We start from the raw sequence: 72,089 nt of genomic DNA, 5'->3' as shown, positions 1-72,089 counted from the left end.
CCTCTGTTATTGGGGTTCAGTAACGTCAGCTGTTCCCCAGCTGTGTGTGTGGCAATCCCTCCTATCTCCTCCACCTCCCCCTCCTGTCCCTGGGCTCCAACACCGCTAGTTGCCGTCCAGAAGTGCTGTCCGCACAGTCCCAACAGTCCCTCCTCTGTTATTGGGGTTCAGTAAAGTCAGCTGTTCCCCAGCTGTGTGTGTGGCAATCCCTCCTATCTCCTCCAACTCCTCCTCCTCCTCCTGTCCCTGGGCTCCAACACCGCTAGTTGTTGCCTGGTAGTGCTTTCCGCACAGTCCCAACAGTCCCTCCTCTGTTATTGGGGTTCAGTAACGTCAGCTGTTCCCCAGCTGTGTGTGTGGCAATCCCTCCTATCTCCTCCACCTCCCCCTCCTGTCCCTGGGCTCCAACACCGCTAGTTGTTGCCTGGTAGTGCTGTACGCACAGTCCCAACAGTCCCTCCTCTGTTATTGGGGTTCAGTAACGTCAGCTGTTCCCCAGCTGTGTGTGTGGCAATCCCTCCTATCTCCTCCACCTCCCCCTCCTGTCCCTGGGCTCCAACACCGCTAGTTGCCGTCCAGAAGTGCTGTCCGCACAGTCCCAACAGTCCCTCCTCTGTTATTGGGGTTCAGTAACGTCAGCTGTTCCCCAGCTGTGTGTGTGGCAATCCCTCCTATCTCCTCCACCTCCCCCTCCTGTCCCTGGGCTCCAACACCGCTAGTTGCCGTCCAGAAGTGCTGTCCGCACAGTCCCAACAGTCCCTCCTCTGTTATTGGGGTTCAGTAACGTCAGCTGTTCCCCAGCTGTGTGTGTGGCAATCCCTCCTATCTCCTCCACCTCCCCCTCCTGTCCCTGGGCTCCAACACCGCTAGTTGCCGTCCAGAAGTGCTGTCCGCACAGTCCCAACAGTCCCTCCTCTGTTATTGGGGTTCAGTAACGTCAGCTGTTCCCCAGCTGTGTGTGTGGCAATCCCTCCTATCTCCTCCACCTCCCCCTTCTGTCCCTGGGCTCCAACACTGCTAGTTGCCGTCCAGCAGTGCTGTCCGCACAGTCCCAACAGTCCCTCCTCTGTTATTGGGGTTCAGTAACGTCAGCTGGTCCCCAGCTGTGTGTGTGGCAATCCCTCCTATCTCCTCCACCTCCCCCTCCTGTCCCTGGGCTCCAACACCGCTAGTTACCGTCCAGAAGTGCTGTCCGCACAGTCCCAACAGTCCCTCCTCTGTTATTGGGGTTCAGTAACGTCAGCTGTTCCCCAGCTGTGTGTGTGGCAATCCCTCCTATCTCCTCCACCTCCCCCTCCTGTCCCTGGGCTCCAACACCGCTAGTTGCCGTCCAGAAGTGCTGTCCGCACAGTCCCAACAGTCCCTCCTCTGTTATTGGGGTTCAGTAACGTCAGCTGTTCCCCAGCTGTGTGTGTGGCAATCCCTCCTATCTCCTCCACCTCCTCCTCCTCCTCCTGTCCCTGGGCTCCAACACCGCTAGTTGTTGGCTGGTAGTGCTGTCCGCACAGTCCCAACAGTCCCTCCTCTGTTATTGGGGTTCAGTAACGTCAGCTATTCCCCAGCTGTGTGTGTGGCAATCCCTCCTATCTCCTCCACCTCCCCCTCCTGTCCCTGGGCTCCAACACCGCTAGTTGTTGCCTGGTAGTGCTATACGCACAGTCCCAACAGTCCCTCCTCTGTTATTGGAGTTCAGTAACATCAGCTGTTCTCCAGCTGTGTGTGTGGCAATCCCTCCTATCTCCTCCACCTCCCCCTCCTGTCCCTGGGCTCCAACACCGCTAGTTGCCGTCCAGAAGTGCTGTCTGCACAGTCCCAACAGTCCCTCCTCTGTTATTGGGGTTCAGTAACGTCAGCTGTTCCCCAGCTGTGTGTGTGGCAATCCCTCCTATCTCCTCCACCTCCCCCTCCTGTCCCTGGGCTCCAACACCACTAGTTGCTGTCCAGAAGTGCTGTCCGCACAGTCCCAACAGTCCCTCCTCTGTTATTGGGGTTCAGTAACGTCAGCTGTTCCCCAGCTGTGTGTGTGGCAATCCCTCCTATCTCCTCCACCTCCTCCTCCCCCTCCTGTCCCTGGGCTCCAACACCGCTAGTTGCCGTCCAGAAGTGCTGTCCGCACAGAGCCAAACACCTCGCCAATGTGTTAGTGGGGTTCAGCACAGCCAGCTGTTCCCCTGCTGTGTATACGGCAACGTGTACTGCGACCGCCACGCAGGCACAACAAGTTAAATTTAAGGGAACCTGTCCCCCCCCCCAGGCGTTTGTTACTGAAGGAGCCACCTTGTGCAGCAGTAATGATGCAAAGGGAAAAAGTGCCTCTTTTCGTGGTGCTCCTTGCACATGCTGAACCTAACACTTATGAAAAGTGTCCCCTCCTACCGTGATACCGTCCGGTTGGTGGAACTTTCCTTTGTGATGTGACGCAGCACAGCCGTCATTCTTACCCCCTTGGCGCCGTGCGCCGCCTCCTCAGCGTTGTTTGAATCAGTCCCGGAGCCTGCGCTGTTAGGTTAGCCCTTGGCCATGCACACATTTTGCGCTGCCCGTCTTCTGACATCATTTGGTGTCAGGCTGGCTGCGCCTGTGCGGCCGCGCTGGACGAGATCCCGCCTCGTACTGTCTTCTGATTTAATCCCACTGGGGGCCTGAGATCCATGGACATGCGCAGTGCATATCTGAACCTCCACCTCTCACTCATCTCCCTACGGCTTCTTCAGACTGTGCGGTGTCAGCTGGTCCGTAATAGCATGCCACGGCCGTGACACCGCACAGTCTTAAGAAGCCGTAGGGAGGGGAGTGAGAGGCGAGGATATGCACTGCGCATGGCCACGGATCCCAGGCCCGCGGTGGGATTACATTAGACGACACTGCGAGGCGGGATCTCGGCCAGCGCAGCCGCACAGGCGCAGCAAGTCTGACACCAAATGATGTCAGAAGACGGGCAGCGCAAAATGTGTGCATGGCCAAGGGCTAACCTAACAGCGCAGGCTCCGGGACTGATTCAAACAACGCTGAGGAGGCGGCGCACGGCGCCAAGGGGGTAAGAATGACGGCTGTGCTGCGTCACATCACAAAGGAAAGTTCCACCAACCGGACGGTATCACGGTAGGAGGGGACACTTTTCATAAGTGTTAGGTTCAGCATGTGCAAGGACCATAATTAAAAGAGCTAAGTTTACCTTTTCCAGCATTAGTGCTGTACACGATGGCTCTTTCAGCTACAAACGCCTGGGGGGGGGGGTTAAAGTTTCCCTTTCAACTTGCTCCAGTGCAGGCTTCGGCCTACACTCTGCTCCCTCTCCTCCTCCTGCTGACCCTGGGCTCTAACACCGCCAGTTGGGGCCCAGATGTGCTAGCTGCACAGAGCCAAACACCAGCCAATGTGTCAGTGGGGTTCAGCACCGCCAGCTGTTCCCCTGCTGTGTAGCCGGCAACGTGTCCTGCAACAGCCACGCAGACACAAGAACTGAACTTGAAGGAAACCTGTCCCCCCTCCCCCAGGCGTTTTTACGTTTTACAGCCACCTTGTACGACAGTAATGCTGCATGTGTGCAAGGTGGCTCAGAAACTTATTCTCCTTGCCCATGTTGAACTGAACACGTCTAAAATGAGTCCTCTGCGACCATTAAAACGTCCCTCAGGTGTGATTTTCCTTTGTATTGACACGCAACAATCTCCTTGGTAGCGCTGCCCGTCTTCTGGCATCATTGTTTGGTTGCCTGCGCCTCTGCGGCCGCCTTGCCCCACACAACGCCCCTCGGTGTCTTATTTATTTGGACTGCGAGGGTGTGATTGATGGGCATGAACGGTGCATTTCTTCGCCTGTCCCTCATCTCCTTCCGCCTTCTTTGGACTGTGCGTCTTCATGGCCGTGGCATGCGATAAGGGATCAGCTGACGCCGCATAGTCTGAAGCGGGTGTAAGAACCCAAGCGAGAGGCGAACATATGTACTGCGCCAGGCCATGAATCCCAGCCCTGCAGTGTTTTAACAATGTTAAGACACTGGGAGGCTGGGATTCATGGTCATCGCAAACCGCAACGGCCGACATAACATGATGTCAGAGGATGGGCAGCGCTAACAGCGCAAGGCCAAGGGGTAACACCAAAGCGCAGACTCCTGTGCAACAAATAACGATGCTCAGGAGGCCGCGCAAAGCACCAAGGTGGCATTTTTGCCAGCTGTACTGCGTCTCTTTACGAAGGGAACTCACGCCTCAAAATCAGTTTGACTGTGTAAGGGCCAAAATGTTATACGTGTTCCTTTCAGCGTGTGCAAGGAGCAAAATTAAAAGAGCAACCTTTGACTTGTGCAGCACTACTGCTGCATAAGCTGTGGCTCTTCTACTTTGTAACACCTGAGGGGGGGTTAAAGGATACCTTTGAAATTGGTTCAATTAGGCTTCGGCCTACACTCTGCTCCCCCTGCAGAGCCCGGGCTCCAACACCGCCAGTTGGGGCCCGGTACTGCTAGCTGCACAGAGAAAAACACCAGCCAATGTGTCAGTGGGGTTCAGCACCGCCAGCTGTTCCCCTGCTGTGTAGCCGGCATCGTGTCCTGCAAAAGCCACGCAGACGCAAGAACTGAAATTGAAGGGAACCTGTCCCCCCTCCCCCAGGCGTTTGTACGTTTTACAGCCACCTTGTACAGCGGTAATGCTGCATGTGTGCAAGGTGGCTCATAAACGTATTCTCCTCGCACATGTGGAACTGAAAACACGTCTAAAATGTGTCCTCTGTGTGACCATTTAACCGTCCCGGAGGTGTGACTTTCCTTTGTAATGACACGCTGCAACCCCCTTGGTAGCGCTGCCCATCTTCTGGCATCATTGTTTGGCTGCCTGCGCCTCTGCGGCCGCCCTGACCCACACAACGCCCCTCGGTGTCTTATTTATTGGGACTGCGAGGGTGTGATTGATGGGCATGAGCAGTGCATCAGTTCGCCTGTCCCTCATCTCCTTCCGCCTTCTTCAGACTGTGCGGCTTCATGGCCGTGGCATGCGATAAGGGATCAGCTGACGCCGCACAGTCTGAAGCGGGTGTAAGGACCCGAGTGTGAGAGGCGAACATATGTGCTGCGCCAGGCCATGAATCCCAGCCCCGCAGTGTTTTAACAATGTTAAGACACTGCGGGGCTGGGATTCATGGTCATCGCGAACCGCACCGGCCGACATTAAATGATGTCAGAAGATGGGCAGCGCTAACAGCGCTAGGCCAGGGGATAACACGACAGCGCAGACTCCTGTACAGCAAATAACAACGCTCAGGAGGCTGCACCCAGCACCAAGGTGGGATTCTTGACATCTGTGCTGCGTCTCATTACGAAGGGAACTCGCGCCTCCAACACAGTTTGACTGTATAAAGGGCTAAATGTTATACGTGTTTCATTCAGCGTGTGCAATGAGAAAAATTAAAAGAGCAACCTTTGACTTGTGCAGCACTACTGCTGCAAAGGCTGTGGCTCTTCTACTTTGTAACACCTGAGGGGGGGTTAAAGGTTACCTTTGAAATTGGTTCAATTAGGCTTCGGCCTACACTCTGCTCCCCCTGCAGAGCCCGGGCTCCAACACCGCCAGTTGGGGCCCGGTACTGCTAGCTGCACAGAGAAAAACACCAGCCAATGTGTCAGTGGGGTTCAGCACCGCCAGCTGTTCCCCTGCTGTGCAGCCGGCAACGTGTCCTGCAACTGCCACGCAGACACAACAGACCCAAAGCTGCCGCCAGTGCAGGCTTCGGCCTACACTCTGCTCCCTCTCCTCCTCCTGCTGACCCTTTGCTCCAACACTGCTAGTTGGGGCTCTAGGAAGACAAGCTTGAATAGGTCCCCATCCTGGTTCCAGCACCGTCAGCTGGTTCCGGGCAGAGCCTTTGGCTTAGGTGCCTCCCTCTGGGTATCCGAGTTCCACCAACGTCAGGTGGTCCTTGGTAGTGCTTTCAGGCACGGGTACCTCCTGCTTGGTAACCGGGTTCCAGTAACGTCAGCTGGTCCTCGGTCGTTCCATTGGCTCTTGGACCTTCGGCTACCCATCCGGGTTCCAGTACCGTCAGCTGGTTCTCGGCAGTGTCTTTTGCTCTTGTACCTTCTGCTCCCCATCCTGGTTCCAGTACCATCAGCTGGTTCCGGGCAGAGCCTTTGGCTTAGGTGCCTCCCTCTGGGTATCTGAGTTCCACCAACGTCAGGTGGTCCTTGGTAGTGCTTTCAGCACGGGTACCTCCTGCTTAGTAACCAGGTTCCAGTAACGTCAGCTGGTCCTCGGTAGTTCCATTGGCTCTTGAACCTTCGGCTACCCATCCGGGTTCCAGTACCGTCAGCTGGTTCTCGGCAGTGTCTTTTGCTCTTGTACCTTCTGCTCCCCATCCTGGTTCCAGTACCGTCAGCTGGTTCCGGGCAGAGCCTTTGGCTTAGGTGCCTCCCTCTGGGTATCCGAGTTCCACCAACGTCAGGTGGTCCTTGGTAGTGCTTTCAGGCACGGGTACCTCCTGCTTAGTAACCGGGTTCCAGTAACGTCAGCTGGTCCTCGGTAGTTCCATTGGCTCTTGGACCTTCGGGTAGCCATCCGAGTTCCAGTTCCATCAGCTGTTTCTCGGCATTTTCTCAGCCTTCTTGTACCTTCTGCTACATTTCCAAGTTCAAGAGACTAAACACGATGACCCGGAAGACCACCCCTAAGATGACGACGACACCAGAGACGACAACCACCGTGATGACGACGACCCTGGAGACGATGACCCTGAAGACCACCCCGATGACGACGACCCCGGAGACGACGACCCTGGAGACGACGACGACCTGGAAGACCGAGAAGCAGAAGAACAAGAGGCTGCAGAACAAAGAGCAGAAGAACATTAAGCATAACACTAAATATCAGAGCAAAAGATATTATCTAAATTATAAGCAGAAGAAGACTAAGCAGTGTATGGGGGTGAGTCCGTTCCTCCTCGTGGTGCCCCTGGATAAAGCCTGATGCTGCAGGCCAAACTGAACACGGACAAATGTAACTGTTTTGTGACAGGCAGAACGGAAGGTGTAATCTTCAAACTTTTATAGATAACAACTACGGGAATGCCTGTCACAAATAAGAATATGATGAAGAAGTAGAATATGAAGAAGATAATAGTAAAATAAAAAGAATATGAACAATGTAACAAAAAAAATAATAGGTAGAAGATGAAGAAGAAGATGAATAAGGTGAAGAAGTTGATGTCAAAGAAGCTGATGATGAGGATAATGAAGAAGAAAGTGTGGGAGAAGTAAAAAAGAAGGTGAAGGGCGTGGAAGTAGTGAAACATCAATATCTGACAAAATAAAAAAGAAATTAACATAGTCAAAATCTTTCTAACGCCGAACGTCATAAAAAACAAAACAAAATCCTGCTATTCTATTAGATTGGGCTAAACCTATGTGCCTTTAATGTCTCCGCCACGTCCCCCAATACATCCTACATTATTCTTAGTTGTTTTCCTTCATGTAGAATGAACCTACAAGTTTATAAAAGGTTTATTTTAATTCCGATATTTTCGTCCCATTGACTTGCATTGGGATCGGGTATCGGTATCGGATTAGATCCGATACTTTGACGGTATCGGCCGATACTTTCCGATACCGATACTTTCCGATATCGGAAGGTATCGCTCAACACTAGCGGTAATACAAAGCAGAACTATACTCAACAGGTCATGTGTCCAAAAACTCATTAGTTATGACACCTGACCTGGTGAGTAGAGAATTGCCTTGTATAACCTCCATTTTCTCTTCTGTGTACGTAATCTATTTCACACAAAGTGAAGGGACGATGGAGGTCATACAAGGCATATCTATACTCACCTGGACATGTGTCAGAAATAGTGAATTCATGAGACTGTTATTTGTGCATCATGAATTCATTATTTCTGACACCTGACTTGATGAGTATAGATCTGTTTGTAAACAGCCATCGTCTCTTCAGTCTGTGTCCAATAGATACTGCAGAACAGAATCAGGACGTAATGACGTCAACAACCTTACCACTAACAACCTAAGTGGTTTGTAGAGGAAATACATAGGAGACATGGTCAAGATAACAAAACACGTAGTTTATTAACAACAAATATTGGTAACATTTAAAACATAACTGGTGCAGACCCAAACCCAACAGGACATTTTGCACAATATTGTCCTGCCATGCCACATGTCCAATATCAGAATCAAAAAAAGCAGCAAATTGGTCCCGCATGTGGCCAACTTCAACAGTTGACCGCAGCGGGTGATGCTGGTAATCTGGCAGTGTGTTTGCAACTGGTCCATCCAGTTCAATGTTGGGTCGCTCCTTAGCCATAATGTAATTGTGGAGAACCACACAGGCTTTGATCACCTCATTGACTGTCCATTAATTTTTATATTAATGGCTGTTGCAAGGTACACTCTACTGTTTGGGCCCTGGTCAGTCTGTAGTTAAAGATCCTTTTAGTGTGATTTAAGTCTCAAATAGAATATGGCTTCAGTAGGTTTTTACACATCTGAAAGGCCTCATCCCCAACCATAAAAAATGGCATCAGTGGGCCTTGAGTGTTGGGGAGAGGTCGTGGCCGTGGAAAATAAAAAATTTTGCCATACACACGTCGGCCCATATCCGAGTTCTTGAAAGTCTGGGAATCGTTGCCACGGCCAAAAGCTCCAATGTCCACGGCGATGAAGCAACAGTCTGTATCTGCTATTGCCATGAGCACAACAAAAAAATATTTTTTGTAGTTGAAGTACTCCGATCCAGTTCTGGCAGGTTTGAAAATGCGTATGTGCTTTCCATCCACCGCACCCAAACAGTTGGGGAAATCACACACTCTCCAGAATTTCTCTGCAATTCCCATCCTCGGTGGGTATGGATATAAATTCATCCCGGAGAACGTTCCACAAAGCCCGGCAGGTGTCCGCAACTATTCCAGACAGGGTGGAAATTCCAAGCCGGTACTGGAAGTGGAGGGATGATAAGCTCTCTCCGGTTGCCAGAAATCTATCTATAAATTACAATCAATTCTACACTGTGTGCAGAATTATTAGGCAAGTTGTATTTTAGAAGATTATTTTTATTATTTATCAATAACTATGTTCTCAATCAACCCAAAAGACTCATAAATATCAAAGCTTAATATTTTTGGACGTTGGAGTGTTTTTTTTTTAGATTTGGCTATCTTAGGAGGATATCTGTTTGCACAGGTAACTATTACTGTGCAAAATTATTAGGCAACTTAATAAAAACCAAATATATTCACATCTCACTTGTTTATTTTCACCAGGTAAACCAATATCACTGCACAAAATTTAGAAACAAACATTTCTGACATGCAAAAACAAAACCCCCCAAAATTAGTGACCAATATAGCCACCTTTCTTTATAATGACACTCATCAGCCTTCCATCCATAGATTCTGGCAGTTGCTTGATCTGTTTATGATCAACATTGTATGCAGCAGCCACCACAGCCTCCCAGACACTGTTCCGAGAGGTGTACTGTTTTCCCTCCCTGTAGATCCCACATTTTATGAGGGACCACAGGTTCTCTTTGGGGTTCAGATCAGGTGAACAAGGGGGCCATGTCATTATTTCTTCTTCTTTGAGACCTTTACTGGCCAACCACGCTGTGGAGTAGTTGGATGCATGTGAAGGAGCATTGTCCTGCATGAAAATCATGTTTTTCTTGAACAATACCGACTTCTTTCTATACCACTGCAGAAGAAGTTGTCTTCCAGAAACTGACAGTAGGTCTGGGAGTTGAGCTTCACTCCATCCTCAACCCGAAAAGGTCCCACAAGTTCATCTTTGATGATACCAGCCCATACCAGTACCCCACCTCCACCTTGCTGGCGTCTGAGTCGTTGTGGAGCTCTCTGCCCTTTACTGATCCAGCCTCTGACCCATCCATCTGGCCCACCAAGAGTCACTCTCATTTCATCAGTCCATAAAACCTTTAAAAAGTCAGTCTTAAGATATTTCTTGGCCCAGTCTTGACGTTTTATCTTATGTTTCTTGTTCAAAGGTGGTCGTTTTTCAGCCTTCCTTACCTTGGCCATGTCCCTGAGTATCGCACACCTTGTGCTTTTTGTTACTCCAGTAACGTTGCAGCTCTGAAATATGGCAAAAATGGTGGCAAATGGCATCTTGGCAGCTTCACGCTTGATTTTCCTCAATTCATGGGCAGTTATTTTGCGCCTTTTTTGCCCAACATGCTTCTTGCAACCCTGTTGGCTATTTGCCATGAAACGCTTGATTGTTCAGTGATCACGCTTCAAAAGTTTGGCAATTTCAAGACTGCTGCATTTCTCTGCAAGACATCTCACAATTTTGAACTTTTCAGAGTCAAATCTCTCTTCTGACCCATTTTGCCAAAGGAAAGGAAGTTGCCCAATAATTAAGCACACCTTATATAGGGTTTTGATGTCATTAGACAATACCCCTCCTCATTACAGACATGCACATCACCTGATTTACTTAATTGGCAGTTGACTCTCAAGCCTGAACAGCTTGGAGTAGGACAACATGTATAAAAAGTATCATGTGATCAAAATACAACTTGCCTAATAATTCTGCACACATTGCATTTATGGTGTTGTTCTGCTAAAGACATAAAGGAAAATACAAAGAATACATGTCAGACAAACAATAATTATGACTGGCATTTGTTTAGAATTATTACATACCTTAATGTAACCAGCAGACGTTCCTCTGCAGGAATCGCTCTACGGAGCTGGGTGTCCTGTCTCCGGATGGCTCCTTGGACACGACCAAGCAAATCCCGAAAAGAGTCTTGCGACATCCGAGTATATTCCGGGAATTTGTCCGGGTTGGCATTAAGCTCGCCATATAGCGTGTTATAGGCTCCACGGCTCTCCCGGAGTTCGATAATGGGGTGTCGCCAAAAACGCCGATGCTGTGTCCTTCTCTGTCTTTCTCAATTTCTTTGTTGCTCACAAGCAAACGCACAGGCAAGAAACAGCTTGATGCTTAAATCCAGGTTGAAATAAAAGCTTTCCATGCGAAGATCCATCACGACACAGGATACAGTAGCAAACTGTGAAGATTTCAGCAGTCCTAGGGTCTATATATAGATATCCCATAATACACGCCCTTTGAAGTCCCATTGGTGGTGTCTGGTTATCTAGATTTTTCACTTGTAAAATTTTCCACCATTGACACAAAAAACACAAAAGCATGAAAAATGCATGCAAAAGCATGAAAACGCCACGTTATTTAAACCGCATGCGTTACCGTATGCGTCTAAAAAATGCTGTGTTTGTACGCGTTTCCATGCTGTTTTTCCTTCATTTGCGGTTGCGGATTAAACGCTGCGGATTCTAACCCAAATGTGAAACTAGCCTAAGACATCAGATTGCAGATATCGAGGTATCATTATATTCAGCTTCCTATGACCTAGATGCCCATATAGACGGCTTAGGAGGATTGATTCTACAGACAGATTCCCTTTAATGGATTGGTAAAGTTTGATACTATCAGGGAGACAAGAAAGACAAGGGGTATTGCCATTCACTGCCCACCTGCTATTCTGACAATCCTTTAGGGATATGAGGAGCAGTAATGTATTCGTAGGATGGGTAACATTTTTTATTAGCCATTGTGATTGTACTAAAACCATCATGAGTGCAATTATGTTTGTGCACCACTCTTACGACTGTTATGTGTTATGATACACAACACAAAAAGGATGAAAATGCATTCAGGATAAATACAGAATTTTATATTAAAGTAATAGGCCATCAGACCCCTAAATGTGAGCAAGCTGAAATAAAATGAACAAATAAAAGAACAAATCTAAATCAGCACTATATTAGTGCATGCCCTTTCTTTTCTGTAACATGCAGCACTCTTTCACCTCTACCTAGTATAGCTCCCATGCCTATGGCATGCTGTGTATGTCATGTTGGCTCTAAGAGCTGCCTGCACCCCAAAGCTCTGCATAACCTTTCTTGCAGCACCATCAAATGTGCAGAGCAGATAACCAAGACAGGGAGGCAGCCCAGAGGGGGCCAAAGGGACTACTGCTCAATTTCTATTACATTTACTATGAACACTGCTCATTCGTGACCACATAAGTGTCTGCGAGCAGTCACAAGCAAGGCTAAGTGCAGTTCTACAAGGTGACGGACTGACAGGGATTGAAATGAGGAACAAATAAACCCCTTATCATTCAAGGTCTTCACGTCTGTACTGAAGGTGGGCTACATGAGATAAATTGGCATTGACAGAGTGTGAAGTTTTAACAAAAATGGCACAGACAAGAGCTTTAGGACAACATGTATATTAAATGTGGTCCAGGTCTCACATCTGACACATGTTGTGTTATCAGCATATGGTAAAAGTCATATTGAATGATGATTGTCTGGTATTTAATAAAAAAAACCTGTCAGGTCCCCCCTGAACCACCAGCAGTTGTGCCTGTATATGTAAAACACCCTGCCTAACAGTCCCTTTATTACATTACACACATAAACAGATCTTTAGAAAAAGTATTTCTAAAGTCCATTTATGATATGTAAATGAAACCTTTGACTAGTCAATGGGGAGCTAGTGTCCCCAGACTAGGCGACCCACTTAGCATGTTATCACGCCCCTGTGTGGCGTCATCGCAAGCGCTATACATATCTTGCACTGGTGCGCGGCTTCTTCCCTTCATTTTAATTAATAGATCTTAGCATAAAGTATTGGAGTAATGTAATATGAAAGAAATTAAAAATGGTAACCTTCGGCACTCACCGCATATAGCCACCGTATGCACGCTGACAGGCTCACACTACAGTTTAGGTGCTGTTCTCATTATTAGTCATTGCTTTGACTTGTATCACATCGTCCTGAACTTGTGACAGCTCTATACAGACTTCCTTGATAAAGGCAGACACGCCGAAACGTCAGACGGATTGATGTCTATATTTCCCTTATGTCAACTGTTCATTAAAAGGATTATTATATGAATCTGTGAATCTCCTTGTGACTTTTTGAGTGCCGAAGGTTACCATTTTTCATTTGTATCTATTTTTCCTTCGGGCACCACTTCTTCATATAGAGTGCACCACTCTTGACTGATTATTTTTGGAATAATATAATATGTTATGTAAGAACACTAAAAAGGCATATGACCCAATGGCCTAATTTAAATATGTAATAACAAAGGATAAAAAAACTTGAATAATATCTAATATATAAAGCTGAATGTGTGTGTGTGTGTATGTATGTATGTATGTATGTATGTCCGGGATTGGCATCTGAACCGTAGCAGCTACAGCCACAAAATTTTGCACAGTCACACGTCTGGACCCCAAGAGCGTCATAGGCTATGTTGTGAGGTGAAATTTTAACCCCGCGCTTTCCAATTCACCAAACAATTTTGCCCCTATCTACATAATGGGGAAAAAGTGAAAGGAAAAGTGTTGGAGGCGTCGCAGCTACAGGCACAAAATTTTGCACAGTCACACGTCTGGACCCTGAGAGCGTCAAAGCTATATTGTGAGGTGAAATTTTAACCCCGCGCTTTCCAAGTCACCAAACAATTTTGCCCCTATCTACATAATGGGGAAAAAATGAAAGGAAAAGTGTTGGAGGCAAATTAACAGCTGCCAGATGTGAACAAGGGGGACTTAAAGAATGACAGCGATGGCACCAAAGAGTATATACTGTACAGTTGCTAAGGTGGGGCCCCAACATGGGATAATCACACCACCACGGGGATATGAACACACACACAAAATGCGCCACACACTACCACGTGCTCGAACACATATACCACCCTCAGTGCACATTTCACCACACATACACCAACCTCGCCACATAAAAGTAGAAACACAAAAGTCGCCGCTCAAAACTCGCCACGCGCAAAACTCTCCACATGCAAAACTCGCCACACGTGCAAAACTCGCCACACGCAAAACTTGCACACGCAGAAAAATTGCCACACGCAGAAAAATTGCCACATGCACAAAAGTTGCAACACATGCAAAAGTTGCCTCACACAAAACTTGCACATACTCAAAAGGCACCACACATAAAACTCGCCACGCGCAAAACTCGCCATGCGCAAAACTTGCTGCACACAACTTGCTACACTAACCTGTCACATGCAACTCGACACACAAAAAGTTGCTACACGCATGTCGCCACACAAAACTCATCTCACAAAAGTCCCTACATGCATGTCGCCACACGCAACTCAACACACACAACTTGACACACGAAACTCGCCCTAAAACACACACAAGTCTGGTATCCTTCAAAAATAAAAATCTGATTAATAAGCAGACAAACTACAAGAGCAACAAATGTACCATATAGGAATCTGGCAGCTGTCAGTCACATGACCAGTCTATTATGTGTATGTGTGAGCTAATATATACTGCCAGGGGGTGGGCTTACTGTTGGCTGGGGATTTATCAGGCTGCCATTTTAGCTTACAAATACTGAGGTAAAAATACTGACCAAATAACGTGTGAACGAGGGCTAATACAGGAGGAGATGGCATACAGCTATATACTATATACAGGAGATGACACACAGGTATATACTATTTACAGGGGAGATGACACACAGGTATATACTATATACAGGAGGAGATGACACACAGATATATACTATATACAGGAGAGATGACACACAGGTATATACTATATAGAGGAGGAGATGACATACAGGTACATACTACATACAGGAGGAGATGACATACAGGTATATACTATATACAGGAGGAGATGACACACAGGTATATACTATATACAGGAGCAGATTACCTACAGGTATATAGTATATACAGGAGGAGATGACACAGGTATATGCTATGTATAGGAGGAGATGACATACAGGTATATACTATATACAGGAGATGACACACAGATATATACTATATATAGGTGAGATGACACACAGGTATATACTATATACAGGAGATTACATACAGGTATATCTAATATATAAAGCTGAATGTGTGTATGTATGTATGTGTGTATGTCCGGGATTGGCATCTGTACCGTCGCAGCTACAGCCACAAAATTTTGCACAGTCACACGTCTGGACCCCGAGAGCGTCATAGGCTATGTTGTGAGGTGAAATTTTAACCCCGCGCGTTCCAATTCACCAAACAATTTTGCTCCTATCTACATAATGGGGAAAAAGTGAAGGGAAAAGTGTTGGAGGAAAATTGACAGCTGCCAGATGTGAACAATGAGGACTTAAAGAATGAGAGCGATGGCGACAAAGAGTATATACCGTACAGTTGCTAAGGTGGGGCCCCGACATGGTATACTCACCACACACGGGGATATGAACACAAACACAAAATGCGCCACACACTACCACGTGCTTGAACACATATACCACCCTCAGCACACATTTCACCACACACACACACCAACCTCGCCACATAAAAGTCGAAACACAAAAGTCACCACTCAAAACTCGCTACATGCAAAACTCGCCATATGCAAAACTAGGCTCACGCAAAACTCGCCACACGTGCAAAACTCACCTCATGGAAAACTCACCTCATGCAAAACTTGCACACACAGAAAAATTGCCACATGTACAAAAGTTGCACCACATGCAAAAGTTGCCTCACACAAAACTTGCACATACTCAAAATGCACCACACATAAAACTCGCCACGCGCAAAACTCGCCATGCACAAATCTTGCTGCACACAACTTGCTACACTAACCTGTCACATGCAACTCAACACACAAAATGTTGCTACACGCATGTCGCCACACAAAACTCATCTCACAAAAGTCGCTACATGCATGTCACCACACGCAACTCAACACACACAACTTGACACATAAAACTCGCCCTAAAACACACACAAGTCTGGTATTGTCCTTCAAAAATAAAAATCTGATTAATAAGCAAACTACAAGAGCAACAAATGTACCATATAGGAAATACGGCAGCTGTCAGTCACATGACCTGTCTATTATGTGTATGTGTGAGCTAATATATACTGCCAGGGGGGAGGGCTTCCTGTTGGCTGGGGATTTATCAGGCTGCCAATAGCAACCAATCACAGCTCAGCTTCTATTTTGCTACAGTTAATTAACCTGAGCTCTGATTGGTTAATATAGGCAACAAAGACATTCTCAGTATAACAAAGCTAATATATGTTGTGAAATGCTTCTATTTGCTTAGTTTTTGCCTTTTAATAATTACATTTCTATCTATTTGTTTTGTGGTTTTTGTGTGCAGAATAAATTTTTGTTAACACATTCTATTTTGCTAACAGCAGTCATTAACCCGGGCGAAGCCGGGTAGTACAGCTAGTAGATAATAAATTATGATTCAAGCAAAAGTGCCCCTAAACACAGTATGATACCTCCATAGTGAATTCCTCCTCACTCACGGTATGATGACCCTACTGTATCGCCCTTCCTCAATCCCATTGACAAAGAATGGTGACTGCAGCGCCCCAGAGTCCTGGTCGTTGCAGTACTGATGCTCCGCCGTTAAGGGGGGCTATGGTACGTCTGGTGGCACTGAAGGAGTTCACCTGACCAGGTATCACAGACACCAATACACTTCACAGTCTGGCCTCCAGGGGGAGCTAAGGGTGCTATGTATTAGGCCACTCCTCACAATCTGGTAAAACTGGGGGTTAGATAGGAAGTGAGTGAGAAGCTGACTGGGTTGGAACCAGGCAACATCCTGTGGCAGAGGGTGTTGCAGGGGAAGATTCAGGGGGGTCCCTGTCAGGGGTGGGATCGTGACAGAGGCCTAGCGAACAGAAAGAACGTTACGGGACCGCGCCTGCACTTCATCGCGGCCGTACCCCAAGAATGGACAAGAAGCGAGGTTTATTGTGCTGAGTGAGAAACAAGATCAACGCAACAAGGAGAAACACCAGTAGGAGTCGTGCTGTAAGACGAGGCAACATCCTACTGAGGCGCGTAGCCGGTGGCCGGAAACGCCGAGGAAGTATTGAGCTCCAGGCCTTACTTCAAACCTACGGCAGGACAGTCAGTTATAGGCGGGCTGTCTCACTCAAATCACCTAAGAAGACATAGGGGGCAACATTTGGAGAGGGGCGACACTAGGGTCCCGGAAGAGCTCCGAGCCTACCCGTCATACGTGTGCGTCCTAGCCATATCATCTGGGGGGACAAAGAAGAACATCATAATCGAGTTGTGAGGGAACTTCAGAAACAGACACAACAGTTGTGCGGACTCTCCCGTAAGCACAGCAGGGAAGGACCACAACACACAAGCGCTAGAAGGTAGGCACAGATTTCCACCTGCAAAGGGAACTCTGGAGGTGCCATCGGACCGGCCGGACTCAGGCAGTTCGGTTAACCGTACTCCGGACTGAGGATTCTGAAGCCTTCAGTAAAGAGGTAAAGAGACTGCAACCTGGTGTCCTCGTTATTCACCGCGACCTGCACCACACCACAACATCATCACATTCTCAACTTTCACTGGACGCCCCTCAGCAGGGTCACGGACCGGTCCTAGCCTGTTATGATCTGGTGGCCTAAGAGCAGCATGAGACGTACTCTGGAGAAGGTGATACCTGTACTGACCGCAGACCCTGAACTTAACACCGCAACTAGAAGTAGCCGTGGAATGTACCTATCACTCCCTAGACATCTCGACACAGCCGGAGGACTAATTATCCCTAAAGATAGAAAAGGGAAAACTATCTTGCCTCAGAGAAAATTCCCAAAGGATAGCCAGCCCCCCACAAATATTGACTGTGAGAGGAGAGGGAAAAAAACATACACAGACTGAAATCAGGATTTAGCAAAGGAGGCCACTTCTAGCTAAATAGAAAGGATAGGACAGAGTACTATGCGGTCAGTATTAAAACACTAGAAAATATCCACCACAGAAAATACAAAAATCTCCACAGCTAACTAAAGATATGGAGGGTATATCTGCATCTCCAGAGATACCAGCTTGGTTAAACAAATCCTTATTCAGACCAAGCTGGACAAGACAAAAACATGGAAAAGAACTGAACAATAAGGCCACAGCATGTGGACAGCAAAAATCAAGGCCAGAACTTATCTTTGTTGAAAGGAACAGCAAAGCAGGAGAGAGCAGGCAAGGATGTGAATCCTCCAGGAACAATGGACAACTGGCACTGACTAAAGGGTCAAGCAAGGCTAAATAGCCCAGTCAGGATTGCAAAAACGTGACACACCTGATGAATGCTGCGATCCAGAGACAGCAGCACTACCACTTATAACCACCGGAGGGAGCCCAAGAGCAGAATTCACAACACTAGCCACCGTGACAACCCCAGAACCAAGACACAGAGGCCCGGTACTGGGTGCACCTTGGCCCTGCGGCAGTGGGGGCGCTCCAACTTGGCGTCACGAACAGGATCTACTTAAGCCTGAAGAATCAGGTCATGTGTGCCTTGGAACTGTGATTTATTGTGCTTGGACTGTGACTTACTGCAAAGACTGTGCATTGCCACTTGCCGCCAAAAACCGCCGCCATTACAGCGCTGAGGAGAGCGCAGGAGGAGAAGAAGGGCGTGGAGTAGGCGTGGACCAGCTGAAGAGCGCGAAAGACAATGGCCGCCCAGTCTAAACATTTTTGCATTCTGAGGACGTGTCCATCAGCAGCCGAGGTCCGCCTTCTCATCCTCTTTGGAGGGTGGAGACCATGGAGACGGGGCCACCCACGAAAGAGACCGCGGGAAGGAGATACTGGAGAGGAAGCAAAGATGGCGACGCCGGGAGCACCGCGTGGGAACGACCCGACCCAGCATGAGGCTGCACCACCCGACACAGCCCCAGATGCGCCATCGTTGCAGGGACTGGCCCTTACGGAGCTACCGATGGGCAGACCCAACTGGCCGCCGTCTGAGGAGTGTGTGGCCGCAGCCGAGGCCCGGCAGATAGCACGCCGCCGGGAGGCCGACGCTCGTGTGACCGCTCGGCTGGGCCAGCCTATGGAGGTCCGCCTAACTCCGGTGTCCCCTGCTTCCTCCATCCCGGCCGCGACAGAGTGCGAGCTGCAGGCACAGGGCCTGAGGATCCTGCCGGAGGTAGAACATCTGCGGCGCCTGATGACGGCGTGGAGGAATAGACCCCAACCTGAGATCCAGGTCGACCTGACGGATGCTGAGGAGGTTCCCCCGTCACACTGGGGTGTGGTGGTGTTCTTCAACTCCCGGGAAGGACGGGGAGTTATACAAGAAATTGGAGAGCCACTGCAGGTCCTTGTGGATCGGGAAGAGGTGGAACCCTGCGGGGGAAGGTACGGTCGCGACCTGGAGCCCGGAGACGCAGTGACTTACACCCGGTGGAGGAGGGAGGTTGGCTGGATAGCTCGGGGCGTCCAGTGGTGCATTGCACTCCAGGCCGCTGCCGGAACCTCAGAGGACGAGACTCCTGCAGGGAAGGTGCCAGAACCTGCCTCCGTGGAACCCCAGGAAATCCAGGCCCACCTTGTAGCTATGGGTCGTGCTCACCCACGAGCGAAGAGGGTGTCCCGACGAGGGATCCTGTCGTTGCTGGGGCCGGGACCGGTCCTTGTTACACCATCACGACCCGTTTGCCAGGTGAGGCCCGGAAGGAGGCCGCCTCCTGCTCAGCCAGAAACTGAGTAAGCAAGAATGCTTCATCACTTGTATATAGTTAACTGTCCGTCTTTCTATGTGTCTTCTTGCTGCTACAACCCGACTTGGGTTAACTCTTAAAGGGATCCCTTAGTTTACCCAGGATCCCTATTTTTGCCTTTTTGCTTTTGTTTCTCATTCATCATTGTTGAAAAGAACTGCTGGATCATGAACACTGCATGATTACAAACTTATTGTAAATAGTTTGCACCTTCTTAAAGGTACCCTCTACTGGTTTTACAAAGAAAAGGACTCTTTGTGAAGAAACTGTTCTTGGAAACAGCACCGGAGTCCTTGCAGCTTGAGAAGTTGCACTACCTCCGAGAGACTTGGTCCCCTCTTAAAGGGGACGTTCACCAATAGCACTTCAAGTCGAATAATGCTTACATGTCAAAGTTATATGTAGAAAGCTAGTTAAATTGTAAGAAATGCTTAATAATGTGTTAGAGAATGAGGACAGGAAGTGAACCCGTATGGGGTTAGTCGGTGAGTCCTCCTAGGAGCCATACAGAGATGGCTCAGTGATCTTGAACTGAGAGAAGGATGATAAGTTCTATACTGTGTATAGTAGCAGAAAGGCAGTAGGCCCGGGCGAGAAAGGGCGGTCCTGCAACAGAGCGAGAGGCAGTAGGCCTGGGGCAGATAGACAGGCAGTCCTGCAGATGTAAAGGTGGAAAATGAAGAAAAGTTGATTAGCCTTATAGTGTTTTATAAGAAGGTCTTTAGTGGGTTCAGTGTGTACGTCCTTAAAGGCAACGTTAAATTATTGTTCAGAAATTGCACTAAGTAGAATACCCGGTTGGGTAAGGGAAGTTATTTATAGTATGTTATTTAAAATATTTAACCATGTTTGTAACGTTCAAGTGTCCTCACTGTTGTGATTTTGCTTTTTGCTCCCTCTAGTGGTCATTAGTGATTTGACTCTGGAGCGTCTGTCTTTTCCTATATCCTCACCTGGGCCGTTAGTTCAGGGGCGTTGCTATATAAGCTCCCTGGACCTTCAGTTCAATGCCTGGCATCGTTGAAATCAGAGCTAATCTGTTGTGCTCTTGTCCTCTGATCCTGGTTCCTGTTTTTCAAGCTAAGTCTGCTTCTTTGCTTTTTGCTTTTGTTTTGTTTGGTATTTTTGTCCAGCTTGTTCCTATCTGTATCCTGACCTTTGCTGGAAGCTCTAGGGGGCTGGTGTTCTCCCCCCGGACCGTTAGACGGTTCGGGGGTTCTTGAATCTCCAGCGTGGATTTTTATAGGGTTTTTGTTGTCCAGATAAGTTATCTTGCTATATTCTGCTATTAGTAAGCTGGCCTCTCTTTGCTGAACCTGGTTCATTTCTGTGTTTGTCATTTCCTCTTACCTCACCGTTATTATTTGTGGGGGGCTTGTATCTTGCTTTGGGGTCCCTTTCTCTGGAGGCAAGAGAGGTCTTTGTTTTCTTCTCCTAGGGGTAGTTAGATTCTCCGGCTGGCGCGAGTCATCTAGCGATCACCGTAGGCATGATCCCCGGCTACTTCTAGTGTTGGCGTTAGGAGTAGCTATTTGGTCAACCCAGTTACCACAGCCCTATGAGCTGGATTTTTGTATCTTGCAGACTTACACGTTCCTCTGAGACCCTGTCCACTGGGGTCATAACAGTATGCCAGGCCAGTATTAAATGTTTAATGCATTGCAGAAGTGGGATTATAAGAAAGAAAATTTTGAGTTTTTTTTTTCCCTCTCTCATTTTTTTTTTTCTTTTCCCCTTTACCTCAGAGTGGCTTAAGCTTGCTGCAGACATGAATGTCCAGACCTTGATTACAAGTGTGGACCAGCTTGCCGCTCGTGTGCAGGGTATACAAGATTATGTTACCAGAAATCCTAGGTCTGAACCCAAGATTCCGATTCCTGAACTGTTTTCAGGAGACCGATTTAAGTTTAGGAATTTCAGGAATAATTGTAAATTATTTTTGTCCCTGAAACCTTGTTCATCTGGAGACTCTGCTCAACAAGTAAAAATTGTTATTTCATTCTTACGGGGTGACCCTCAGGATTGGGCTTTTTCGTTGGCGCCAGGAGATCCGGCATTGGCTGATATTGATGCGTTTTTTCTGGCGCTCGGTTTACTTTATGAGGAACCCAATCTTGAGATTCAGGCAGAGAAAGCCTTGCTGGCTATGTCTCAGGGCCAGGACGAGGCTGAGGTGTATTGCCAAAAATTTCGGAAATGGTCCGTGCTGACACATTGGAACGAGTGTGCACTGGCCGCTAATTTTAGAAATGGCCTTTCTGAGGCCATTAAGAATGTTATGGTGGGTTTTCCCATTCCCACAGGTCTGAATGATACCATGTCCCTGGCTATTCAAATTTACCGGCGGTTGCGGGAGCGCAAAACCGCAAATTCCCTCATGTTGTTGTCTGAACAGACACCTGATGTGATGCAATGTGATAGAAAAACCGCAAATTCCCTCATGGTGTTGTCTGAACGGACACCTGATTTGATGCAATGTGATAGAATCCTGACTAGAAATGAGAGGAAAATTCATAGACGCCGGAATGGCTTGTGCTACTACTGTGGTGATTCTACACATGTTATCTCAGCATGCTCTAAACGTATATCTAAGGTTGTTAGTCCTGTCACCGTTGGTAATTTGCATCCTAAGTTTATTCTGTCTGTAACTTTGATTTGCTCACTGTCATCTTATCCTGTCATGGCGTTTGTAGATTCAGGTGCTGCCCTGAGTCTTATGGATCTCTCATTTGCTAAGCGCTGTGGTTTTATTCTTGAACCATTAGAAAATCCTATCCCTCTTAGGGGTATTGATGCTACGCCATTGGCAGAAAATAAGCCGCAGTATTGGACACAGGTTACCATGTGCATGACTCCTGAACACCGCGAGGTGATACGTTTTCTCGTTCTACATAAAATGCATGATTTGGTTGTTTTGGGGCTGCCATGGTTACAGACCCATAATCCAGTCCTTGACTGGAAGGCTATGTCAGTGTCTAGTTGGGGCTGTCGTGGTACTCATGAGGATTCCCTGCCTGTGTCTATTGCTTCTTCTACGCCTTCGGAAGTTCCGGAGTACTTGTCTGATTATCAGGATGTCTTTAGCGAGTCCAGGTCCAGTGCATTGCCTCCTCATAGGGAATGTGACTGTGCAATAGATTTGATTCCAGGCAGTAAATTTCCTAAGGGAAGACTGTTTAATCTGTCGATACCTGAACATACCGCTATGCGTTCATATATCAAGGAGTCTCTGGAGAAAGGACACATCCGTCCGTCTTCTTCCCCTCTTGGTGCGGGATTCTTTTTTGTGGCTAAAAAGGACGGATCTTTGAGGCCTTGTATTGACTATCGGCTTTTAAATAAGATCACTGTCAAATTTCAGTATCCTTTGCCGCTGTTGTCTGACTTGTTTGCCCGGATTAAAGGTGCCAAGTGGTTTACCAAGATAGACCTTCGTGGTGCGTACAACCTTGTGCGCATTAAGCAAGGGGATGAATGGAAAACCGCATTCAATACGCCCGAAGGTCATTTTGAGTACTTGGTGATGCCTTTTGGGCTCTCTAATGCCCCTTCAGTTTTTCAGTCCTTTATGCATGACATTTTCCGGAACTATCTGGATAAATTTCTGATCGTTTATCTGGATGATATTCTGGTTTTTTCTGATAATTGGGACTCGCATGTGGAGCAGGTCAGGATGGTCTTTAAAATTTTGCGTGAAAATTCTTTGTTTGTCAAGGGCTCAAAGTGTCTTTTTGGTGTACAGAAGGTTCCCTTTTTGGGGTTCATTTTTTCCCCTTCTGCTGTGGAGATGGACCCAGTCAAGGTCCGAGCTATTCTTGATTGGACTCAGCCCTCGTCAGTTAAGAGTCTTCAGAAGTTCTTGGGTTTCGCTAACTTCTACCGTCGTTTTATCGCTAACTTTTCTAGCATTGTGAAACCTTTGACGGATATGACCAAGAAGGGCTCCGATGTGGTTAATTGGGCTCCTGCTGCCGTGGAGGCTTTCCAGGAGTTGAAACGTCGGTTTACTTCGGCGCCTGTTTTGTGCCAGCCTGATGTCTCGCTTCCCTTTCAAGTTGAGGTGGATGCTTCAGAGATTGGAGCAGGGGCCGTTTTGTCGCAGAGAGGCCCTGGTTGCTCTGTTATGAGACCTTGCGCCTTTTTCTCTAGGAAGTTTTCGCCTGCGGAGCGAAATTATGATGTGGGCAATCGGGAGTTGTTGGCCATGAAATGGGCATTTGAGGAGTGGCGTCATTGGCTCGAGGGTGCTAAGCATCGTGTGGTGGTCTTGACTGATCACAAAAATCTGATGTATCTCGAGTCTGCTAAACGCCTGAATCCTAGACAGGCCCGCTGGTCATTGTTTTTCTCCCGTTTTGACTTTGTTGTCTCGTATTTACCAGGTTCAAAGAATGTGAAGGCCGATGCTCTTTCCAGGAGCTTTGTGCCTGATGCTCCTGGAGTCGCTGAACCTGTTGGTATTCTTAAGGATGGTATTATCTTGTCAGCTATTTCTCCTGATCTGCGACGTGTGTTGCAGAGATTTCAGGCTGATAGGCCTGATTCTTGTCCACCTGACAGACTGTTTGTGCCTGATAAGTGGACCAGCAGAGTCATTTCCGAGGTTCATTCCTCGGTGTTGGCAGGTCACCCAGGAATTTTTGGCACCAGAGATCTGGTGGCCAGATCCTTTTGGTAGCCTTCCTTGTCTAGGGATGTGCGGTCATTTGTACAGTCCTGTGGGACTTGTGCTCGAGCTAAGCCTTGCTGTTCTCGTGCCAGCGGGTTGCTCTTGCCCTTGCCTGTCCCTAAGAGACCTTGGACACATATCTCCATGGATTTCATTTCTGATCTTCCGGTGTCTCAGGGCATGTCTGTTATCTGGGTGATATGTGATCGCTTCTCCAAGATGGTCCATTTGGTTCCTTTGCCTAAACTGCCTTCCTCTTCCGATCTGGTTCCTGTGTTTTTCCAGAACGTGGTTCGTTTGCACGGCATCCCTGAGAATATTGTGTCAGACAGAGGATCCCAGTTCGTTTCCAGATTCTGGCGATCCTTTTGTAGTAGGATGGGCATTGACTTGTCGTTTTCGTCTGCTTTCCATCCTCAGACTAATGGACAGACGGAGCGAACTAATCAGAGTTTGGAGGCTTATTTGAGGTGTTTTGTCTCTGCTGATCAGGACGATTGGGTGACCTTCTTGCCATTAGCTGAGTTTGCCCTTAATAATCGGGCTAGTTCCACCACCTTGGTTTCGCCGTTTTTCTGCAACTCTGGTTTCCACCCTCGTTTTTCTTCGGGTCATGTGGAACCTTCTGACTGCCCTGGGGTGGATTCTGTGGTGGATAGGTTGCAGCGGATCTGGAATCTTGTGGTGGACAACTTGAAGTTGTCACAGGAGAGGGCTCAGCGCTTTGCCAACCGCCGCCGCGGTGTGGGTCCCCGACTACGTGTTGGGGATTTGGTGTGGCTTTCTTCCCGCTTTGTTCCTATGAAGGTTTCCTCTCCCAAATTTAAACCTCGTTTTATTGGTCCTTACAAGATATTGGAAATTCTTAATCCGGTATCCTTTCGCCTGGATCTTCCTGTGTCGTTTGCTATCCACAACGTGTTTCATAGGTCCTTGTTGCAGCGGTACGTTGTGCCTGTGGTTCCTTCTGCTGAGCCTCCTGCTCCGGTGTTGGTTGAGGGCGAGTTGGAGTACGTGGTGGAGAAGATCTTGGATTCTCGTCTCTCCAGGCGGAGGCTTCAGTACCTGGTCAAGTGGAAGGGCTATGGTCAGGAAGATAATTCCTGGGTGGTCGCCTCTGATGTTCATGCGGCCGATTAAGTTTGTGCCTTTCACGCCGCTCATCCTGATCGCCCTGGTGGTCGTGGTGAGGGTTCGGTGACCCCTCACTAAGGGGGGGGTACTGTTGTGATTTTGCTTTTTGCTCCCTCTAGTGGTCATTAGTGATTTGACTCTGGAGCGTCTGTCTTTTCCTATATCCTCACCTGGGCCGTTAGTTCAGGGGCGTTGCTATATAAGCTCCCTGGACCTTCAGTTCAATGCCTGGCATCGTTGAAATCAGAGCTAATCTGTTGTGCTCTTGTCCTCTGATCCTGGTTCCTGTTTTTCAAGCTAAGTCTGCTTCTTTGCTTTTTGCTTTTGTTTTGTTTGGTATTTTTGTCCAGCTTGTTCCTATCTGTATCCTGACCTTTGCTGGAAGCTCTAGGGGGCTGGTGTTCTCCCCCCGGACCGTTAGACGGTTCGGGGGTTCTTGAATCTCCAGCGTGGATTTTTATAGGGTTTTTGTTGACCAGATAAGTTATCTTGCTATATTCTGCTATTAGTAAGCTGGCCTCTCTTTGCTGAACCTGGTTCATTTCTGTGTTTGTCATTTCCTCTTACCTCACCGTTATTATTTGTGGGGGGCTTGTATCTTGCTTTGGGGTCCCTTTCTCTGGAGGCAAGAGAGGTCTTTGTTTTCTTCTCCTAGGGGTAGTTAGATTCTCCGGCTGGCACGAGTCATCTAGCGATCACCGTAGGCATGATCCCCGGCTACTTCTAGTGTTGGCGTTAGGAGTAGCTATTTGGTCAACCCAGTTACCACAGCCCTATGAGCTGGATTTTTGTATCTTGCAGACTTACACGTTCCTCTGAGACCCTGTCCACTGGGGTCATAACAGTATGCCAGGCCAGTATTAAATGTTTAATGCATTGCAGAAGTGGGATTATAAGAAAGAAAATTTTGAGTTTTTTTTTCCCTCTCTCATTTTTTTTTTCTTTTCCCCTTTACCTCAGAGTGGCTTAAGCTTGCTGCAGACATGAATGTCCAGACCTTGATTACAAGTGTGGACCAGCTTGCCGCTCGTGTGCAGGGTATACAAGATTATGTTACCAGAAATCCTAGGTCTGAACCCAAGATTCCGATTCCTGAACTGTTTTCAGGAGACCGATTTAAGTTTAGGAATTTCAGGAATAATTGTAAATTATTTTTGTCCCTGAAACCTTGTTCGTCTGGAGACTCTGCTCAACAAGTAAAAATTGTTATTTCATTCTTACGGGGTGACCCTCGGGATTGGGCTTTTTCGTTGGCGCCAGGAGATCCGGCATTGGCTGATATTGATGCGTTTTTTCTGGCGCTCGGTTTACTTTATGAGGAACCCAATCTTGAGATTCAGGCAGAGAAAGCCTTGCTGGCTATGTCTCAGGGCCAGGACGAGGCTGAGGTGTATTGCCAAAAATTTCGGAAATGGTCCGTGCTGACACATTGGAACGAGTGTGCACTGGCCGCTAATTTTAGAAATGGCCTTTCTGAGGCCATTAAGAATGTTATGGTGGGTTTTCCCATTCCCACAGGTCTGAATGATACCATGTCCCTGGCTATTCAAATTTACCGGCGGTTGCGGGAGCGCAAAACCGCAAATTCCCTCATGTTGTTGTCTGAACAGACACCTGATGTGATGCAATGTGATAGAAAAACCGCAAATTCCCTCATGGTGTTGTCTGAACGGACACCTGATTTGATGCAATGTGATAGAATCCTGACTAGAAATGAGAGGAAAATTCATAGACGCCGGAATGGCTTGTGCTACTACTGTGGTGATTCTACACATGTTATCTCAGCATGCTCTAAACGTATATCTAAGGTTGTTAGTCCTGTCACCGTTGGTAATTTGCATCCTAAGTTTATTCTGTCTGTAACTTTGATTTGCTCACTGTCATCTTATCCTGTCATGGCGTTTGTAGATTCAGGTGCTGCCCTGAGTCTTATGGATCTCTCATTTGCTAAGCGCTGTGGTTTTATTCTTGAACCATTAGAAAATCCTATCCCTCTTAGGGGTATTGATGCTACGCCATTGGCAGAAAATAAGCCGCAGTATTGGACACAGGTTACCATGTGCATGACTCCTGAACACCGCGAGGTGATACGTTTTCTCGTTCTACATAAAATGCATGATTTGGTTGTTTTGGGGCTGCCATGGTTACAGACCCATAATCCAGTCCTTGACTGGAAGGCTATGTCAGTGTCTAGTTGGGGCTGTCGTGGTACTCATGAGGATTCCCTGCCTGTGTCTATTGCTTCTTCTACGCCTTCGGAAGTTCCGGAGTACTTGTCTGATTATCAGGATGTCTTTAGCGAGTCCAGGTCCAGTGCATTGCCTCCTCATAGGGAATGTGACTGTGCAATAGATTTGATTCCAGGCAGTAAATTTCCTAAGGGAAGACTGTTTAATCTGTCGATACCTGAACATACCGCTATGCGTTCATATATCAAGGAGTCTCTGGAGAAAGGACACATCCGTCCGTCTTCTTCCCCTCTTGGTGCGGGATTCTTTTTTGTGGCTAAAAAGGACAGATCTTTGAGGCCTTGTATTGACTATCGGCTTTTAAATAAGATCACTGTCAAATTTCAGTATCCTTTGCCGCTGTTGTCTGACTTGTTTGCCCGGATTAAAGGTGCCAAGTGGTTTACCAAGATAGACCTTCGTGGTGCGTACAACCTTGTGCGCATTAAGCAAGGGGATGAATGGAAAACCGCATTCAATACGCCCGAAGGTCATTTTGAGTACTTGGTGATGCCTTTTGGGCTCTCTAATGCCCCTTCAGTTTTTCAGTCCTTTATGCATGACATTTTCCGGAACTATCTGGATAAATTTCTGATCGTTTATCTGGATGATATTCTGGTTTTTTCTGATAATTGGGACTCGCATGTGGAGCAGGTCAGGATGGTCTTTAAAATTTTGCGTGAAAATTCTTTGTTTGTCAAGGGCTCAAAGTGTCTTTTTGGTGTACAGAAGGTTCCCTTTTTGGGGTTCATTTTTTCCCCTTCTGCTGTGGAGATGGACCCAGTCAAGGTCCGAGCTATTCTTGATTGGACTCAGCCCTCGTCAGTTAAGAGTCTTCAGAAGTTCTTGGGTTTCGCTAACTTCTACCGTCGTTTTATCGCTAACTTTTCTAGCATTGTGAAACCTTTGACGGATATGACCAAGAAGGGCTCCGATGTGGTTAATTGGGCTCCTGCTGCCGTGGAGGCTTTCCAGGAGTTGAAACGTCGGTTTACTTCGGCGCCTGTTTTGTGCCAGCCTGATGTCTCGCTTCCCTTTCAAGTTGAGGTGGATGCTTCAGAGATTGGAGCAGGGGCCGTTTTGTCGCAGAGAGGCCCTGGTTGCTCTGTTATGAGACCTTGCGCATTTTTCTCTAGGAAGTTTTCGCCTGCGGAGCGAAATTATGATGTGGGCAATCGGGAGTTGTTGGCCATGAAATGGGCATTTGAGGAGTGGCGTCATTGGCTCGAGGGTGCTAAGCATCGTGTGGTGGTCTTGACTGATCACAAAAATCTGATGTATCTCGAGTCTGCTAAACGCCTGAATCCTAGACAGGCCCGCTGGTCATTGTTTTTCTCCCGTTTTGACTTTGTTGTCTCGTATTTACCAGGTTCAAAGAATGTGAAGGCCGATGCTCTTTCCAGGAGCTTTGTGCCTGATGCTCCTGGAGTCGCTGAACCTGTTGGTATTCTTAAGGATGGTATTATCTTGTCAGCTATTTCTCCTGATCTGCGACGTGTGTTGCAGAGATTTCAGGCTGATAGGCCTGATTCTTGTCCACCTGACAGACTGTTTGTGCCTGATAAGTGGACCAGCAGAGTCATTTCCGAGGTTCATTCCTCGGTGTTGGCAGGTCACCCAGGAATTTTTGGCACCAGAGATCTGGTGGCCAGATCCTTTTGGTGGCCTTCCTTGTCTAGGGATGTGCGGTCATTTGTACAGTCCTGTGGGACTTGTGCTCGAGCTAAGCCTTGCTGTTCTCGTGCCAGCGGGTTGCTCTTGCCCTTGCCTGTCCCTAAGAGACCTTGGACACATATCTCCATGGATTTCATTTCTGATCTTCCGGTGTCTCAGGGCATGTCTGTTATCTGGGTGATATGTGATCGCTTCTCCAAGATGGTCCATTTGGTTCCTTTGCCTAAACTGCCTTCCTCTTCCGATCTGGTTCCTGTGTTTTTCCAGAACGTGGTTCGTTTGCACGGCATCCCTGAGAATATTGTGTCAGACAGAGGATCCCAGTTCGTTTCCAGATTCTGGCGATCCTTTTGTAGTAGGATGGGCATTGACTTGTCGTTTTCGTCTGCTTTCCATCCTCAGACTAATGGACAGACGGAGCGAACTAATCAGAGTTTGGAGGCTTATTTGAGGTGTTTTGTCTCTGCTGATCAGGACGATTGGGTGACCTTCTTGCCGTTAGCTGAGTTTGCCCTTAATAATCGGGCTAGTTCCGCCACCTTGGTTTCGCCGTTTTTCTGCAACTCTGGTTTCCACCCTCGTTTTTTTTCGGGTCATGTGGAACCTTCTGACTGCCCTGGGGTGGATTCTGTGGTGGATAGGTTGCAGCGGATCTGGAATCTTGTGGTGGACAACTTGAAGTTGTCACAGGAGAGGGCTCAGCGCTTTGCCAACCGCCGCCGCGGTGTGGGTCCCCGACTACATGTTGGGGATTTGGTGTGGCTTTCTTCCCGCTTTGTTCCTATGAAGGTTTCCTCTCCCAAATTTAAACCTCGTTTTATTGGTCCTTACAAGATATTGGAAATTCTTAATCCGGTATCCTTTCGCCTGGATCTTCCTGTGTCGTTTGCTATCCACAACGTGTTTCATAGGTCCTTGTTGCAGCGGTACGTTGTGCCTGTGGTTCCTTCTGCTGAGCCTCCTGCTCCGGTGTTGGTTGAGGGCGAGTTGGAGTACGTGGTGGAGAAGATCTTGGATTCTCGTCTCTCCAGGCGGAGGCTTCAGTACCTGGTCAAGTGGAAGGGCTATGGTCAGGAAGATAATTCCTGGGTGGTCGCCTCTGATGTTCATGCGGCCGATTAAGTTCGTGCCTTTCACGCCGCTCATCCTGATCGCCCTGGTGGTCGTGGTGAGGGTTCGGTGACCCCTCACTAAGGGGGGGGTACTGTTGTGATTTTGCTTTTTGCTCCCTCTAGTGGTCATTAGTGATTTGACTCTGGAGCGTCTGTCTTTTCCTATATCCTCACCTGGGCCGTTAGTTCAGGGGCGTTGCTATATAAGCTCCCTGGACCTTCAGTTCAATGCCTGGCATCGTTGAAATCAGAGCTAATCTGTTGTGCTCTTGTCCTCTGATCCTGGTTCCTGTTTTTCAAGCTAAGTCTGCTTCTTTGCTTTTTGCTTTTGTTTTGTTTGGTATTTTTGTCCAGCTTGTTCCTATCTGTATCCTGACCTTTGCTGGAAGCTCTAGGGGGCTGGTGTTCTCCCCCCGGACCGTTAGACGGTTCGGGGGTTCTTGAATCTCCAGCGTGGATTTTTATAGGGTTTTTGTTGACCAGATAAGTTATCTTGCTATATTCTGCTATTAGTAAGCTGGCCTCTCTTTGCTGAACCTGGTTCATTTCTGTGTTTGTCATTTCCTCTTACCTCACCGTTATTATTTGTGGGGGGCTTGTATCTTGCTTTGGGGTCCCTTTCTCTGGAGGCAAGAGAGGTCTTTGTTTTCTTCTCCTAGGGGTAGTTAGATTCTCCGGCTGGCGCGAGTCATCTAGCGATCACCGTAGGCATGATCCCCGGCTACTTCTAGTGTTGGCGTTAGGAGTAGCTATTTGGTCAACCCAGTTACCACAGCCCTATGAGCTGGATTTTTGTATCTTGCAGACTTACACGTTCCTCTGAGACCCTGTCCACTGGGGTCATAACACCTCACCTCCCATAAAGGGAAGCATTGTTAAAGTTTGCTTGTTATTGCATTTCAAAATTGTATGTCTTTTTGCTGACATGTATTGTTGTTTTTTTCCCAGTCCAGGAGTACTGGATTTAACCGGGGGGGAGTGCAGCGCCCCAGAGTCCTGGTCATTGCAGTACTGATGCTCCGCCGCTAAGGGGGGCTATGGTACGTCTGATGGCACTGAAGGAGTTCACCTGACCAGGTATCACAGACACCAATACACTTCACAGTCTGGCCTCCAGGGGGAGCTAAGGGTGCTATGTATTAGGCCACTCCTCACAATCTGGTAAAACTGGGGGTTAGATAGGAAGTGAGTGAGAAGCTGACTGGGTTGGAACCAGGCAACATCCTGTGGCAGAGGGTGTTGCAGGGGAAGATTCAGGGGGGTCCCTGTCAGGGGTGGGATCCTGACAGAGGCCTAGCGAACAGAAAGAACGTTACGGGACCGCGCCTGCACTTCATCGTGGCGGTACCCCAAGAAAGGACAAGAAGCGAGGTTTATTGTGCTGAGTGAGAAACGAGATCAACGCAACAAGGAGAAACACCAGTAGGAGTCGTGCTGTAAGACGAGGCAACATCCTACTGAGGCGCGTAGCCGGTGGCCGGAAACGCCGAGGAAGTATTGAGCTCCAGGCCTTACTTCAAACCTACGGCAGGACAGTCAGTTATAGGCGGGCTGTCTCACTCAAATCACCTAAGAAGACATAGGGGGCAACATTTGGAGAGGGGCGACGCTAAGGTCCCGGAAGAGCTCCGAGCCTACCTGTCATACGGGTGCGTACTAGCCATATCACCTGGGGGGACGAAGAAGAACATCATAATCGAGTTGTGAGGGAACTTCAGAAACAGACACAACAGTTGTGGGGACTCTCCCGTAAGCACAGCAGGGAAGGACCACAACACACAAGCGCTAGAAGGTAGGCACAGATTTCCACCTGCAAAGGGTACTCTGGAGGTGCCATCGGACCAGCCGGACTCAGGCAGCCTGGTTAACCGTATTCCGGACTGAGGATCCTGAAGCCTTCAGTAAAGAGTAGTGTTGAGCGATACCGTCCAATACTTGAAAGTATCGGTATCGGAAAGTATCGGCCGATACCAGCAAAGTATCGGATCTCGCCGATACCGATACCCGATACCAATACAAGTCAATAGGACTCAAGTATTGGAAGGTATCCCTGATGGTTCCCAGGGTCTGAAGAAGAGGAAACTCTCCTTCAGGCCCTGGGATCCATATGAATGTGTAAAATAAAGAATTAAAATAAAAAATATTGATATACTCACCTCTCCGACGCAGCCTGGACCTTACCGCTGTGAACCGGCAACCTTCTTTGCTTAAAATGAGCGCGTTCAGTACCTTCCATGACGTCACGGCTTCTGATTGGTCGCGTGGCGGTCACATGAGCGGCAGGCGACCAATCAGAAGCCGTGACGTCATGGAAGGTGCTGAACGCGCTCATTTTAAGCAAAGCAGGCTGCCGGTTACTACCAGGGCGCGTCAGAGGGTGAGTATATCCCTATTTTTTATTTTAATTCTTTATTTTTTACATGGATATGGATCCCAGGGCCTGAAGGAGAGTTTCCTCTCCTTCAGACCCTGGGAACCATACACTGGGAACTTCCGATTCCGATTCCCGATACCACAAAAGTATCGGATCTCGGTATCGGAATTCCGATACCGCAAGTATCGGCCGATACCCGATACTTGCGGTATCGGAATGCTCAACACTAGTAAAGAGGTAAAGAGACTGCAACCTGGTGTCCTCGTTATTCACCGCGACCTGCACCACACCACAACATCATCACATTCTCAACTTTCACTGGACGCCCCTCAGCAGGGTCACGGACCGGGCCTAGCCACCGTGACAACCCCAGAACTGAGACACAGAGGCCCGGTACTGGGTGCCCCTCGGCCCTGCGGCAGTGGGGGCGCTCCAGTGACCCCATCATGGTATGATTCTCCAACTGTAATCACCACACAGCCCTCCAAACAGTATAATGGCCCAACATATTTCTCTATATAGTATAATGACCCCACATATTGTTCCATACATTATAATGGCCTCACATAGTGCCTCATACGGTATAATAGTCCCACATAATACTTCTTACAGTATAATGGCCCCACATAGTGTTTCATATAGTATAATGGCCTCATATAGTACTCCATATATTATCATGGGCACCAAATAGTGCTTCATACAGCCTAATGGGCTCCATATAGTGCTCCATACAGTATAATGGGCACACAGAGTACTCCATACAGTATAATAGGCCCCACATAAAAACCCTCACCTCTGCCCTTTCACTGATGCTCCGGTCTCTTCATGGTGTCTTCAGATCACGTATGGGTACAGTGGGTGCATTGTAATGATGTCATCACGCCCACTGCTCTGAGACGTCAGGTGCAGGGGGGAATAATGATTTGAGAAGGAGCTCCAGTTGATGATCCCCACGCACCAGTTGATGATGCACCTTGTGTAACTATATTCGCGTGCACATGGTTTGACTTGGCTCCAGAGAGCATAGAATAACTTCCATTCCCAGCATCTATTCCTGACATGTCCACAGGAAGCTGCAGCATATGTATTCTGAGCTTTTTAGGTTTTGTGTCACACATAACCCTATTAGGTGAGCAGTTCTGTTACTTCTTTATCAATTATTTATGTTGGATAAGACCCTATTGCGCTCTTGAATTTCTCTATAGTTAGACTCTTCAGCAGAGCAGGGAGGCACAATCCAGCGCATAGTCACATCGCACACCAGTCAGTGAACCAGCACTTGCAAGCACTGCTGCAGCACTGCCAGGCAGGTGGCAGCTGTAGCTGAGTTGTGGAAATGGGCGCAAGTGTGCTGTACATTCAAAATTAGCTCAGGAAAATCTGGGTAGGTTTTCTGCAACTGCTGAATCGCTAAGTTGAGCATGTGGGCCAAGCCTGGTACATGTATGAGTTTGCCAAGCTTCAGACCGCAACCAGGTTACAGCCATTATCACACACGACCATGTCTAGTTGCAGGTTCAGCGGCAAGAGTTACAGACCTGATTGGTGTGTTATACCTTTCAACATCTGTGCAGCAGTGTGCAGTTTGTCATCTAAACAAGTTAGTCTTAGCAGAACCTGTTGCCACTTCAACAAGGCAGTGATGCAGTGCTGCCAGCTTGCAACTGATATGGGTGACAATTCAGAGATGAAGGATGATGAGGAGGAAGGGTGGGTGCATGAACTAGTGTAGGAGGTGGAGGAAACCCTGATTGAACTAAGGACTGCAGTCCTCAGAGTCAGTAGTATGTGTGCCATCCCAGGGTCTGACACAAGTCCTGGCCTCCATTAAGTTTACTCAAACTGTACAGACTAGGCGATGCTGCATTTTTTAGTATGCTGCATTAATCTTGCGTAACTACACTCTGTAATATCTTTAGTTTGGCTTCTGTGCCTGCTGTTGCTGCTGATGTTAACACAGATTTGTGGAAATGTGAACAGTCATGGTTGGTCTACATCTGATTGATTGTCTTTAGTGGAAGACGTGTCAGTCCCTATTGCACTATTTATACTCTCATGAAATTTATGTCACTTTGGTGGTGTCTGCCAATAATTTTTGGAAATGTGAATACTCCTGGTTGGGTGTCCATGTGCTCGGTTGGGCGTAGAAGAAGAGCTGTTGGTCCATATTATGCTATTTTTATTGTGGTGAAATTGATGCCACTTTGGTGGTGTCTGCCACTTATTTTTGGAAATGTGAACACTCTTGGTTGGGTGTCCATCTACTGGATTGGGGGTAGTGGAAGACCTGTCAGCCCCTATTATACTATTTATACTGTAGTGAAATTGATACCATTTTGGTAGCGTTAGGCCCTCATTTTTTGAAATTTGAAATCTCCTGATTGGGTGTCCATCTGCTGGGTTGAGTGTAGTGGAAGACCTGTCGGTCTCTATTATACTATTTATACTGTGGTGAAGTTGATGCCACTTTTGTGGCATCTGCCAACAATTTTTGGAAATGTGAACACTCCTGGTTGGTGTCCATCTGCTGGGTTGGGTGTAGTGGAAGACCTGTCGGTCTTTATTATACTATTTATACTGTGGTGAAATTGATGCCACTTTGGTGGCGTCTGCCAATAATTTTTGGAAAGGGAACACTCCTGGTTAGTGTCCATCTGCTGGGTTGGGTGTAGTGGAAGACCTGTCAGTCCATATTATACTATTTATACTGTGGTGAAATTGATGCCACTTTGGTGGCGTCTACCAATAATTTTTGGAAATGTGAACACTCCTGGCTGGTGTCCATCTGCTGGGTTGGGTGTAGTGGAAGACCTGTCGGTTCCTATTATACTATCTATGCTGTGGCGAAATTGATGCAACTTTGGTGGTGTCTGCCAAAAGTTTTTTAAAATGTGAACACTCATTGTTGGGTGTCCATTTGCTGGGTTGGGTGTAGTTGAGGACCTCTTGGTCCGTATTGTACTATTTCCACTTTCATGAAATGTATGCCACTTCAGTGGTGTCAGGCCCTCACTTTTTGAAAATTGAAAACTCCTGGCTGGGTGTCCATCTGCTGGGTTAGGTGTAGTGGAAGACCTGTCGGTCCTTGTTATACTATTTCTACTCTTGTGAAATGTATGCCACTTCGGTGGTGTCAGGCTCTCATTGTTTGAAATTTGAAATCTTCTGGTTGGATATCTGTTAGTGATGAGCGAGTATACTCGTTACTCGAGTTTCCCCGAGCATGCTCGAGTGGTCTCCGAGTATTTCGGCATGCTCTGAGATTTAGTTTTTGTCAAAGCAGCTGCATGATTTGCGGCTGCTAGACAGACTGAATACATGTGGGAATTCCCTAGCAAACAGGCAACCTCAACATGTATTCAGGCTGTCTAGCAGTCGCAAATCGTACTGCTGTGGTGACGAAAACAAAATCTCTGAGCCAAAATACACGGAGACCAACCGAGCATGCTCGTGGAAACCTAAGTAACGAGTATACTCTCTCATCACTAGTGTCTATCTGCTGGGTTGGGTGTAGTGGAAGACCTGTTGGTCCCTATTATACTATTTATACTGCGGTGAATTTGATGCCACTTTGGTGGTGTCTGCCAAAAATTTTTGCAAATGTGAGCATTCCTGTTGGGTGTCCATCTGCTAGGATGAGTGTAATGGAAGACCTGCCAATCCCTATTAAATGATTTTTACTGTGGTGAAATTGACGGCACTTTGTTAGTGTCTGCCACTAACTTTTAGACTCCTAGTTAGGTCTCCTTCATGTGTGTTGCCTGTAGCAGTAGGCCTCCGAAACCATCAGTCCACCTCTTCATTGGAGTCAACTGCCCATGTTACTATTATCATTAGATTTTTCTGACAATAGTAATCTGCGAAACTGATATTTGTGACACCTGAGTGTGGCTCACAATGAAAGCAGATTGAGCTGTAGTATGTGGTATCAGGGCTCCCAGCACAGCAGACCTACACCGATCCCTCACCCACCTCATTTTACTTTGATGTTCAGTTGAAAGCTTTAAATGCTAACCCAGACCACGATACCTCATGCATGGCTGATTGCTGCAGTGCCATGCTACAATTTGTACTGTAGGTGAATTGAGGCCACTTTTTCGGTGTCTATCCCTCATTTGATGTGTTTTGACACCTTTTGGGGCTGTTAGAAGGTTTTTTTTTTGTCTCCCACTGACTTGTTTGGCGTTTGGCGAATATTCGACAAATAAATCATCGAATATTGCAAATTCGGCAATCGTAATCTGAACCGAACATTGAAATATTCGCTCATCTCTAATTGGAAGTACAGATCCCTGTATAGGAGTTAAATGGTGAAGTCCAAGGTTCCATTATGAATGGACATAGGTTCTAAATGTCTTCTTAAGAGATGCTTTCAATTATACTGTATATAGGGAATTTTTTGGTGTACTTGATAAATGGAGTGGCTTATTCAAAGTGTCAAAGTAGAAGCCCTACAAAGAGCTACCAGATTTTAAAGCAGAGTTCACCCTTACATATATTATATACATATTGGAAAAATAGCAGGATACAGTTTTTACTTGATTTGACAAAATGGTAGCTAAGGAATCAGAAATCTGATTTTTTTATTGCAAGCAGTAAATATAAATTTTGATTAAATTTATCCTTTAGTCATTTTATTTCATTCAGTAAAATCAATTTGTCTTAATGTCCCTCAACTATACTTAGTCTTATTGAACTATGGGTAAATTAGAATCCAGATTAAAAGAGAAATAAAGAACACACAGAAAACAAAAGCTTTATTATAACCACAGAATCAAATGTTCAATTTGCAGTTTATTCAGTTCATTATTTTCTATCTGAAATGTAGAGAAGATGATAATGGAACTTTGAAGTTCATTGTCCCGGAGAAGCTATTTAGCATTGTGACCAGGCAGTTTAGTTGTGTCTGATGTGTAACAATCTGAGCACTGGCAGTAAATGTCTCATTGATAACTTTCAAGTTTGTTTTGCTGTGATTATGGGCCTTTATAGCAAAGTCTGATTAATGCCTGCTCTTCAAGGTGATATGAAACAATGACCATATTGGTATTATGTTATTTTGCTGTAGTTCAGTTTTGGCCACAGTTGTCGATTAAAATATTCTGTAGCGCCACTGCAAAGCCAGAACTAACCACATCATTAGCATTAGATTTATTTTTAAACATATAACTTGAAGTAAATGTAGGTTTTTTCTGTGCAGTCCCAATTTTTATTGAGATTGCAGGCAACGTGTGCTTAGAGCCTATATGATGTCACACAGAGTGTTATGGTCCCCTATTACAAAGTCAGGCCATTGTGTGATGCTGGAGAAGTGCCTCTATGCAGCATCATGAAATACAGTCACATACTTATCCATCGTGCAATACCATCAGGGAGAAATCTGATTGGTTTAAAATTTATTCTGCAGCAGGACAACAACCCTAATCACACCGTCAATGATATTTATAACTATATACAGCATGAAGAAGATTGAGGAGCCCTGGAAGTGATGATATGGCCTCCACAGAGCCCTGACTGTTATGATCCCTAGTGGCTGAGGATCACAAATAGATCAGCAAGTGATTAAACTAAGGACGAGCTCTAGGGAGATGGTAACTGGACTGATCGCAAATCTGAACCTATCCAAAACAACTAGAGGTAGCCGGTGAACGTGCCTAAAAAATTCCTAGACGTTTCGAGCCAGCCTGAGGAACTAGCTACCCCTAAAGAGAAAGAAAGACCTCGCTTGCCTCCAGAGAAATAATCCCCAAAGATATAGAAGCCCCCAACAAATATTAACGGTGAAGTAAGAAGAAGGCACATACATAGGGATGAAATCAGATTCAGCAAAAGAGGCCCACTAGTACTAGAGCAGGGGTCTATGCGATCAATAAAAAACCCTTACAAATTATCCATCCTGAGATTTCAAGAACCCACACACCAACTAACGGTGTGTGGGGAGAAACTCAGCCCACTAGAGCAACCAGCAAGCGAGGGAATTACATTTTAGCAAGCTGGAACAGAAAACATGATAAACACTGCTGATCAAAAAATGAGCAAACAAAACTTAGCTTATCCTGGATGGACTGGGAGCAAGGTAGTCAGAAGGAATCTGAGTAGCACTGATTACATCGACAGCCGGCAACAAGTGAAAGTAAAACAGAGCTATATAGGAACCTCCCAGAGGATAACGAACCAGCTGATAGCCAGAGACCAGCAGGATAACCGGCAAAGCCACCAGGGGGAGCCCAAAGCAAAAGTCACACCATACCACCAGTGACCACAAGAGGGAGCCTGAACACAGAGTTCACAACACCTGACCCCAACATCATCAAGTCTGTCTGGGATTACATGAAGAGACAGAAGGATTTGCGAAAGCCTACATCCACAAAACAACGGTGGGTTATTCTCTAAGATGTTTAGAAAAACTTCCCTGCCAAGTTCTTTAAAAAATGTAGTTTACCTAGAAGAATTGATGCTGTTTAGAAATGGATAACACTGGTCTACAAAAAATAAAAATAAAACAATTTCCGGCATGGACTTTAAGAACAGTTTTAGACTACTAATTTGAAGGTGCTGAATTCAAATCTGATCTTATAATTAGGGTTGAGCGACCTTTACCTTTATAGGATCGGGTCGGGTTTCACGAAACCCGACTTTTTCAAAAGTCGGGTCGAGTGAAATCGGCCGATCCTATAAAAAAGTCGGGGTCGGGGTCGGCCGAAACTCGAAGCCCAATGCAGTGCATTGGGTTTCCAATGGTTCCCAGGGTCTGAAGGAGCGGAAACTCTCCTTCAGGCCCTGGGATCCATATTTAAGTGTAAAATAAAGAATTAAAATAAAAAATATCGCTATACTTACCCTCTGACGGGCCCTGGTACTAACCGGGAACCTTCCTTCCTTAGAATCAGCCTTCCAGGACCTTGCGGTGACGTCGCGGTGACGTCGCGGCTTGTGATTGGTCGCGCGGCCGCCCATGTGACCGCTCGCGCGACCAATCACAAGCCGCGACGTCACCGAAGGTCCTGGAAGGGCTGATTCTTAGGAAGGAAGGCTGCCAGAAAGAAGCAGGGCGTGTCCGAGGGTGAGTATATACCTAATAGGAATATACTCACCCTCGGCTTCGTTCCGGCAGCCTTCCTTCCTAAGAATCAGCCCTTCCAGGACCTTCGGTGACGTCACCGAAGGTCCTGGAAGGACTGATTCTTAGGAAGGAAGGCTGCCGGAAAGAAGCAGGGCGTGTCCGAGGGTGAGTATATACCTAATAGGAATATACTCACCCTCGGCTTCGTTCCGGCAGCCTTCCTTCCTAAGAATCAGCCCTTCCAGGACCTTCGATGACATCACGGTGACGTCGCGGCTTGTGATTGGTCGCGCGAGCGGTCACATGGGCGGCCGCGTGACCAATCACAAGCCGCGACGTCACCGCGACGTCACCGCAAGGTCCTGGAAGGCTGATTCTAAGGAAGGAAGGTTCCCGGTTAGTACCAGGGCCCGTCAGAGGGTAAGTATAGCGATATTTTTTATTTTAATTCTTTATTTTACACTTAAATCTGAATTCCGATACCAATTCCCGATATCTTAAACATATCGGGAATCGGTATTGGAATTCCGATTCCAGATTCAGAAGATCGCCGACTTCATGGCCGACCCCACACAGGGGTCAGTTCGGGTTTCATGAAACCCGACTTTGCCAAAAGTCGGCGACTTCTGAAAATTGCCGACCCGTTTCGCTCAACCCTACTTATAATTAGGGTTGAGCGAAACGGGTCGATCATTTTCAAAAGTCGCCGACTTTTGGCTAAGTCGGCGTCTCATGAAACCCGATCCGACCCCTGTGCTTGTCGGCCATGCGGTACGCGACTTTCGCGCCAAAGTCGCGTTTCAATGACGCGAAAAGCGCCATTTCTCAGCCAATGAAGGTGAACGCAGAGTGTGGGCAGCGTGATGACATAGATCCTGGTCCCCACCATCTTAGAGAAGGGCATTGCAGTGATTGGCTTGCTGTCTGCGGCGTCACAGGGGCTATAAAGGGGCGTTCCCGCCGACCGCCATCTTACTGCTGCTGATCTGAGCTTAGGGAGAGGTTGCTGCCGCTTCGTCAGAAGCAGGGAGAGCGTTAGGCAGGGTCCACTAACCACCAAACCGCTTGTGCTGCAGCGATTTCCACTGTCCAACACCACCTTCGGTGTGCAGGGACTGTGGAAGCTATTTTTTTTTTTTTTTCCCCTCAGCGCTGTAGCTCATTGGGCTGCCCTAGAAGGCTCCGTGATAGCTGTATTGCTGTGTGTACGCCACTGTGGAAACCAACTGCTTTTTTCAAAGCACATATCCTCTTGTTCCTTTCTTTCTGCACAGCTATCTTTTTTGTTTGTCCACACTTTTTATTTAATTTGTGCATCAGTCCACTCCTATTGCTGCCTGCCATACCTGGCTTAGATTACTGCAGGGAGATAGTAATTGTAGGACAGTCCCTGTTTTTTTTTTGTTTTTTTTGTGGGAGATTAAGATTGGCATTTCTGCTACAGTGCCATCCCTGTGTGTGCCATCTCTCACTGAGTGGGCCATAGAAAGCCTATTTATTTTTTCCGTGATTTGTGTTCTAAATTCTACCTCAACACAAAAACACTACATCAATCAGTGGGAGAAAAATATTGGCCTCAGTCAGGGCTTGTGTGCCACTGCTGTGTGTGCTATCTCTCATTCAGTGGGCTATAGAAAGCCTATTTATTTATTTATTTTTTTTTAATATTATTTGGTTTCTAAAGTCTCCCTGAAAAAAAAAAAAATACCTAAAAAAACAGTGGGAGAGTAATATTGCCCTTTCAGCTTGTGTGCCAGTCTTGACTCCTGGGTGTGCCACCTCTCTCTAATTGTGGGCCATAGAAAGCCTATTTATTTTTTCCGTGATTTGTGTTCTAAATTCTACCTCAACACAAAAACACTACATCAATCAGTGGGAGAAAAATATTGGCCTCAGTCAGGGCTTGTGTGCCACTGCTGTGTGTGCTATCTCTCATTCAGTGGGCTATAGAAAGCCTATTTATTTTTATTTTTTTTTTAATATTATTTGGTTTCTAAAGTCTCCCTGAAAAAAAAAAAAAAACCTAAAAAAACAGTGGGAGAGTAATATTGCCCTTTCAGCTTGTGTGCCAGTCTTGACTCCTGGGTGTGCCACCTCTCTCTCTCATTCAGTGGGCCATAGAAAGGCTATTTTTTTTTTTGGTTTTTTTAATATTATTTGGTTTCTAAAGTCTCCCTGAAAAAAAAAAAAAAACATAAAAAAACAGTGGGAGAGTAATATTGCCCTTTCAGCTTGTGTGCCAGTCTTGACTCCTGGGTGTGCCACCTCTCTCTCTCATTCAGTGGGCCATAGAAAGGCTATTTTTTTTTTTGGTTTTTTTAATATTATTTGGTTTCTAAAGTCTCCCTGAAAAAAAAAAAAAAAACATAAAAAAACAGTGGGAGAGTAATATTGCCCTTTCAGCTTGTGTGCCAGTCTTGACTCCTGGGTGTGCCACCTCTCTCCCTCTCATTCAGTGGGCCATAGAAAGCCTATTTATTTTTTTTTTTAAATATTATTGGGTTTCTAAAGTCTCCCTTAAAAAAAAAAAATACATAAAAAAACAGTGGGAGAGTAATATTGCCCTTTCAGCTTGTGTGCCAGTCTTGACTCCTGGGTGTGCCACCTCTCTCTCTCATTCAGTGGGCCATAGAAAGGCTATTTTTTTTTTTGGTTTTTTTAATATTATTTGGTTTCTAAAATCTCCCTGAAAAAAAAAAAAAACATAAAAAAACAGTGGGAGAGTAATATTGCCCTTTCAGCTTGTGTGCCAGTCTTGACTCCTGGGTGTGCCACCTCTCTCCCTCTCATTCAGTGGGCCATAGAAAGCCTATTTATTTATTTTTTTAAAATATTATTGGGTTTCTAAAGTCTCCCTTAAAAAACAAAAAATACATAAAAAAACAGTGGGAGAGTAATATTGCCCTTTCAGCTTGTGTGCCAGTCTTGACTCCTGGGTGTGCCACCTCTCTCTCATTCAGTGGGCCATAAAAAAGCATTTTTTTTTTTTTTTCCTTGATTTGTGTTCTAAAATCTACCTCAACACAAAAACACTACATCAATCAGTGGGAGAAAAATATTGGCCTCAGTCAGGGCTTGTGTGCCACTGCTGTGTGTGCTATCTCTCATTCAGTGGGCTATAGAAAGACTATTTATTTATTTATTTATTTTCTTATTATTTGGTTTCTAAAGTCTCCCTGAAAAAAAAAAAAAAAACATAAAAAAACAGTGGGAGAGTAATATTGCCCTTTCAGCTTGTGTGCCAGTCTTGACTCCTGGGTGTGCCACCTCTCTCCCTCTCATTCAGTGGGCCATAGAAAGCCTATTTATTTATTTTTTTTAAATATTATTGGGTTTCTAAAGTCTCCCTTAAAAAACAAAAAATACATAAAAAAACAGTGGGAGAGTAATATTGCCCTTTCAGCTTGTGTGCCAGTCTTGACTCCTGGGTGTGCCACCTCTCTCTCTCATTCAGTGGGCCATAGAAAGGCTATTTTTTTTTTTGGTTTTTTTAATATTATTTGGTTTCTAAAGTCTCCCTGAAAAAAAAAAAAAAAACATAAAAAAACAGTGGGAGAGTAATATTGCCCTTTCAGCTTGTGTGCCAGTCTTGACTCCTGGGTGTGCCACCTCTCTCCCTCTCATTCAGTGGGCCATAGAAAGCCTATTTATTTTTTTTTTTAAATATTATTGGGTTTCTAAAGTCTCCCTTAAAAAAATAAAACATAAAAAAACAGTGGGAGAGTAATATTGCCCTTTCAGCTTGTGTGCCAGTCTTGACTCCTGGGTGTGCCACCTCTCTCCCTCTCATTCAGTGGGCCATAGAAAGCCTATTTATTTTTTTTAAAAAATATTATTGGGTTTCTAAAGTCTCCCTTAAAAAACAAAAAATACATAAAAAACAGTGGGAGAGTAATATTGCCCTTTCAGCTTGTGTGCCAGTCTTGACTCCTGGGTGTGCCACCTCTCTCTAATTGTGGGCCATAGAAAGCCTATTTATTTTTTCCGTGATTTGTGTTCTAAATTCTACCTCAACACAAAAACACTACATCAATCAGTGGGAGAAAAATATTGGCCTCAGTCAGGGCTTGTGTGCCACTGCTGTGTGTGCTATCTCTCATTCAGTGGGCTATAGAAAGCCTATTTATTTTTATTTTTTTTTTAATATTATTTGGTTTCTAAAGTCTCCCTGAAAAAAAAAAAAAAACCTAAAAAAACAGTGGGAGAGTAATATTGCCCTTTCAGCTTGTGTGCCAGTCTTGACTCCTGGGTGTGCCACCTCTCTCTCTCATTCAGTGGGCCATAGAAAGGCTATTTTTTTTTTTGGTTTTTTTAATATTATTTGGTTTCTAAAGTCTCCCTGAAAAAAAAAAAAAAACATAAAAAAACAGTGGGAGAGTAATATTGCCCTTTCAGCTTGTGTGCCAGTCTTGACTCCTGGGTGTGCCACCTCTCTCTCTCATTCAGTGGGCCATAGAAAGGCTATTTTTTTTTTTGGTTTTTTTAATATTATTTGGTTTCTAAAGTCTCCCTGAAAAAAAAAAAAAAAACATAAAAAAACAGTGGGAGAGTAATATTGCCCTTTCAGCTTGTGTGCCAGTCTTGACTCCTGGGTGTGCCACCTCTCTCCCTCTCATTCAGTGGGCCATAGAAAGCCTATTTATTTTTTTTTTTAAATATTATTGGGTTTCTAAAGTCTCCCTTAAAAAAAAAAAATACATAAAAAAACAGTGGGAGAGTAATATTGCCCTTTCAGCTTGTGTGCCAGTCTTGACTCCTGGGTGTGCCACCTCTCTCTCTCATTCAGTGGGCCATAGAAAGGCTATTTTTTTTTTTGGTTTTTTTAATATTATTTGGTTTCTAAAATCTCCCTGAAAAAAAAAAAAAACATAAAAAAACAGTGGGAGAGTAATATTGCCCTTTCAGCTTGTGTGCCAGTCTTGACTCCTGGGTGTGCCACCTCTCTCCCTCTCATTCAGTGGGCCATAGAAAGCCTATTTATTTATTTTTTTAAAATATTATTGGGTTTCTAAAGTCTCCCTTAAAAAACAAAAAATACATAAAAAAACAGTGGGAGAGTAATATTGCCCTTTCAGCTTGTGTGCCAGTCTTGACTCCTGGGTGTGCCACCTCTCTCTCATTCAGTGGGCCATAAAAAAGCATTTTTTTTTTTTTTTCCTTGATTTGTGTTCTAAAATCTACCTCAACACAAAAACACTACATCAATCAGTGGGAGAAAAATATTGGCCTCAGTCAGGGCTTGTGTGCCACTGCTGTGTGTGCTATCTCTCATTCAGTGGGCTATAGAAAGACTATTTATTTATTTATTTATTTTCTTATTATTTGGTTTCTAAAGTCTCCCTGAAAAAAAAAAAAAAAACATAAAAAAACAGTGGGAGAGTAATATTGCCCTTTCAGCTTGTGTGCCAGTCTTGACTCCTGGGTGTGCCACCTCTCTCCCTCTCATTCAGTGGGCCATAGAAAGCCTATTTATTTATTTTTTTTAAATATTATTGGGTTTCTAAAGTCTCCCTTAAAAAACAAAAAATACATAAAAAAACAGTGGGAGAGTAATATTGCCCTTTCAGCTTGTGTGCCAGTCTTGACTCCTGGGTGTGCCACCTCTCTCTCTCATTCAGTGGGCCATAGAAAGGCTATTTTTTTTTTTGGTTTTTTTAATATTATTTGGTTTCTAAAGTCTCCCTGAAAAAAAAAAAAAAAACATAAAAAAACAGTGGGAGAGTAATATTGCCCTTTCAGCTTGTGTGCCAGTCTTGACTCCTGGGTGTGCCACCTCTCTCCCTCTCATTCAGTGGGCCATAGAAAGCCTATTTATTTTTTTTTTTAAATATTATTGGGTTTCTAAAGTCTCCCTTAAAAAAATAAAACATAAAAAAACAGTGGGAGAGTAATATTGCCCTTTCAGCTTGTGTGCCAGTCTTGACTCCTGGGTGTGCCACCTCTCTCCCTCTCATTCAGTGGGCCATAGAAAGCCTATTTATTTTTTTTAAAAAATATTATTGGGTTTCTAAAGTCTCCCTTAAAAAACAAAAAATACATAAAAAACAGTGGGAGAGTAATATTGCCCTTTCAGCTTGTGTGCCAGTCTTGACTCCTGGGTGTGCCACCTCTCTCTCATTCAGTGGGCCATAGAAAGCATTTTTTTTTTTTCCTTGATTTGTGTTCTAAAATCTACCTCAACACAAAAACACTACATCAATCAGTGGGAGAAAAATATTGGCCTCAGTCAGGGCTTGTGTGCCACTGCTGTGTGTGCTATCTCTCATTCAGTGGGCTATAGAAAGACTATTTATTTATTTATTTATTTTCTTATTATTTGGTTTCTAAAGTCTCCCTGAAAAAAAAAAAAAAAACATAAAAAAACAGTGGGAGAGTAATATTGCCCTTTCAGCTTGTGTGCCAGTCTTGACTCCTGGGTGTGCCACCTCTCTCCCTCTCATTCAGTGGGCCATAGAAAGCCTATTTATTTATTTTTTTTAAATATTATTGGGTTTCTAAAGTCTCCCTTAAAAAACAAAAAATACATAAAAAAACAGTGGGAGAGTAATATTGCCCTTTCAGCTTGTGTGCCAGTCTTGACTCCTGGGTGTGCCACCTCTCTCTCTCATTCAGTGGGCCATAGAAAGGCTATTTTTTTTTTTGGTTTTTTTAATATTATTTGGTTTCTAAAGTCTCCCTGAAAAAAAAAAAAAAAACATAAAAAAACAGTGGGAGAGTAATATTGCCCTTTCAGCTTGTGTGCCAGTCTTGACTCCTGGGTGTGCCACCTCTCTCCCTCTCATTCAGTGGGCTATAGAAAGCCTATTTATTTATTTTTTTAAATATTATTGGGTTTCTAAAGTCTCCCTTAAAAAAAAAAAAAACATAAAAAAACAGTGGGAGAGTAATATTGCCCTTTCAGCTTGTGTGCCAGTCTTGACTCCTGGGTGTGCCACCTCTCTCCCTCTCATTCAGTGGGCCATAGAAAGCCTATTTATTTTTTTTTTTAAATATTATTGGGTTTCTAAAGTCTCCCTTAAAAAACAAAAAATACATAAAAAAACAGTGGGAGAGTAATATTGCCCTTTCAGCTTGTGTGCCAGTCTTGACTCCTGGGTGTGCCACCTCACTCTCATTCAGTGGGCCATAGAAAGCATTTTTTTTTTTTTTCCTTGATTTGTGTTCTAAAATCTACCTCAACACAAAAACACTACATCAATCAGTGGGAGAAAAATATTGGCCTCAGTCAGGGCTTGTGTGCCACTGCTGTGTGTGCTATCTCTCATTCAGTGGGCTATAGAAAGCCTATTTATTTATTTATTTTTTTTCTTATTATTTGGTTTCTAAAGTCTCCCTGAAAAAAAAAAAAAAAAACATAAAAAAACCGTGGGAGAGTAATATTGCTTTTTCAGCTTGTGTGCCAGTCTTGACTCCTGGGTGTGCCACCTCTCTCTCTCATTCAGTGGGCCATAGAAAGGCTATTTTTTTTTTTGGTTTTTGTAATATTATTTGGTTTCTAAAGTCTCCCTGAAATAAAAAAAAAACTTAAAAAAACAGTGGGAGAGTAATATTGCCCTTTCAGCTTGTGCGCCAGTCTTGACTCCTGGGTGTGCCACCTCTCTCTCTCTAATTGTGGGCCATAGAAAGCCTTTTTTTTTTTTTTTTTTTTAATATTATTTGGTTTCTAAAGTCTCCCTGAGAAAAAAAATAAAATAAATTAGGTGGGAGATTAACCCCTTCACCCCCAAGGGTGGTTTGCACGTTATGGACCGGGCCAATTTTTACAATTCTGACCACTGTCCCTTTATGAGGTTATAACTCTGGAACGCTTCAACGGATCCTGGTGATTCTGACATTGTTTTCTCGTGACATATTGTACTTCATGATAGTGGTAAAATTTCTTTGATATTACCTGCGTTTATTTGTGAAAAAAACGGAAATTTGGCGAAAATTTTGAAAATTTTGCAATTTTTCAACTTTGAATTTTTATGCAATTAAATCACAGTGATATGTCACACAAAATACTTAATAATTAACATTTCCCACATGTCTACTTTACATCAGCCCAATTTTGGAACCAAATTTTTTTTTTGTTAGGGAGTTATAAGGGTTAAAATTTGACCAGCAATTTCTCATTTTCACAACACCATTTTTTTTTTAGGGACCACATCTCATTTGAAGTAATTTTGAGGGGTCTATATGATAGAAAATACCCAAGTGTGACACCATTCTAAAAACTGCACCCCTCAAGGTGCTCAAAACCACATTCAAGAAGTTTATTAACCCTTCAGGTGTTTCACAGGTATTTTTGGAATGTTTAAATAAAAATGAGCATTTAACTTTTTTTTCACACAAAATTTGTTTCAGCTCCAATTTGTTTTATTTTACCAAGGGTAACAGGAGAAAATGGACGCCAAAAGATGTTGTACAATTTGTCCTGAGTACGCCAATACCCCATATGTGGGGGTAAAGCACTGTTTGGGCGCATGACAGAGCTCGGAAGCGAAGGAGCGCCATTTGACTTTTCAATGCAAAATTGACTGGAATTGAGATGGGACACCATGTTGCGTTTGGAGAGCCCCTGATATGCCTAAACATTGAAACCCCCCACAAGTGACACCATTTTGGAAAGTAGACCCCCTAAGGAGCTTATCTAGAGGTTTGGTGAGCACTTTGACTCACCAAGTGCTTCACAGAAGTTTATAATGCAGAACCGTAAAAATAAAAAATCATATTTTTTCTCAAAAATTATCTTTTCACCCCCAATTTTTTATTTTCCCAAGGGTAAGAGAAGAAATTGGACCCCAAAAGTTGTTGTACAATTTGTCCTGAGTACGCTGATACCCCATATGTGGGGGTAAACCACTGTTTGGGCGCATGGGAGAGCTCGGAAGGGAAGGAGCGCCGTTTGACTTTTCAATGCAAAATTGACAGGAATTGAGGTGGGACGCCATGTTGCATTTGGAGAGCCACTAATGTGCCTAAACATTGAAACCCCCCACAAGTGACACCATTTTGGAAAGTAGACCCCCTAAGGAACTTATCTAGAGGTGTGGTGAGCACTTTGACCCACCAAGTGCTTCACAGAAGTTTATAATGCAGAACCGTAAAAATAAAAAATCATATTTTTTCACAAAAATTATCTTTTCACCCCCAATTTTTTATTTTCCCAAGAGTAAGAGAAGAAATTGGACCCCAAAAGATGTTTTTCAATTTGTCCTGAGTACGCTGATACCCCATATGTGGGGGTAAACCACTGTTTGGGCGCATGGCAGAGCTCGGAAGGGAAGGAGCGCCATTTGACTTTTCACTGCAAAATTGACAGGAATTGAGATGGGACGCCATGTTGCGTTTGGAGAGCCACTGATGTGCCTAAACATTGAAACCCCCCCACAAGTGACACCATTTTGGAAAGTAAACCCCCTAAGGAACTTATCTAGAGGTGTAGGGAGCACTTTGACCCACCAACTGCTTCACAGAAGTTTATAATGCAGAGCCGTAAAAATAAAACAAACATTTTTTTCCCACAAAAATTATTTTTTAGCCCCCAGTTTTGTATTTTCCTGAGGGTAACAGGAGAAATTGGACCCCAAAAGTTGTTGTACAATTTGTCCTGAGTACGCTGATACCCCATATGTGGGGGGGAACCACTGTTTGGGTGCATGGGAGGGCTCGGAAGGGATGGAGCGCCATTTTGAATGCAGACTTAGATGGAATGGTCTGCAGGCGTCACATTGCGTTTGCAGAGCCCTAATGTACCTAAACAGTAAAAAAAACCCACAAGTGACACCATTTTGGAAAGTAGACCCCCTAAGGAACTCATCTAGATGTGTTGTGAGAGTTTTGAACCCTCAAGTGTTTCACTACAGTTTATAACGCATAGCCGTGAAAAAAAAAAAAAAAACATTTTCACCCCAAAATTATTTTTTAGCCCCCAGTTTTGTATTTTCCCAAGGGTAACAGGAGAAATTGGACCCCAAAAGTTGTTGTCCAATTTGTCCTGAGTACGCTGATACCCCATATGTGGGGGGAACCACTGTTTGGGCGCATGGGAGGGCTCGGAAGGGAAGGAGCGCCATTTGGAATGCAGACTTAGATGGAATGGTTTGCAGGCGTCAGATTGCATTTGCAGAGGCCCTAATGTACCTAAACAGTAGAAACCCACCACAAGTGACACCATTTTGGAAAGTAGACCCCCTAAGGAACTCATCTAGATGTGTTGTGAGAGTTTTGAACCCTCAAGTGTTTCACTACAGTTTATAACGCATAGCCGTGAAAAAAAAACAAAAACATTTTCACCCCAAAATTATTTTTTAGCCCCCAGTTTTGTATTTTCCCAAGGGTAACAGGAGAAATTGGACCCCAAAAGTTGTTGTCCAATTTGTCCTGAGTACGCTGATACCCCATATGTGGGGGGGAACCACTGTTTGGGCGCATGGGAGGGCTCGGAAGGGAAGGAGCGCCATTTGGAATGCAGACTTAGATGGAATGGTTTGCAGGCGTCAGATTGCATTTGCAGAGGCCCTAATGTACCTAAACAGTAGAAACCCACCACAAGTGACACCATTTTGGAAAGTAGACCCCCTAAGGAACTCATCTAGATGTGTTGTGAGAGCTTTTAACCCCCAATTGTTTCACTACAGTTTATAACGCAGAGCCATGCAAATAAAAAATATTTTTTTTCCACAAAAATTATTTTTTAGCCTCCAGTTTTGTATTTTCCCAAGGGTAACAGGAGAAATTGGACCCCAAAAGTTGTTCTCCAATGTGTTCCGAGTACGCTGATACCCCATATGTTGGGGTAAACCCCTGTTTGGGCGCACGGGAGAGCTCGGAAGGGAAGGAGCACTGTTTTACTTTTTCAATGCAGAATTGGCTGAAATTGAGATCGGACGCCATGTCGCGTTTGGAGAGCCCCTGATGTGCCTAAACAGTGGAAACCCCCCAATTATAACTGAAACCCTAATCCAAACACACCCCTAACCCTAATTCCAACGGTAACCCTAACCACACCTCTAACCCAGACACACCCCTAACCCTAATCCCAACCCTATTCCCAACCATAGATGTAGTCCAAACCCTAACCCTAACTTTAGCCCCAACCCTTAACCCTAACTTTAGCCCCAACCCTAACTGTAGCCTTAACCCTAACCCTAGCCCCAACCCTAACCCTAGCCCCAACCCTAGCCCCAACCCTAACCCTAGCCCCAACCCTAGTCCCAGCCCTAACCCTAGCCCCAGCCCTAACCCTAGCCGCTGCCCTAACCCTAGCCCCAACCCTAGCCCCAACCCTAACCCTAGCCCCAACCCTAGCCCCAACCCTAACCCTAGCCCCAACCCTAACGGTAAAATGGAAATAAATACATTTTTTTTAATTTTTTTTATTTTTCCCTAACTAAGGGGGTGATGAAAGGGGGTTTGATTTACTTTTATAGCGAGTTTTTTAGCGGATTTTTATGATTGGCGGCTGTCACACACTGAAAGAAGCTTTTTATTGCAAAAAATATTTTTTGCGTTACCACATTTTGAGAGCTATAATTTTTCCATATTTGAGTCCACAGAGTCATGTGAGGTCTTGTTTTTTGCGGAACGAGTTGACGTTTTTATTGATAACATGTTCAGGCACGGGAGATTTTTTGATCGCTTTTTATTCCGATTTTTGTGAGGCAGAATGATCAAAAACCAGCTATTCATGAATTTCTTTTGGGGGAGGCGTTTATACCGTTCCGCGTTTGGTAAAATTGATAAAGCAGTTTTATTCTTCGGGTCAGTATGATTACAGAGATATCTCATTTACATCATTTTTTTTATGTTTTGGCGCTTCTATACGATAAAAACTATTTTATAGAAAAAATAATTATTTTGGCATCGCTTTATTCTGAGGACTATAACTTTTTTATTTTTTCGCTGATGATGCTATATGGTGGCTCGTTTTTTGCGGGACAAGATGACGTTTGCAGCGGTACTATGGTTATTTATATCTGTCTTTTTGATCGCGTGTTATTGCACTTTTTGTTTGGCGGTATGAGAATAAAGCGTTGTTTTTTGCCTCGTTTTTTTTTTTTTTTTTTTACGGTGTTCACTGCAGGGGTTAACTAGTGATATAGTTTTATAGGTGGGGTCGTTACGGACGCGGCGATACTAAATATGTGTACTTTTATTGTGTTTTTTTTTTAATTTAGATAAAGGAATGTATTTATGGGAATAATATTTTTTTTTTTTTCTTTATTTAGGAATTTTTTTTTAATTTTTTTTTTACACATGTGGGAATTTTTTTTACTTGGTCCCAGGGGGGGACATTACAGATCGCTGATCTCACAGTGTGCGCAGCACTCTGTGAGATCTCCGATCTCACTTACAGCCGTGCAGGCTGCAGCTTTCATCTGCAGCCTGCTCGGCACCCGGAAGTGATCCCTGCAGGACCCGGATGCAGCCCCGCGGCCATTTTGGATCCGGGGCCTGCAGGGATAGGAGGTAGGAGACCCCCGGAGCAACGCGATCACATCGCGTTGCTCCGGGGGTCTCAGGGAAGCATGCAGGGAGCCCCCTCCCTGCGCGATGCTTCCCTGTACCGCCGGCACACCGCGATCATGTTTGATCGCGGTGTGCCGGGGGTTAATGTGCCGGGGGCGGTCCGTGACTGCTCCTGGCACATAGTGCCGGATGTCAGCTGCGATAGGCAGCTGACACCCGGCCGCGATCGGCCACGCTCCCCCCGTGAGCGCGGCCGATCGTGCTGGACGTACTATTCCGTCCTTGGGAAGTAGGGCCCACCCCACATGGACGGAATAGTACGTCCGATGACAGAAAGGGGTTAATATTGACATTAGTGCTTGAGTGACAGTCCTGCGTGTGTGTCATCTCTGTGATTTTGTGCCACAGAAAACAGAGTGTGTACCATTGTGCCTGATTTTCCTTGTGGTCTCACCAACCTGTTAAGGGATATTGAAATCATACTGAAGTTATAGCTCACCGTGTAAGTTGTTTGACAGCAACAAATAAAGTTACTTTGGTTAAGATTTTAAAACAATGAGGAAGTCTGGTGCAAGAGGTCGTCGTGGGCGTTCATTGTCAGCTGGTAATGATGGTAGTGGTAGTGGAGCATCAGGTGGTCGTGGGGATAAAAATATTCCACCTAAGTCTGGAGCTGTGGAGCCAGTTTCGTCGTCAGGCTACACAAGGCCTCGAACGCTCTCTTTTCTGGGAGTAGGAAAACCGCTTTTAAAGTCGGAGCAGCAACAGCAAGTTTTGGCTTACATTGCAGACTCAGCCTCTAGCTCTTTTGCCTCCTCTTCCGAAACTGGTAAATGTAAAAGCAGCGCGTCGCTTGTGGATGTTCACGGTCAGGGACAAGTCGCTTCCTTGTCCTCCTCAGCAAAAACTACAACAAGAGAGAAGGATGCAGCAGGCGACACAACGGGTTACTCCATGGAGCTCTTTACACATACCGTCCCTGGCTTACAAAGTGAAACACTTAACAGGCCATGCCCATTACAAGTATATTCTGACATGGAGTGCACTGATGCACAGCCACAGCCAGAGTACTATGCTGCTCCTTTGACTCAGACCACCACATTGCCCTCTCAGGGTACAGATCCACAATCAGACCCTGATGAGACTATGTTGCCCCGCCACGAACGCTATACCACCGACCGACACAGTGACACAGACGAAGTTGCACACGAGCTCGAAGAGGAGGTAATAGATGACCCAGTTATTGACCCCGATTGGCAGCCATTGGGGGAACAGGGTGCAGGCGGCAGTAGTTCAGAAGCGGAGGTGGAGGAGGGGCCGCAGCAGGCATCAACATCGCAACAGGTTCCATCTGCCGGGCCCGTATCTGGCCCAAAACGCGTGTCAAAGCCAAAACCTGTTGGAGCACAGCGTTGCCATCCGGTTAAAGCTCAGTCTGCAATCCCTGAAAAGGGATCCGAGTCTAGGAAGAGTGCAGTCTGGCATTTTTTTAAACAACATCCAACTGATCAGCGCAAAGTCATCTGTCAAAAATGTTCAACTAGCTTAAGCAGAGGTCAGAATCTGAAAAGTCTAAATACTAGTTGCATGCATAGACACTTAACCACCATGCATTTTCAAGCCTGGACTAACTACCAAACGTCCCTCAAGGTTGTAGCACCCTCGGCCAATGAAGCTAGTCAGCAACGCAACATCCCTTCCGTCACTGTAAGGCCACCATTTTCCGCACCACCGGCAGTATCTGTGCAGGTTTCTTTGCCAGCCAAAAGCAGTCAGGGTCAGGGAATCACCAGTTTTGTAGGAGGAAATATTGCATCTAGGGCACCGGCGGAAACAATACCGTCTCCAACCGTCTCTCAGTCTGCCATGTACACCGGCACACCCGAAAGTTCCACGATCTCCAGCTCTCCAGTCCAGCTCACCCTACATGAGACTCTGGTTAGAAAAAGGAAGTACTTATCCTCGCATCCGCGTACACAGTGTTTTAACGCCCACATAGCTAGACTAATCTCGTTAGAGATGATGCCCTACCGGTTAGTTGAAAGCGAAGCTTTCAAAGCCCTGATGGAGTACGCTGAACCACGATACGAGCTACCCAGTCGACACTTTTTTTCCAGAAAAGCCATCCCAGCCCTGCACCAGCATGTTAAACAGCGCATCGTCCATGCACTCAGGCAATCTGTGAGTACAAAGGTGCACCTGACTACAGATGCATGGACCAGTAGGCATGGCCAGGGACGTTATGTGTCCATCACGGCACACTGGGTGAATGTGGTGGATGCAGGGTCCACAGGCGACATCAATTTAGGGACAGTTGTGCCTAGCCCACGGTCTAGGAAACAGTTGGCTGTAGGCGTTCGCACCCCCTCCTCCTCCTCCTCCTCGTCCTCCTGCAGAAGCTACAGCTCTTCCACAGAACGCAGTCTGCCAACCACTCCATCGGCAGATGACACTGTTGCACACCAGTTGTCCCATTATGGGCCAGCTACTGCCAAGCGTCAGCAGGCTGTATTGGCTATGAAGTGCTTGGGCGACAACAGACACACCGCGGAAGTTCTGTCCGAGTTCTTGCAACAAGAAACGCAGTCGTGGCTGGGCACAATAGATCTTGAGGCAGGCAAGGTAGTGAGTGATAACGGAAGGAATTTCATGGCTGCCATCTCCCTTTCCCAACTGAAACACATTCCTTGCCTGGCTCACACCTTAAACCTGGTGGTGCAGTGCTTATTGAAAACTTATCCTGGGTTCTCCGACCTGCTCCTCAAAGTGCGTGCACTTTGCTCACATATCCGACGTTCGCCTGTACACGCCAGCCGTATGCAGACCTATCAGCGGTCTTTGAACCTTCCCCAGCATCGCCTAATCATAGACGTTGCAACAAGGTGGAACTCAACACTGCACATGCTTCAGAGACTGTGCGAACAGAGGCGTGCAGTTATTTATTTGTGGGAGGATACACGGGCAGGCAGTAGGATGGCAGACATGGAGTTGTCAGGTGTGCAGTGGTCTAAGATACAAGACATGTGTCAAGTCCTTCAGTGTTTTGAGGAATGCACACGGCTGGTTAGTGCAGACAACGCCGTAATAAGCATGAGCATCCCCCTAATGCGTCTGCTGATGCAAAGTTTGACGCACATAAAGGAGCAGGCGTCTGCACCAGAGGAAGAGGAAAGCCTTGATGACAGTCAGCCATTGTCTGGTCAGGGCAGTGTACAGGACGAGGTAGCGGGCGAAGAGGAGGTGGAGGACGAGGAGGATGATGGGGATGAGTATATTTTTAATGCCGAACCTTTCCCGGGGGCACAGGAAATTGGTTGCGTGTCACGGCCGGGTTCTGGTTTTTTGAGGGACACAAGTGACGTAGATTTGCCTGCAACTGCCCCTCAACCAATCACAACCGGAGATTTGACAACTGGAACTTTGGCCCACATGGCGGATTATGCCTTACGTATCCTAAAAAGGGACACACGCATTACGAAAATGATGAACGATGACGATTACTGGTTGGCCTGCCTCCTTGATCCACGCTATAAAGGCAAATTGCAAAATATTATGCCACATGAGAACTTGGAACTAATATTAGCAACCAAACAATCAACTCTTGTTGACCGTTTGCTTCAGGCATTCCCAGCACACAGCGCACGTGATCGTTCTCACACGAGCTCCAGGGGGCAGCAGACTAGGAGTGTTAGGGGTGCACACATCAGAAGTGGCGTTGGACAGAGGGGTTTTCTGACCAGGTTGTGGAGTGATTTTGCTATGACCGCAGACAGGACAGGTACTGCTGCATCAATTGAAAGTGACAGGAGACAACATTTGTCCAGTATGGTTACTAACTATTTTTCATCCCTTATCGATGTTCTCCCTCAACCGTCATTCCCATTTGATTACTGGGCCTCCAAATTAGACACCTGGCCAGAATTGGCAGAATATGCATTGCAGGAGCTTGCTTGCCCGGCAGCAAGTGTCCTATCAGAAAGAGTATTCAGTGCTGCAGGTTCAATATTAACCGAAAAAAGAACTCGTCTGGCTACCCAAAATGTTGACGATCTAACATTCATTAAAATGAACCACAACTGGATTTCGAAATCTTTTGCCCCACCTTGCCCGGCCGACACCTAGCTTTCCTATGAAAAGCTCTTGCCTGTGAATTACTTTTCTAATGTCTAATTTGCTGCAGCTGATTGTACAGCATACGACATGTTTACACCTCCCTAAATGGCAAAACTCCCCACACGGGGCCGTGGTATCGCGACTTGGCGCAAGCACCCGTGAGACTGCTGTTTGTCTGAAGAGGTGGGTGTGCTCGCTTTTGGTTGACGGCATTGCTACTGGGTCCCTCATAGTACAATGTAGTGTCTCTGGCGGTGGTGGTGCGCACCCAACGTCAGACACACCGTTGTAACATGAGGGGCCCTGGGGCGGTCCCGCCGGCCTCAAGAGAGTTCCCCCCTACCCCAGCTCAAAATGTGCTCTACCACGTGCAAAATTATGTCGCACAGCTCCACCAATCTTTAGTCTATTCGCTGACATCATTCAATGTCTGGCACTGACAATACAAATTTGTAGACATCTATGATGCAACTTAAAGTAGTCTGTGTCTGTGTCCTATATTGGCACCATTAAATAGTTACTGCCAAATTACTATGTCAGAAACTCAGCAGATGAGCCCACCCCTGTACCTAAGTATGCCACCTTTTTTTTTGTTTTGGTTGTTTTGCGAGACATTAACATCTATTTATATTTTGGGAGTACTGGGACAGACACTCCTTGCACTACTCCTCCACTCACCACCAAGCTGCCCGTGTATCCATGTAACCGCTGTAAAACTGCCATGAGCCTATTGTTTGTTATTTTAGGCCTTTGAAGCCTGTCTGCGGTCCCTCCTTCCACTAGTCCTCCACTGACCAGACCACTGCTGCCCGTGTACCCCTGGAACCAATTATAAAGTGCCTACAGCCAGCCCATTTTTTTATGTTAGGCCTTTGAAGCCTGTCTGCGGTCCCTCCTTCCACTAGTCCTCCACTGGCCAGAACACTGCTGCCCGTGTACCCCTGGAACCAATTATAAAGTGCCTACAGCCAGCCCATTTATTTATGTTAGGCCTTTGAAGCCTGTCTGCGGTCCCTCCTTCCACTAGTCCTCCACTGACCAGACCACTGCTGCCCGTGTACCCCTGGAACCAATTATAAAGTGCCTACAGCCAGCCCATTTTTTTATGTTAGGCCTTTGAAGCCTGTCTGCGGTCCCTCCTTCCACTAGTCCTCCACTGACCAGACCACTGCTGCCCGTGTACCCCTGGAACCAATTATAAAGTGCCTACAGCCAGCCCATTTTTTTATGTTAGGCCTTTGAAGCCTGTCTGCGGTCCCTCCTTCCACTAGTCCTCCACTGGCCAGACCACTGCTGCCCGTGTACCCCTGGAACCAATTATAAAGTGCCTACAGCCAGCCCATTTTTTTATGTTAGGCCTTTGAAGCCTGTCTGCGGTCCCTCCTTCCACTAGTCCTCCACTGACCAGACCACTGCTGCCCGTGTACCCCTGGAACCAATTATAAAGTGCCTACAGCCAGCCCATTTTTTTGTTAGGCCTTTGAAGCCTGTCTGCGGTCCCTCCTTCCACTAGTCCTCCACTGGCCAGACCACTGCTGCCCGTGTACCCCTGGAACCAATTATAAAGTGCCTACAGCCAGCCCATTTTTTTATGTTAGGCCTTTGAAGCCTGTCTGCGGTCCCTCCTTCCACTAGTCCTCCACTGACCAGACCACTGCTGCCCGTGTACCCCTGGAACCAATTATAAAGTGCCTACAGCCAGCCCATTTTTTTATGTTAGGCCTTTGAAGCCTGTCTGCGGTCCCTCCTTCCACTAGTCCTCCACTGACCAGACCACTGCTGCCCGTGTACCCCTGGAACCAATTATAAAGTGCCTACAGCCAGCCCATTTTTTATGTTAGGCCTTTGAAGCCTGTCTGCGGTCCCTCCTTCCACTAGTCCTCCACTGACCAGACCACTGCTGCCCGTGTACCCCTGGAACCAATTATAAAGTGCCTACAGCCAGCCCATTTTTTTATGTTAGGCCTTTGAAGCCTGTCTGCGGTCCCTCCTTCCACTAGTCCTCCACTGACCAGACCACTGCTGCCCGTGTACCCCTTGAACCAATTATAAAGTGCCTACAGCCAGCCCATTTTCTTATGTTAGGCCTTTGAAGCCTGTCTGCGGTCCCTACTTTAAATACTCCTCCACTCACCACCAAGCTGCCTGCCCGTGTATCCATGTAACCGCTGTAAAACTGCCATGAGCCTATTGTTTGTTATGTTAGGCCTTTGATAGCCTGTCTGCGGTCCCTACTTTAAATACTCCTCCACTCACCACCAAGCTGCCTGCCCGTCTATCCATGTAACCGCTGTAAAACTGCCATGAGCCTATTGTTTGTTATGTTAGGCCTTTGATAGCCTGTCTGCGGTCCTTACTTTAATTACTCCTCCACTCACCACCTAGCTGCCTGTGTATCCATGTAACCGATGTAAAACTGCCATGACTGCCTACTGTTTGTTATTTTAGGCCTTTGATAGCCTGTCTGCGGCCCCTACTTGCAATACTCCTCCACTGACCACAATGCTGCCTGGAGTGCCTGCCTGTGTATCCATGTAACCGATGTAAAACTGCCATGACTGCCTACTGTTTGTTATTTTAGGCCTTTGATAGCCTGTCTGCGGCCCCTACTTGCAATACTCCTCCACTGACCACAATGCTGCCTGGAGTGCCTGCCTGTGTATCCATGTAACCGATGTAAAACTGCCATGACTGCCTACTGTTTGTTATTTTAGGCCTTTGATAGCCTGTCTGCGGCCCCTACTTGCAATACTCCTCCACTGACCACAATGCTGCCTGGAGTGCCTGCCTGTGTATCCATGTAACCGATGTAAAACTGCCATGAGTGCCTACTGTTTGGTATTTTAGGCCTTTGATAGCCTGTCTGCAGCCCCTACTTGCAATACTCCTCCACTGACCACACCAATGCTGCCCGTGTACCCCTGGAACCTATTTAAAAGTTCATAGAGCCTAGTTATATATTTTATTTACTATTAATAAGGCCATGATGGACTACGCTGTACCACGCTACAAGCTAACCAGTCGACACTTCTTTTGCGAGAAAAGCCATCCCAACCCTCCACCAGCATGTAGAAGACCGCATTGTCCATGCACTCTGGCAATCTGTGAGTACAAAGGTGCACCTGACAACAGACGCATGGACCTGTAGGCATGGCCACGGAAGATTACGTGTCCATTACGGCGCAATGGGTTAATGTGGTGGATGCATGGTCCACAGGGGACAGCCTACTAAGTCTGTCTGCAGTCCCTAATTCAAATTGTCCTCCACTGTCTAAATTGGAGCTTCCACCTTCTGGCTTTCGGCCTATAGTATCAGAAATTAAACTGCATTTGGCCTTCAACTTTGGTTAGGGCCTACTAACGGCTTCTGCCCCTCCCTGGTGTTGCCCTCAACTAAATAAAGCTGAGCTTCAACCTTCCGGCTCTCATTAAGTGGTTTTTTAAAAAAAAAAATGGTGGTTAGGGCCTACTAACGGCTTCTGCCCCTCCCTGGTGTTGCCCTCAACTAAATAAAGCTGAGCTTCAACCTTCTGCTCCAAATTACCATTTTAAAAAATGCAATAGGCTTTTCCGGCCTACTAAAGGTGTCTGTCTGTGTGCCCCTGCCTGGTGTTGTCCTCAACTAAATAAAGCTGAGCTTCAACCTTCTGCTCCAAATTACCATTTTAAAAAATGCAATAGGCTTTTCCGGCCTACTAAAGGTGTCTGTCTCTGTTCCCCTGCCTGGTGTTGTCCTCAACTAAATAAAGCTGAGCTTCAACCTTCTGCTCCAAATTACCATTTTAAAAAATGCAATAGGCTTTTCCGGCCTACTAAAGGTGTCTGTCTGTGTTCCCCTGCCTGGTGTTGTCCTCAACTAAATAAAGCTGAGCTTCAACCTTCTGCTCCAAATTACCATTTTAAAAAATGCAATAGGCTTTTCCGGCCTACTAAAGGTGTCTGTCTGTGTGCCCCTGCCTGGTGTTGTCCTCAACTAAATAAAGCTGAGCTTCAACCTTCCGGCTCTCATTAAGTGGTTTTAAAAAAAAAAAATGGTGGTTAGGGCCTACTAACGGCTTCTGCCCCTCCCTGGTGTTGCCCTCAACTAAATAAAGCTGAGCTTCAACCTTCTGCTCCAAATTACCATTTTAAAAAATGCAATAGGCTTTTCCGGCCTACTAAAGGTGTCTGTCTGTGTGCCCCTGCCTGGTGTTGTCCTCAACTAAATAAAGCTGAGCTTCAACCTTCTGCTCCAAATTACCATTTTAAAAAATGCAATAGGCTTTTCCGGCCTACTAAAGGTGTCTGTCTGTGTGCCCCTGCCTGGTGTTGTCCTCAACTAAATAAAGCTGAGCTTCAACCTTCTGCTCCAAATTACCATTTTAAAAAATGCAATAGGCTTTTCCGGCCTACTAAAGGTGTCTGTCTGTGTTCCCCTGCCTGGTGTTGTCCTCAACTAAATAAAGCTGAGCTTCAACCTTCTGCTCCAAATTACCATTTTAAAAAATGCAATAGGCTTTTCCGGCCTACTAAAGGTGTCTGTCTGTGTGCCCCTGCCTGGTGTTGCCCTCAACTAAATAAAGCTGAGCTTCAACCTTCTGCTCCAAATTACCATTTTAAAAAATGCAATAGGCTTTTCCGGCCTACTAAAGGTGTCTGTCTGTGTGCCCCTGCCTGGTGTTGTCCTCAACTAAATAAAGCTGAGCTTCAACCTTCCGGCTCTCATTAAGTGGTTTTTAAAAAAAAAAATGGTGGTTAGGGCCTACTAACGGCTTCTGCCCCTCCCTGGTGTTGCCCTCAACTAAATAAAGCTGAGCTTCAACCTTCTGCTCCAAATTACCATTTTAAAAAATGCAATAGGCTTTTCCGGCCTACTAAAGGTGTCTGTCTGTGTGCCCCTGCCTGGTGTTGTCCTCAACTAAATAAAGCTGAGCTTCAACCTTCTGCTCCAAATTACCATTTTAAAAAATGCAATAGGCTTTTCCGGCCTACTAAAGGTGTCTGTCTGTGTGCCCCTGCCTGGTGTTGTCCTCAACTAAATAAAGCTGAGCTTCAACCTTCTGCTCCAAATTACCATTTTAAAAAATGCAATAGGCTTTTCCGGCCTACTAAAGGTGTCTGTCTGTGTGCCCCTGCCTGGTGTTGCCCTCAACTAAATAAAGCTGAGCTTCAACCTTCTGCTCCAAATTACCATTTTAAAAAATGCAATAGGCTTTTCCGGCCTACTAAAGGTGTCTGTCTGTGTGCCTCTGCCTGGTGTTGTCCTCAACTAAATAAAGCTGAGCTTCAACCTTCCGGCTCTCATTAAGTGGTTTTAAAAAAAAAAAATGGTGGTTAGGGCCTACTAACGGCTTCTGCCCCTCCCTGGTGTTGCCCTCAACTAAATAAAGCTGAGCTTCAACCTTCTGCTCCAAATTACCATTTTAAAAAATGCAATAGGCTTTTCCGGCCTACTAAAGGTGTCTGTCTGTGTGCCCCTGCCTGGTGTTGTCCTCAACTAAATAAAGCTGAGCTTCAACCTTCTGCTCCAAATTACCATTTTAAAAAATGCAATAGGCTTTTCCGGCCTACTAAAGGTGTCTGTCTGTGTGCCCCTGCCTGGTGTTGTCCTCAACTAAATAAAGCTGAGCTTCAACCTTCTGCTCCAAATTACCATTTTAAAAAATGCAATAGGCTTTTCCGGCCTACTAAAGGTGTCTGTCTGTGTTCCCCTGCCTGGTGTTGTCCTCAACTAAATAAAGCTGAACTTCAACCTTCTGCTCCAAATTACCATTTTAAAAAATGCAATAGGCTTTTCCGGCCTACTAAAGGTGTCTGTCTGTGTGCCCCTGCCTGGTGTTGCCCTCAACTAAATAAAGCTGAGCTTCAACCTTCTGCTCCAAATTACCATTTTAAAAAATGCAATAGGCTTTTCCGGCCTACTAAAGGTGTCTGTCTGTGTGCCCCTGCCTGGTGTTGTCCTCAACTAAATAAAGCTGAGCTTCAACCTTCTGCTCCAAATTACCATTTTAAAAAATGCAATAGGCTTTTCCGGCCTACTAAAGGTGTCTGTCTGTGTTCCCCTGCCTGGTGTTGTCCTCAACTAAATAAAGCTGAACTTCAACCTTCTGCTCCAAATTACCATTTTAAAAAATGCAATAGGCTTTTCCGGCCTACTAAAGGTGTCTGTCTGTGTGCCCCTGCCTGGTGTTGCCCTCAACTAAATAAAGCTGAGCTTCAACCTTCTGCTCCAAATTACCATTTTAAAAAATGCAATAGGCTTTTCCGGCCTACTAAAGGTGTCTGTCTGTGTGCCCCTGCCTGGTGTTGTCCTCAACTAAATAAAGCTGAGCTTCAACCTTCCGGCTCTCATTAAGTGGTTTTTAAAAAAAAAAATGGTGGTTAGGGCCTACTAACGGCTTCTGCCCCTCCCTGGTGTTGCCCTCAACTAAATAAAGCTGAGCTTCAACCTTCTGCTCCAAATTACCATTTTAAAAAATGCAATAGGCTTTTCCGGCCTACTAAAGGTGTCTGTCTGTGTGCCCCTGCCTGGTGTTGCCCTCAACTAAATAAAGCTGAGCTTCAACCTTCTGCTCCAAATTACCATTTTAAAAAATGCAATAGGCTTTTCCGGCCTACTAAAGGTGTCTGTCTGTGTGCCCCTGCCTGGTGTTGTCCTCAACTAAATAAAGCTGAGCTTCAACCTTCCGGCTCTCATTAAGTGGTTTTTAAAAAAAAAAATGGTGGTTAGGGCCTACTAACGGCTTCTGCCCCTCCCTGGTGTTGCCCTCAACTAAATAAAGCTGAGCTTCAACCTTCTGCTCCAAATTACCATTTTAAAAAATGCAATAGGCTTTTCCGGCCTACTAAAGGTGTCTGTCTGTGTTCCCCTGCCTGGTGTTGTCCTCAACTAAATAAAGCTGAGCTTCAACCTTCTGCTCCAAATTACCATTTTAAAAAATGCAATAGGCTTTTCCGGCCTACTAAAGGTGTCTGTCTGTGTGCCCCTGCCTGGTGTTGCCCTCAACTAAATAAAGCTGAGCTTCAACCTTCTGCTCCAAATTACCATTTTAAAAAATGCAATAGGCTTTTCCGGCCTACTAAAGGTGTCTGTCTGTGTGCCCCTGCCTGGTGTTGTCCTCAACTAAATAAAGCTGAGCTTCAACCTTCCGGCTCTCATTAAGTGGTTTTTAAAAAAAAAAATGGTGGTTAGGGCCTACTAACGGCTTCTGCCCCTCCCTGGTGTTGTCCTCAACTAAATAAAGCTGAGCTTCAACCTTCTGCTCCAAATTACCATTTTAAAAAATGCAATAGGCTTTTCCGGCCTACTAAAGGTGTCTGTCTGTGTGCCCCTGCCTGGTGTTGCCCTCAACTAAATAAAGCTGAGCTTCAACCTTCTGCTCCAAATTACCATTTTAAAAAATGCAATAGGCTTTTCCGGCCTACTAAAGGTGTCTGTCTGTGTGCCCCTGCCTGGTGTTGTCCTCAACTAAATAAAGCTGAGCTTCAACCTTCCGGCTCTCATTAAGTGGTTTTTAAAAAAAAAATGGTGGTTAGGGCCTACTAACGGCTTCTGCCCCTCCCTGGTGTTGCCCTCAACTAAATAAAGCTGAGCTTCAACCTTCTGCTCCAAATTACCATTTTAAAAAATGCAATAGGCTTTTCCGGCCTACTAAAGGTGTCTGTCTGTGTGCCCCTGCCTGGTGTTGTCCTCAACTAAATAAAGCTGAGCTTCAACCTTCTGCTCCAAATTACCATTTTAAAAAATGCAATAGGCTTTTCCGGCCTACTAAAGGTGTCTGTCTGTGTGCCCCTGCCTGGTGTTGTCCTCAACTAAATAAAGCTGAGCTTCAACCTTCTGCTCCAAATTACCATTTTAAAAAATGCAATAGGCTTTTCCGGCCTACTAAAGGTGTCTGTCTGTGTGCCCCTGCCTGGTGTTGCCCTCAACTAAATAAAGCTGAGCTTCAACCTTCTGCTCCAAATTACCATTTTAAAAAATGCAATAGGCTTTTCCGGCCTACTAAAGGTGTCTGTCTGTGTGCCCCTGCCTGGTGTTGTCCTCAACTAAATAAAGCTGAGCTTCAACCTTCTGCTCCAAATTACCATTTTAAAAAATGCAATAGGCTTTTCCGGCCTACTAAAGGTGTCTGTCTGTGTGCCCCTGCCTGGTGTTGTCCTCAACTAAATAAAGCTGAGCTTCAACCTTCTGCTCCAAATTACCATTTTAAAAAATGCAATAGGCTTTTCCGGCCTACTAAAGGTGTCTGTCTGTGTGCCCCTGCCTGGTGTTGCCCTCAACTAAATAAAGCTGAGCTTCAACCTTCTGCTCCAAATTACCATTTTAAAAAATGCAATAGGCTTTTCCGGCCTACTAAAGGTGTCTGTCTGTGTGCCCCTGCCTGGTGTTGTCCTCAACTAAATAAAGCTGAGCTTCAACCTTCTGCTCCAAATTACCATTTTAAAAAATGCAATAGGCTTTTCCGGCCTACTAAAGGTGTCTGTCTGTGTGCCCCTGCCTGGTGTTGTCCTCAACTAAATAAAGCTGAGCTTCAACCTTCTGCTCCAAATTACCATTTTAAAAAATGCAATAGGCTTTTCCGGCCTACTAAAGGTGTCTGTCTGTGTGCCCCTGCCTGGTGTTGTCCTCAACTAAATAAAGCTGAGCTTCAACCTTCTGCTCCAAATTACCATTTTAAAAAATGCAATAGGCTTTTCCGGCCTACTAAAGGTGTCTGCCCCTCCCTGGTGTTGTCCTCAACTGAACAAAGCTGAGCTTCCACATTCTGGCTTTCGCCCTATACTATCAGATATTAAACTGCATTTGGCCTACTAGTGTGGTTAGGCCCTTGAAACAGTGTCTGCTGCTCTTGGGTTTGCTACTCCACTGAACAAAGCAATGCCGCCTGTTTAGTCCTGTTACCAATTTTGAACTGCATTTAGCCTACTTTATTCTTTGGCCCTATATCTGTTTCCTCCTCATCCTGCCCATTGCCCAGCCACTGCTAAATGAGTCTGCTGGTACATTGACCTAGACCACTACATTCCCCTTGTACTCTACACAGCCAGAATCTGACCCTGCTGAAAGTAAGGTTCCCCTTCCCGCATGTTATACCACCTTACACAGGGACAAAGAGGAAGGTGCAGATGAAAGTGCAGGTTCCTTCATCAGGTGGGGGGGCATACTCGTTGGCGACGTCACTGGCACAGGGCCCCTCAGAGTACGCAAAAGTGTTGCTGCTGGTGGGAGGCGCCCCCGCCATGCAAACACACCGCCGTACTTTGAGGGGCCCTGTGCCAGTGCCAATGCGAACGAGTGGGCCCCCCCCTGCTTGCTCAGGATCACAGCACTTGCAACGTTTAAATACTTACCTTTCCCTGCAACACCGCCGTGACGTAGTCCGCATTTCCTGGGCCCACGAAAAACTTGAGCCAGCCCTACTCCCCGCACAACTTTCCCCCAATTCCCTATGCCCAACTATTATTATACAGTTAATTAAGATTGGCAAGCTTCAGAAACAAGAATGGATGTTTTTGGCATTAAAATGGGCACTGTAGGTGTTTTCCTGGCCTCCACTCACTGCCGACTATGCTTCCCCATTGACTTGCATTGGGTTTCGTGTTTCGGTCGATCCCCGACTTTTAGCGATAATCGGCCGACTGCACTCGACTCGACTCTGGACAAAATCGGGTTTCCCAAAACCCTACTCGATCTTAAAAAAATGAAAGTCGCTCAACCCTACTTATAATTTCTCTATCACATCATGTTTTTGCGCTATAGGTATATAGCCCATTTTCATGAATTCCATGATAAATGTAAGTAGTGTATGAAAAGTGCCGGTTTATACGGTTCACTAAGGTAAATTTAGTTTTCATTTAGTCTCCCAATAAATGTGAGAATATCTTTGTTTTCTTTGAACATGCATAATTCCCATTTGTTATGATAACACCCTTGTTTTCTGTGCTACTGGGACAGTAGAGCTACAGCAGGGCATTGGGTGAAAACTGAATGACCCCAGCAACAGAGTTTGGCATCTGGCGATAAGAATGTCATCCATGATCCTCTAATGGATAGGAAGGACATTGTCTTTCCTCCCTTACACATAAAACTTGGATTGATGAAGCAGTTTGTCAAAGCTCTCAATCACAGTGGAGAATGCTTTAACTATATATGTTCAACTTTTCCTGGTCTTAGTGAAGAGAAGTAAAAGGCTGGAATATTTGATGGGCATCAAATAAGAACACTTATGAGAGACCCAAATTTTATCACATCAATGAATGAGACAGAAGAAAGAACTTGGAATGCATTTTGTAATGTGGTGCAGAATTTTCTAGGGAATAAGAAAGCAGACAACTATGAAAAGATTGTGGAAGAGCTACTATTGACTCTGCGAAATCTTGGCTGTAGAATGAGTATCAAGATTCACTATTTACACAGCCATTTGGACTTTTTTTCCAGAGAACCTTGGGGATGTGAGCGAGGAACAAGGGGAGCGTTTTCATCAGGACATTAAAACAATGGAAGAACAGTATCAAGGCCGGTGGGACTCACATATGATGGCTGACTATTGCTGGAGCTTGATGAGAGACAACCCAGAAGCTGTATAGCTGCCATTTGTCATTCATCTGTGTGCCATATATATGTGTTTTTTATATTTTGTAGTTTAATTCTGTAAGTATATTTGATTTGCTGTACATAGACTTTGTAATCTTTGTTACTTCTTGATTAAAAATATACAAAATGTAGTACCGAAAATCATGTGTTTTTATCATAAAACAATTTTCATAAAAAATTGAAAATATTTCGAAATCCTGATGTGATAGCCAAAAACGGAGTTCATATTCGTAATCAGCAGCCAAAATTGACTTAAAATATGTTTTAAAACCTTTTGCCAGAAAAATTGCGTTGACCAGTGTAATTAAACTAAATATTGTTTTGATCTGATTTAGATTTTTCTTTTGTTAATTTATGTTGGAGTTTGTTATTTTAAAACCTAAACTAATTATCATTGTTATTATTTATTTATATTGCACCATTGGTTCCATGGTGCTGTACATGAGAAGGGGTTACATACAAATTACAGATATCACTTATAGTAAGCAAACTAACAATAACAGACTGGTACAGAGGAAAGAGGACCCTGCCCTTGTGGGCTTACAGTCTGCAGGATAGTGGGGAAGGAGACAGTAGGTTGGGAGGGTTGAAACAGCTTTGGTGTTGGTGGGGCGGCAGCTCTGGTGGTGGTGAGGAGGCAGCGGGTTTATTGCAGGCTGTAAACTTTTTTGAAGAGATGGGTTTTCAAGTTCCATCTGAAGGACCTGAATGTGGTGGATAAATGGACATGTTGGGGCACAGAATTCCAGAGAATGGGGGATATTCGGGAGAAGTCTTTAAGGTTATAGGGTGTGGAACGAATAAGTGTGGAGGAGAGAAATAGATCTTGGGAGGACTGGAGATTGTGTGAGGAAAGATATCGAGAGATTAGTTCGAGATATACAGAGGAGACATTTTATGGATGTCTAACTAATAAAACTTCTACTTTTGAATGCATTCTTACCTTGCAGTATTTCTTCTTCACCAGACTAATTTTTTTTTACAATACTACAGTATATATGCCTCTTGTGTACCAATGGCTATTTTTGCTGCCTAAAGACAGAATGCAGAGGAATTGGCAACATATATGCCACCAGCAGTTAAAACTTGTACAGACTGAGTACTGTTGATAGGAACCTTCATATTCAGTGGTCACTTGCTGACTTTAGCATCTGTTGCTTGGCTATGGCCCAAACAGATTTGAATACTAAGCAACTGATTGCATTTCTAAACTGTACCTGTCATTTATAGTCTAATATATTTAAAAGGTTTGTCAAGGACTCCAATGGTTTTCTCTTAGCCATAAGTGTTTATTATAATGAAAATCAAATAAGATTACAGTAACATTCATTAAAGAGAATCTGTCATCTACTTTTTCATATATAAGTTTCGGCCACCACCATCAGGGGCTTATCTACAGCATTCTGTAATGATTATTGTGATTATACTCACCTGGGGGGGGCGGTCCGGTGCGGTCCTGTCGAAAGGGCGTCGCGGTCCGGGTCCGGCGCCTCCCATCTTCATGCAATGACGTCCTCTTCCTTGCTTCCTGTCACGGCTCCTGTGCAGACGTACTTTATCTGCCCTGTAGAGGGAAGAGGAAATTACTGAAGTGCGCAGGTGCTGGGAAAGGTCTGAGAAGCCCAGCGCCTGCGCACTGCAGTACTTTGCGCTGCCCTCAACAGGGCAGGACATCATTGCATGAAGATGGGAGGCGCCGGACATGGACGGCGATGCCCATCGGACCGGACCGCACTGGACCGCCCCCCAGGTGAGTATAATCTAACTTGTTTTTCTTATCTTTCAGGTTACATCGAGGGGCTTATCTACAGCATTACAGAATGCTGTAGATAAGCTCCTGATGGCGGTGGCCGAAGCTTATATACGAAAAAGTAGGTGACATTTTACATTCCCCTGCCTGGTTATGGTTGCTGATAAACATTTTGTTGGTTGAGATTGTGCATTGCTTGCTTTTCCTGTGCAATGTATGGAGCAGAGCTCGTACAATGTCAATGTAACTTCGTTAAATGGCCTCTTGACCCAACATCTTACACTCCTTTCCTGCTAGGAGGTCATTTGAGACGTATGAAATCAATACATGAATGTCCAATATGGATCACCAGTTTTTTTTTATACATGGGTTTTAAAGTGTGTATTGATTAATACTACAATATTACATATGAGGGTTGTGGTCTTGTTTTTCATTACAGATCTCCAAACCATAAGAAATAAACATAAATTTAAAAGGATTTATTTGCTTTGGAAAATTCCTGATTGTTGAAATCCTGCTCAGATGCCACTGTTCAGAACCTCGATGGATCAGTCTTAATCTGCTCTGTTTATTTATATACTGATTGGAATATGATTATCGGCTGGTGGGTAATTCATCTATGAATTATATCTTTAAAGTGCAGATCAATAATGCAAGAAGATAGTTAAAATAAGCAGATACTGTGGATTTTTGGGCAAATAACAAGCCAGAGTGTTATAACTCTTACAAGATATTTCTTTTTACATATAAAATCTCATGGGCAGCCAGATGTTACACATAAAACAATGGAGAATTATAAATTCCCACTCACACATTGTGGTATTGCACTGTGCATTAATGAGATCATTGCTTTTAGAGTAGTTGACAATTACGAATGAAAAACACAATCTGATCTCTGTTCTTTATTTTCTGGTTTTGAAAGATCTTTTCAAGTAACACATGATAACCAATGTAACGATGTCACAAACTGAAAATACAGTTTCCGCCCCCCAAATAAATCACTTCAAAGTGCTGGACACTAAGTGTCTCTCTTCGATCACCCTTCGGTCTACTTTGCTGTCTGTTGCCTGTTGTTAATGTGATCATTCTTTAGTAGCAGAGATGCGGAGATGGATTACAGTACCTGGGGTGATTCCTAGTCTCCCATCTCCTCCTCCCCTGTCTGTCAATCTACATACAGGCCCAACAGACAGGCATGCTTTCAATTTGAACCAGTATGAGAAAGAAAGTGCCAGAACATTAGAGCTGGAAAGCTTCTCACACAGTGTTCACAATCCCTAGAATGGAAAGGCTTAAAGAATGCAAGCACCATCCTAGTGATCTCGCGCAGGTGCTGTCATTTCCTGGGGTATCGCAAGTCCTAATGGTGTTTTGATATCTAGACTATGGATATCCACGTGCGCCACCCCAATGAATGACGGCGGCTGTGCAAAATCTCTGGATGGGGCAGCATGTCATTCAGACAAGAGTGACATTTTATTCAGTGACTAGAAAAGGGCAGCGGGTAAGAACAGAAAAAGAGAGGCCGGAGATCTGTACGTGCAGGGCAAAGACCACTGCACCTGTGCTCTTTTACATAAAAATTTAAAAAAACAAATTACTCAGTAAAGGAATAATGGAGTAAAAAAACAAAGGTATGAAATTAATCTATAACCTCTGGCAAAAATTATGGAATCACTGGCCTTGGAGGATGTTCATTCAGTTGTTTAATTTTGTAGAAAAAAAGCAGATCACAGACATGGCACAAAACGAAAGTCATTTCAAATGGCAACTTTCTGGCTTTAAGAAACACTAAAAGAAATCAAGAACAAAAAATGTGGTAGTCAGTGGTTACTTTTTTAACCAAGCATAGGGTAAAAATTATGGAGTCACTCAATTATGAGGGAAAAAAGTATGGAATCACCCTGTAAATTGTCATTCCCAAAACTAACACCTGCATCAAATAAGATCTAATCGTTAGTCTGCATCTAAAAATGAATGATCACACCTTGGAGAGCTGTTGCACCAAGTGGACTGACATGAATCATGGCTCCAACACCAGAGATGTCAATTTAAACAAAGGAGAGGATTATCAAACACAGGAGGCACAGGAGGCAGGAGCCAGCTGCTTCGGCTAGAACCTGTGTCCCCTGTTAAAGAGAACTGAATATTCACTGCTCCCCACTCTCATAACCAATCCCACCTCTATGCACTGAAGCCAGCACCGAGAGGTGTGTGGGACTATGGGCGTGGGGCAGCTAACAGTGTGCCTGCTATTAAAGAGAAATAAATATTCAATGCTCCACCCGCCCATAGAGCTGGGCGTGGGAAGTAGTAAATATTCTGGCAGCTGTCCTAGGCTTGTAAACAGCACATGACATCACTTCCATGCACTGCTTACAAGCATAAATCAGCTGATGGCATCAGAACACAACGCTGCGAGTGAGCAGAGGGAAGGTAAGTAGAATGGTTTGTTTTTTTTAAAACTGTAATTTTTATTAAATTTTATAATATTCACATTCGAAAACAAAAGTCCAACAGTTACAATTAGACATGTCTGTGAGTAAACAACTTTAAGAAGCTTCATAGAACAGAAAAAAGGGGAGAAAGCTTCAAGAAAGGAGCACGATGAAATAAAATGTAAGTTAGTGCTCTCCCCTATAAAATTACCTCAATACATATAAAAAAGCTCTAAATTTCAAGTAGATATTGTGAGACAATGACCCCTGTTACAGCTAGGGGGCGCTTCGTTCTCTCCAGGGTGTGCACAGAGGCATAGTGAGGCAATGAGGGGGCGTTATAGTCGCTATGGTGTGGCTATGATTACAATTGATAAAAGCCCTGTAGTATAGAGAGGTTTTTAGAATTGAGTCTGAGGAGTCTCAGCTGTGTCAGGGCTATAGTGAAGCCTGACAAACCACAGCATACACAGTGGTGCTGCTGTCCATGATGACTGGTCACAGTTATGGACAGGTCTTGTGCCAGGAGGTGAATTTGAGGGTGACTGTTCTGTGCCCAAAGGAAGGACCAGAATGTGTCACAGCTGCAGACAGGAGGATGTCAAGGTCTGTGTACAGCTGTGAGTAGAGACTTTGATACAGCGGTGCAGGACACCCATGGAGCTAGGAGGAGGACTAGCACTACACATGCTAGTCAGAGGAGGACTAGCATGTGTAGTGACTGCAATATAAAGGATGCTGTAATGAACTGGTGTGAACTGAACACTGAAGTTATGTGCATTTAAGTTATATGCTTGGAACCTTTTCTGTGTGAAGATAACGCATTAAAGAGACTTTTATGTTTGAACTTTGTGGGTCACTGCCTCTTCACTGCTACCGTTGTCACACATATGGTGGAGAATGTGGGCAATGTGAACTAAGGCAT

This window comes from Ranitomeya variabilis, chromosome 4 (assembly GCF_051348905.1).
Source record: "Ranitomeya variabilis isolate aRanVar5 chromosome 4, aRanVar5.hap1, whole genome shotgun sequence".
NCBI classification, from domain to species: domain Eukaryota; kingdom Metazoa; phylum Chordata; class Amphibia; order Anura; family Dendrobatidae; genus Ranitomeya; species Ranitomeya variabilis.
The sequence above is the reverse complement of the archived record's forward strand: the minus strand, read 5'-3'. Positions refer to the sequence as shown.